A 72089-nucleotide genomic window follows, 5' to 3' on the forward strand; every position below is an offset into this window, starting at 1 on the left:
TAAGAGCACACTTAAAACTTGTGTGATGAGAATCAAGTCCTAGGCTATGATAGTTTTTCACAACTTTCAACTATTCACACTATCTTTGTTTAGAGGTATGATGAAAATAATTCATGCTGACAGTCAGAGAGGAAATATAAAATGTGATTCTGAAACTTTGAAACTTCTTGTTGTCATTTTTTAAATTAAATTATTGTTCAGCGGACGAGACATGTGACCTTGTTTGCCAGCCACAGGAAGGGGTTAGTCATTTACTTTTGGATCGAAAAGGAAAATGACAGTTGAAAGTATCTTTTCCAGTCAACCCAAGCCTGAAAAATGTAGTAAGATATGACCCATCAAAGCAAGGTTGTGCTGAACTTGTTCAATCTATTTTTATTTTAGCAGTTGATTCATGCATATCCCCTCTTGCATCAACATCATGGCAGTGGACATATTTCTTTAATACGAGAACTGAAATCAATATTTTGAGTGAGACGGATTTGTCCTTTGAATGCACTGGCCAATCAGAAATTGTACTTAGTTTTATGTTACGGCAGTGCAAGCATGTGTGTTGTTTTGTTGGCACACCCTTCTAACTTCTCCACAAAACAAATAAGCAACATTTTGCATATCACTCTTAACCACAGACATTGTAACAAACAAGTTTTGCAAAAACTTTGGTATGTCTGTGGTGACAATGCCATGGAAGGTGAGGCTACCAGTGAGGAAGAAACACTGAGAGGTGCCAAGACAGGGGGAGCATCTATCAGTCAGCCTGCTGTTCATTCATTCATTCATTCATTCATGCATTCATGATTTAACCCTTTCAGTTTATAATTATAGCTCATTATCTTGTGCTCTCTGCATGGGCTAGTCATTCCAGTGCTTGACACAGCAATCATTTTTGTGGTCGTTGCGTTACTTACCATTAAGATAACTGAATATAACAGGAAATACAGAAATTTACTTTTAACACAATTTCTTTCAGTACTAATACTGGACTGAATAATTGAGATAATACAAAATATAATCAACGAAAATGTACACTGTCAAGAATACAGCCCCAGGATTCTCTTTCCCTGTTTGCTTCACTCACTGAAAGGAAGACAGTGATCCCTTTGATCTCTATGCTTCATGTCAGTGGTTGAATCGGCCTGTTGGAAGAGATACCTTATGAACCACTGAAGTGGAGCAATCATGCCTCGCTGTGTTAGTGGACCCATTTGCTGTCTGAGTGGTGTTGAAATCTAGCCCTTTGTCTCTGTACCTCAATAGTTCACTATTCAAAACTTCACAATGCACAGCCGTGAGCACAGGCATTTCTGTTTCTTCCACCGATGAGTTTAGGACGCACATGTACAGCGTGTTTCCACAGCTAATGTGCTTTAATGTGTGAACAGTCTGAACACTGTGTAGAGTGTCAAAGAAAACAGTCATGTGTGTGTGTTTGTCTGTACACATATTGCACTGTATTCACGGAGCATTTCTTCACGTCACAGTTTTCATCCTCTGTCTCCCACTTTCAGATATCTGGGTCCACATTCACAATGCAAACTTTTGTATATTTTTCCACACTTTTGTATACCCCAATCACATGGTCTACATAAAAACAGAATCTTTAGAGACTTTAAAAATTCTTCTACCCTTAAATAACCTTTTCGAACACGAAACTGTGACATGATCTTTTTATGACTTGATTATGCTGTAATTAATCATATCAATTTTCTTACTTTTAGTTTAGCTCTGAGTATATTGTTTCAGCTCACTATTGGTCATGATAGGATTAAATAATCACATTTTTTGATCTTTTTTTCAAGTGGCCTAATTTTCAAATTCATGCAAATAACTTTCCGAAATAGGTTATGAAATAGATTGTTAAACATCATATACAGCACCTACTGCATATGCTTCTTAAGGGATGGATAAAATGCCTCAAACACTTTGCAATATTTGACTTCAGAAAAAATGCATCAGCCCACACAGTAAATCAAGGAGGTATATTTACATTTATGATAAAGATTACACTGTTTAACAACTGTGTTTGTTCTGTCATACCACATTTTTAAAAATGCTGTTCAAATAGAATATTTTTCAATGACTTAGCTGTAACGAAATAAAACTTTTTAAATACAAGGTATGTTTCAGAGAGCAGACAATACAAACTCCATGGTGAGGTGCGCGTTGTCAGTTTAGCCTGCTCTCCTCAGGGGGGCGACTTTAGCAACTGGTTGCTTAAAATACCCCCATCTCTCCCTTTTTCTCTTTTCCTCTCTTCTTTATGGTCCCATTATCCTCATCAGAGCAGACAAGAGGGGTAGGAGTACGTGGAGTACCAGTGAAAAAAAAAAAGAAAGAAAAAAGAGAGGAAAAAAAAGCCCTCCCATACTCAGAAAGTTACAATAATCTTCACTTTAATAGCATCCTGTCTGCGTTTTAATAGCATCCCCTGTGGCCAGCTGTCTAAAGGGCAGGAATCTAAGTGAGACAGCAACGTTCCCCTCTCTCTCTCTCTTTCTCTCTCTCTCTCCTGCATTCTCAGCGCAGTGGGAGCAACAGGAGGTAGTCCAGAGGGCAGGGCCTGAAGTCAGTGTACCCTCTCCTCCTCCTCCTCCTCCTTCTCTCTTTCAGATGATGTTTGTCTCTGACTGGATTGTAAAAGAGGCAAGAGTAACGGTGGACCTGTCAGTGCAAAAAGTTCTGAAGGACTCTCTCTCTCTCTCTCTCTCTCAATCTGAGAAGAGGCTCTTGAGAGATTAGCAGAGTGAGGAGGTCCTGAAAGCCAGTGAGGGTGAGCAGCCAGAAGAGACCATGTCGAACCCTTGTACCTGTGCTCTGGAGTTACTGGGTATGCTTGTTGGTGCAGTCGCCTGGTTCTGCTCACTGTCTACCACCCTCATGTCACAGTGGATGACACTCTCTACGGAACTCCTGGCCGCTGAGAGCTACGAGAAAGGTTTGTGGGAGACGTGTGTGGTGCAGGATGTAGGGGGTATGGAATGTCGGCCCTACGACACTCTGTTGGGCCTCCCACAAGACATTAAGTTGGCCCGGATCTTCATGTGCATCTCTGACGCCATAGGTCTCCTGGGCTTCTTCGTCACCATTCCTGGGATCAGCCAGGTAAAATGCTGCACAAGTCATGAGGCCAGATGGGCAAAGAGAGCGACGAAAATCACCGGCGGAGTCATGTACGTTCTGGCCGGCATCCTGGGGCTCATCCCCGTGTCCTACGTCGCCCACAACACGGTCTTGCAGTACTTTGACCAGAAGCTGCCCGACGTGATTCCACGTTGGGAATTTGGCGACGCTCTGTTCATTGGGTGGTCGGCTGGTTTCCTCCATATCGTTGCTGGGCTGCTGCTTTTTGCCTCCTGCCTCGACTCAACGAGGAGTGAACCCCGATTTCTCTACAACCATCGTAGACATGAGCTCAGGACAACTGACACATCTGCTAAGAAACACTCAGAGTATGTCTGAGCAGTGAACTGCTCTCTGAGAGTCTGCATGGATTATGGTAAATTGTCTTGCCAAAACAATTATTTTCTACGTGTGACCACACGACAAAGTACAGTTGTTCTTACCAAACATTTGTTTGAATATATATATTTTTAATACAGTTTTTCTTTTTACTCCATCAGTGACCAAAACTGGATGATGTAAGAGTTATATTTCCAGGTACCATAAATATTTAGGGGATAACACAGTGTTCATTATATAAATTTATCTGGAAAACAGCTGGACTACTTACACATTTTGTAAACATCAGATTCTAACTGGTAGATTTGAACTCAACAAGACTGCAAGACAGTGTTTTTTTTTGTTGTTGTTGTTGTTGTTGTTGTTGTTTTGTTTTGTTTTGCTATTACAGTTAAGATAAAAAAAAAAATCTTATTTCAATTTGTATTAAGCCACTTAGATGTATGTTAGCATTGACAATTATATTTACATTCTCTTATAGTTCATTATTTTTCCATTTTAAATTTCTTGTTCCATGTAAGAGCAGAGGTATGGACTGAAGCACAGAGTGCACCAGAATGAGCGTATTCTCTGCCTAACTGCAGGAGATTCTCCTGGCACAGTGCCCTGTAGTCATGTTAGGCAACTGTCAAACTGTGATGTATAGATACGCACAGAAATAAGTGTAGAGGAATCAAGTACGACATACTTTCTGTTGGAAAAATGTCTATTTGAGCCTGTGCTTGTATAAAAACAGCGTTTTTTTTTTTTTGTGCTTTTGTGTCTGTCTGTAAATTCCTTATTCAACCACAGTAATAAACTTTGCATTATCTTTGTTGTACTTACAAACTCTAAATAGAAACGTTCTTACAAAATATTGATATTAAGCCCTAAGAGGATTTGTATTCAATGCACGGTCTGCAAAATACATCCAGAACTGCAAAGGGAACGTGTCGAATTTGTGAAGAGGAGTCGAGGCGCTCCAGTCTTTGACTAACTAACTTATTCCATGGGAGACACTCAGTGTCAGGACCAGCAGGGGTCTGTTGTATTGCTTAGTGACTGAGAGTGGCACATGCCCAAAGGCTGGAGCCACTCTCACCCTTTTAGGAACCAGAATTCAACAATGCTCATTTACTGTGACCAAACCAATACTTTTTTTTCCACCACTGTGATATGTGAAAATGAAAAGTTGCAAAACATGAAAATGTACAGTTATTTTGTCCATGTAGTATGTGTTATTTTCTGCAATAAAGAAGATTCACAGAAGATTTACATAGTACAATGACAAGAGTTTAGTGATGTATCTATTGTCTTGTAATGTCTTGGTCTCCACATTAAAATAAGTTTCCATAAGTTTTTCTTTCTTTAACTTCACTCCTATTACAAGTTGGCCAACTTAGAACATACAGATCTAAAGTTTTTAACAACAGACTTTAGTAAACTACTTCCTTTGTAAAGGGAACACCCGAATCTGACACACAAACACATCTGATGGGACAGTAAAACTGAAGTATGCTCTATATATGACCTTTATGGGAAATTTTATATACTGACATAAAATTGCTGTATAAACAAAAGTCATTCCTGATAGTTGTTTAAGGACACCTGATTTAGAGTGGTGAATGACTGTGGTGTAAGGGCCTGTCTGGTCAGGTGTGCCAGAAGAGTTGGGAAGAGGGGGGGGGGACTACTTGAGTCTAATTCACTCTGCTAGCCTCTCCATCAGTGCCTAAGCTAAGCTGTGTTTAATGAATGCACTAATGAGCAGCTTGTAGCATGAGGAATGCCAAACAGACTGCCCCGCTGCCTTCCCGTCAACATAATTGCTCAGATTTGGTCTGGTCAGAGGCCTGGAGAGGATGTTCTCTCCCAATTCCTCTCACCAACACTGGAACAGGTGACAACATTATTACACAAGTATGAACCAAATCTCACTGAGGTTGAGAAAAGACCCCTAGGGATCTGAATGTACGAAAGATATGGTCGTGCACAAACCCACTTCTCACACTGTGCTCCAATGGGATTTGTGAATGATCTCCTCTTGGACTGAAGAGGTACACAAGCAGTGAAAGTGCGATGATATTACATGTTGAAATATTTCAAACTACATTAATCCACAAGAGCTTGGTTTGGTTTGTTGAACAGGGCCTTGAATGCTCAGTATGTAGCCTATTCCTAATTACGTACGTAAACCTCTAGAGTACTCAATAAACATGTTGTGCCCATTTATGTATGGTGTTTTACCCATTAAGTAGCTTTTCATATGACATGCATATGTCACAATATGACTCTGACATTTAATAACGTCTGATATGTGCAACATATCTGACAAATAACCGTATGCCAGTCTGTGTCGCTTGTCTATATGCATTTCAAGAACTGAGGCAGACACATACATTGCATGTATTTTTCTTCGAAACTGCAGTTTAGCTATATATTTTGTTTTGGAAAATGTATGTTATCGCATTGCAGTACATAGAAATAATGCATTCTACAAGTTAGACAATTGATTCATTTCGCATTGTTTCGCATACAGCTCAGCTGGTACTTTACGGTGAAAAATTATTATCTACAGTAGTTTCTTGAGTCCCACGCCGGACAAAGTGGACGCGCCCGCATGATTTCCTGAGAGGACCAATGATAAGAGCACAGAACCATTTTACTCAAATGAAAATGAATGATATTTAGACATTTCCCGGTGCTGCAGAGGCGAGATTCTTTGGAAAATTGTACAACGGGAAACGGCGTGTCTCAAACTCATTAAGGACAATATCTTTAGGCAGTCAACTGTAAACAGACATGAACATAAACATTTGATAAATGAACATTTTAAGGATTATTGTTATATAACCGGAAATATCTCTTTGCGTAATTATGAAGTAAAACAATCGTTTTGTTTGCTTTTTCGGTGGAGCGTTTCAGACATTTATATTTCGCTTAAGGACATTGGCTTCTTGACAAATGGCTCCCATGCCACTCAATTGCTTCACTTCCTTCCGGCATTCGCACAAACCCATGGTTCACAGGGCAGTTTCTTCTAGTTTATGAGAATAAAATTACCTCTGAATGACAGATTTGATGTTCTTGTGCAGTAAGCACAAATAATCTGTGTTCAAGTTTCTGCCTTTCATAATGAAGCAATCCTGAATCGCTCTCTCCTTCCTTAGCGTCGTAACAGTAAGTCCAACAACAGGCGTCCACGGCTAAATGAGTTAAACGCAAAAATGGGGTTTATTTTACTTTTTTGTCCTTTATTTTACTTTTTCATTGTATTAGTAGATGGGAAAATGAAATAAGAAGGTATAATTGAGTAGAGGAGGAGGTTATAATCAATATGTGGAATCTTACAGATGAATTCCCTTAATAATTGCTTTATATTAACCGGCATGTAGGAATGCCAGGCCCTTAAAAAATATACAGTTTCACGACCTGAAGCTAGGGCGCTGTGTACCTCTTAAGGTCATTAGACATTCTGAGATCATCATCATATTAATCTAGTAACGTGAGATCTTTAAAGACAAGAAAATTTACAGGTTTGTCGATTGTAGGACAAGACAACAGGCTATAGTAAGCTACAGAATTTGATTGGTTATTGTCTGATGAAGAAGTGGTAAGATACAATAACCAAATGGCAAGCAATCAAACTGCAAAGATACATGGCTTCAGAGCTCTTAAGATAAGATTCTTACCCTATCAGTACCCATCAACATTATCCTTATCATTACTTTATTGATGTCCTTGGTAGACGTTTATCATTTTTTACACACACACACACACACACACACACACACACCATTTCTCGATCCAATTCTTATCAATGCAGATGTGTCAAAGTTCATGTTTTGAGAAACAGATTCAGAGAGGGAGAGAGAGAGAGAGAGAGAGACAGGGAAAGTACAGTAAAGAGGTAAAGAAAGTGTCTGTAAATTATTACTCACTTAGTTGCATACACACCATACCCAGTTTCTGAACTTAAGTCCACATTACAATCAAACTTCTTTCGTAACAATAAAGTATTACCCTGTAGTTTTTCAGCTTCAGATCTCGAAAACATCCATCTAAAAGCAATGTAGTGAGTCAATGACATTACATACATATGTGTGTATTCTCTGTATAAATGAATAAATTACCAACATAAAATGAAGTTTAGTGTATTAATTACTCAATATTTTATTCTACAATTTTCAGTTATAAGGTTGCGGTAGATGATTGACACAGAACGATTTGTGAAGTTTGGCTCTACACGTGTAGTGGCTCTAGCCCTCAAGCAGGATGTGATTTAAGGAACAGGACCTAGTTTCTTGTTCGCCCCAACCTAATGCTATGCCAAAGACTGATAGAGTTTAAGGATGCTATTTGTCCTTCTGCATACCTGTCTCTGCTATCACTCAAAGTCTTCATCGACCTCTGTGGTGGGACACCCTCAGCCTACTGGCTTCAGTTGTTGCTCTCAGTCACAAAAGTGGAGTGTATAATGAGTATGGAAACATCTCTAACTCTTAGACATTGACCAAACTTAAGAATGAGGACAAAACTGCTTGAAGACATAGTGCAATATATGGATTCTGGATTCCAATATATGCAATATATGGATTCTATGGATTCATTTGTTACACAAATGTTCTAGATACTTTCAACAGTGTCGGGGTGTTGATGTACAGTATCAACACACACTCAGTGTTTCAAAGGATGTAGCAATTAGATCAAGTGGGTCTTAATGGGTCCTAATTACAATAGGCACCATGCCACATTGGCACACATGAATCGTACTTTGAAACCAAGACCAGATGACCGCGGATCTTACACAGTGCGGTTTAACGTAGTGCATACTTCTCTACATAGTGCACTGTTTAAAATGAGAGATGTTTTTGAGGCAAACATGCTTTATTGATCCGTCACTTGCGGATGAAATAAGTATATCTGTTCAGCTGTGTTCAGCATAGCAGAACTCCTTACTGTCCATCATCTCAGAGTAAAACCACAGCACACAACAGTGCCAACGAGGGAAATAAAATCAACATTAATTGGCAGAAATAAATTCCCTCCGTCACATAATCAGAGGGATTACGTGGTTTTATAACAACAGAAAACTAAGTAATTCCTACTGGGATTTGCCCAAATTAATATTCAATTTTAATGAGATTACATTTTGGCAAGCTACAAAACTGAAGGCCTGTGAAAAGGGAAAGAAGCAGAACAGCAAGGGCAGACATCAAATGGAGAGGCAATGGCAGAGTTCATTAGACTCCTGGTAGGGGTCACACTGCTTTTTAATACTGATTAGGGTTTGCATTTTTGTCACCCCCCCCCCCCCCCCCCCGACATCAAGCAAAAAAAAAAAAAAGTAAGAAAGAAAAAAAGAAATATTAAGCTGAAATGATTTCTATAACAGAGGTTCATATTTAACTAATTTAATTAAGCAAAAACACATTAACAACATGACAACTCACAATGTTTGCAATCAAATATATGATACTTTATAGTAATCACAATGCTTATCACTCAAAACAAAGCAGAAGAGAACTATTATTATTATTATTATTATTATTATTATTATTATTATTACTGGTGGTGGCAGTAGTACTAGTAATATAAGAGGCATTGCATTCAGTAATATTATTGGATTACGTTTGACACTTTTATGAAGCACTTTTATGGAGTGTGAACTTTTGGGATTTTGTTGTCTACTGTCATAATTCAAGTACCCAGAATGCACCTATGAACAATATCATTGGAAAATATATGTCATCAGAGTTCAGTGGTGCAACTTCAGTGGCTTATGACACAACCAAACCAAAATCAGTTTGATAGATGGCTGGAGGATTAAAAAAATATACTAAACAGTCAAAACATGAACTAATACGTTATTTAGTGACGTCAGTAGCAGAAAATAACAAATCACAGCAACGTGACTGGTATCCAGATGCTGTAAGATAAAGATGTTACACAATCTACAAAGAGTGCTATCTCTTGATAAGAATCTCAATGATTGTTAACTTGTTGCTGTTTTATGGGGTTGTGTAATCACATAGATAAACAAGTACAATACATACAGCTATAACTGTAAAGCCCCAAACTCAGAAGTTTCAGAATAGTTCACAATAAAAATGTCCTGAGGACCATGACACTAAGGAGATGAACCCCCACCCCCAAACAAAAAACATCAATTTTGGCAGGAGTGCTTCTAGAATACAATTTGACTCAATGGTTTTTTACAGTCATAATTTGCATTGTCTAATCCTTTTTTAAATAAAATATTCCAAATCATATTTGTTACAATTCTCTTCTGATATTTCAAGTATTTATCAGAAAGGCCATTCACTTGTTTTCATTGACTACTACATATAGTTCAAGCTGAAAACCTATTTCCTGATCCTCTGCTTACAGAACATCAGGATTTTCTGTCTCAAGGTTTTCAGAAGCTTGGAAGGCTGGGTTATCAATACCCCCATACTTCTCGTCCTCTCCAGCCTCTGCAATAATGTCCAGAGCGGTACCAGTCCCTGGGTCATCTAAATACCCTTGTTCCTTACCAACAGTATCAGTTCTAGCATTCTTGGTGTTGATTGGATATCTGTCAGACAGGAAGAGCAACCCACTTATAATTAGTAGGATGGAGGCACCAATCCCTATACCAATGCCTGCTCCCACTTCCTGTTTTGCTGGGGCATGGGGGAGGTAGTACTCTGGTGGGAATGCAATGCTACTATTAGTCAGCACAGAACTCATGTTCCAGAAGAGAGGCACTATAGAAAACGTTGCTGTGAGTAAGTATAAGAAGCCAGCCAATGAGAAGGCCAGTTTAATGTGTCCAATGCGTCCCTTGTCAACCCCAAAGTAAATAAACCTGAGGGCATATCCAGCAGTAATATTCGCAGCTATTCCAATGAAAATTGCTATCATGGTGAGTACCTGGGCTACAGCTATCTCCACAGGAACAAAAGAGTCGGCGATACTGAAGGCTCTGCAGGACTCTGCCGAGCTCGTGACGTGACTGTAGAAACAGGCTCTCCAAATTCCAACCCAGGCCAGTCCTGAGGTGATAACAGACCGGTCTTCCACGTGCCACACCCTCCATTGGTTTACTCCCGGGGTCACAAATGTGAAGACCAATCCAAGTATTCCAAACACCCATCCCACCAACTGCCAGTGGGCCAAAGGCACAAAGTGAGGCATACCTATGGGCCGGCTGCCGCACTCTTGGATTATAGCAAGTTTCAAACTCAAGCTCTCTCACTCAGGTCAGAGCATCGCCAGGACTCATTGTCCTCTCAGATATAGATGCAGTCACATGATCAAGGTTGTGGTACTCTGAGATACCTGATGAAAGAAACACGAGATTCATCCACTTAGGTACTAAACAATGAATTAATTTAAGACAACAGAAAAGTAATACAAAGAGTCTACAGATGGATTTGACTGTATAGCACTGATCTAGGTATTTGACAATTATGAAAAATGTGGATGTAGTCATGTTTTTGGGGTTAAAAGACAGAACCTCTGAACATTTACAGTCACGAGTGTGTGATTAGAGCATAGTACAAACCTACAAGTACCTCTGACAGCCATAAGACTTAAGTGTCATGTCAATGAATTAAAAGCCATGTATGCTCCTGTGCAATGAAAGCACAGATGAGTGCAGTTATATATTGTCTCCTCACTCAGGAATAGTGAGACTGAGACAAAGAACATGTGTAATATGACTGACTAACCATGTAGAGAATATACATAAGCAAAATGTTGCTTCATAGCAATCTAACTATACAGTATATGGGACAATGAATCCGTGATGAGGAAACATGTAATACGAGAGCAAGAACAAACTTTAGTTTAATTAATGTTTCAAAACTTCGTGGTTTATTAATGTTGAAAAAACTAAGATGGATTTGAGAGAAGAAGTGAAGGGAAAAAGGATGTATTGTAAGAAAATGAGAGGATGGCAGTTACTGTAAGTGAAATAAGTTTTTAGCTTTTTAAAGTTGGTATTCAAATTAAGAAGTATTTAAGAAGAAGCATTAGTCCCTAATATCTAAGCTGAAAATATCTAAGCTAATATCTAAGATGAAAATTTCCAACAATGCCTCAGTTATTTCAACAGAAGTCTGAGAAAGATCTTTGGAAAACCAGTGGCAGAGAAACGATTTTTTTCCTGAGTTTAAAACGGCAGCCTTCAAAAGAGCATCTGAAATCTCACGATCTTTTCATCTTTTTAGAGCAAATGTTGTACGAAGCTTTGGACCAAACCTGTGCAAACTGACCGAGTGCTAGCAGTAACCCATTCACAAAGAGACAGAGCAGAGGTACATACCACTGATGGGCCGCAAAAAAAAGTCAAAAAGAATCAGCTACAATTAAGCAAGAAACCACAATCCTTCACGAAAAGTTTTGTTGTGCTAGCTTTCAGCGAAACGGTCTCGTATAACTGAGGGCAAATATGGTCAAGGTTAATGATTGATCAGCTAGATACAAACATTTCCATAAAGAGGCTGGACAAGAGGTTAGACAGTTAAGATAACAGTCATAGTTCAGTTCACAATTAAAAGCTCCAGCAATGGAATATATCCTCGCTATAGCATCTGTCAATTATCATGCAGCATTTACTCACCACTCAATATGCATCAGCCAGCAGTGACATACCTGTGTTGTTGAGCATGGATGGCTGGAGTACATGTATGTGACAAATGTACAGCACACAAATATAACTGTTAAATTGGGGCAGTCTTGTAAAGATAGTCCTTATCCGTCTCCATCTCTGCATTATTGTTTTTTGATGACTTTATGGGGATTGTGTACATCACTGAGAATCTTCTACCTTCTAAAACACAGACACACACACGCACAAGCTACGGCATTAAAGGGGAATTAATCACCCTTGCTCATCGCAGTCACATGACTTCTGCACATGTCACAGTCTTCTGACATGACAGTACTAACTGCACATAGGGAGAGGTGAAGGCGGTAGTTAAATATTACACTGGAGAACAAGCCCAGCCTGGAGATGTCATTGTTTAAGAGCCATACTTTAAAATAAATACCTGCTGTAGCTGGGAAACTGCACGGTCTATACATATTTTGGTTCAGATGTATCAATGAGTAAAGCGTTTCTATGACGATCGAAGGGAAAACAGACAGAAACAGTCATAGGCACACGTACTTTGTGTTAGCCCATTTGGACAGAGATCTCTAACTATGTTTTTCTACTGTAAATTTGGAGTAATGTCATGTGTAAATATATTCTGTGGCCATCTATCATAGTGCTTGGGTGTTGAGACACATTGAACCAGACTTAAAAAGCAGCTATAGAGGAGAATTTTCAAGTATGACTTCATAAAATTATTTAAAAACAATAAACGTGACAAAAAGTGAAATTCAAATGAAAGCATATTTAAATTGATGAGACACACAGAGAAATCCGGGTGAAAGGCAACAGCATTTTTATAGACAAGCATTCATTTCTCAGTGAATTAACAGGCTAATGGGTTTCGGCAGGTCACTCTGACTCAACAATAAAAGCATACAATATCAATGTTAACTCCTTATTATAGCTGACAGAGCAGTCATAAGCATCTATAAAAGCATTAAGGCTAGAGATCATTTGCTTTGCTAAATCAGGTGCAAGGGTAAAAGACTAGCCTATTCTAATTATAGGTACTGTACAGTTTCAAAAGGCTACAATAAATTACTAAAAAAAAAAAAAAATTATCTTCAATAATACAAGGACAGTGAGCGACGCCACAGAAAATAATGCACCATCTGAAAAGTCATTTATGGACATTTTATCCTCCCAGAAAAATATTTCAGTGGTATTCTCTTGTCACCGCGTGAGATACAGGTACGAACATACATAGGTGGAATCTTTAAATTTGACGGGTTTAAAAATCATTACAACAGACTGTGTATGTGAAACAGTGTAACAAGTGGCTCATTGCCTCGGGTAGCTATTTGTCAGATTGTCTCACATGGCCCCCTAGTGGTTACAGAACAAACATACAGTGTTGGGATTTCAGAGTGTCTTGTCAAAACTGCAAATCACTTCAGATCACAGTCCAACATTGCAGTTACAACTGTAGCAACAAATACTCAAGCACTGCAGTTCTAACTACGTAGAGAACCCACAGGATACAAACATTGGTGAGGTCTTAAGAAAGTACTTTTTTTTTTTAACCATTTAAAAACTGGTGTTCTACTGCAATAGCTTTATTATTATTTTTTTTTTTACACTCGATGCACTTTAAAAAGTGTAATACAACAGTTCAAGAGCAGAGAGTGGTTATGATACGGTCAGTGGTCCAAAAGCTTTAACATACGTCGACACAAAGTTTTCAGAGTGCTGTTAAAAAGTGTGCAGCACTGCCTGTCATCTCAAAAGTCCTCAGGAGACACCCGGGGCAGAGAGAGAGAGAGAACAATCAGATTGCGCCGTGGGGACAAACTGGTCGCTGATCATAATTGTCTTTTTTTTTTTTGTGGCGGAATTAGGAGATTAACGGGTCAAATGGTGTTCGGAGCATTTCTGAACAAAGGAATGTCGGTTCTCGTTCGTGGAGCGAGCGGGTCGTATTTCTGTCAGTTCATGGCTGTCATTCTCTGATCCACAGGAAGACTGTCCGTTAGACATTTAAGCTGCTCCTCCCCTAGTTTGATCTTGTCCTCTAATTTGCGCTGCTCGATGGTGAGCGCCGACTTCATCTTGACAAAGTGCTCGTAGTCGGCCAGGCTGTCCTCCTGCAGGTAGTTGGCCAGGATGTCGTAAACGATTCGCTCCCGACGGTCCAAGTTCTCTTTCAGCTCTTTGGCGTCCTCGTGTTGTCGGATCAGCAGCTTGCGTTTTTCCGTCAGAGTTCGCTGTGGGAACACGTCAAAGATTACGATGAGAAATGAACTCTCTTCATTACTCGATCTGTGGCTCAAGTATCACTGAATCACAATTATTCTCTGTGCTACAGTCATATCAGCCTGGAGTAGGAGACTCCTTTCAGGACTAGCATAGTATAAATAATTAAGAAGATGGGGAGCATTAAAACACAGCACTATCAAAAACATTTTCGGAAAGTCTCTGGAGACATATTTCGGGGCATTTAGTGACACTAAATGTTGTTTAAGGTCAAAAGAAAACAAGAAATACATACATACATATAAAACACAAAGTATTTCAACAAGTCTTTCCAAAAAGTAACTTGTATCTACTTTTCACTTGTTACCAGATGAACAGAGGTCAACTTGCTAAGGCAGTTGATGACACTGCACCAACAAGACCGTTAACTTTAACATTCAAACTCCTCATCCATGACTTTGCCCCTGTCATTCAGCCCATTCCTCTTATCCTCTTTCACTCCCACACTCTCTCTCTCCTCTTACCCTCTCCTCTGGTGATGCGTCCTCCTCTAAGCTGTTGAGAGCGTTCTCCACTCTGGCCAGCCGGCCGGACAGGGACAGCAGCAGGCTCACCACTTTGTCCAAGTCGCCCACGAACATGCGGAACTTGTCCAGTTCGTTGGGTTTGCAGACGGCCTGCACCGTAGCCTCCACCTCGTCCCCCAGGGCATTGTTGTCCTGGATGTCCTCCTGTAGACTCTCCCGAGCCTCCCGCAGCACCTGGAGCTTCTTGCTCAGGCTGTCAATCAATTCATGCTGCCAATGAGAGCAAGGGGATTCGTTGAGTAAAGGAAACTAGGTTCCGGATTTTTTGCAGCCAAAAGCCATCGTGAAAAGTGAATTGGCGTTTCATCCTCTCACTGAAAAGGTGTGTTTCCTTATCGGTCAGGTGTGAAACTGAGTGTTGGGTGTATACGTGTGTGTATGGATAGGTGTACATGTGTGTGTGTGCGTGAGTGTATACCTTTTTGTTGGCCAGGTCACTGTCCTCCTCTAGTTCCTCCTCTGAGTCGTGCTCTGTGTTCTGCTCCTGCATGTCTTTCATTTTAATCAGGAGCTCAGCCTTCGGTGCTGACGTGCTGTAGTAAGTTGAACTGGTTACCAAGGCAGCTGCCGCCATATTGTCCTCCTCTTTCCTACAGCACATGGAAATGGATGTTTTGAACAGACATGCACGCGCATAATCACACAACATATACACACATGACTATTTTACACTTCTTTTAAAACCGTGCTGTTTGACTGTACAAAAGCTGTTAGGATTTGAGAATGTATAAGGATAATATGAAGCCGTTCCAGTCATATTCCAAATTTAATTCAATTCAAAGAGTTTATGTGCTGCTCCTTTGCTCTGAGACAACAGCCTGAACAGACTCGGTAAGGACTGCTGTTCCAAATCTAACCACTAGGTGGCCAAGCCCACTCAGCAATGTCGAGCCACATGTGTTTTTGACATGCTGGGTCAATTCATTACAGCCCTACAGAGGAAACTCTATACGAACATAGGATGTTTTCCATTTTATGGGATTTTATCACCAAACCAACAATTTTAAGCTGTATATAACTATGGCATGTGGGAGGGGCTCAATTCAGGGCGGTCACAGTTCATTCAAACATCAAATATTCAACTGCCCCCCTCCCCCCCCCCCCCCAACTATGTTTTTTTCAACAACTCTCCAATTTATAGTTAAACTGTCCTTGGGCTACCACATGTTCCAGGAGATGTCAACTGCCAAATGCCACAGAAATTAAAACAGAATTTACCACACAAGTTTATTTTTTGGGGCCTTGCACTCAGACATGTTTTTAGGAAACAGCGTGGCATACTGAACCAAATCGTTCCACCAGCAAGATTAACACTACAGAGATGATTAGTGTTACAGAAATGGACTTTGCTGCATAGTCTGTAAAACCAAACATTCATCCCGTCATTACCCCATTTAAATGTTTTCCCGCTGTTATTGTAGTTATTATACTAACATCAGCTAAATTTCTATTCCACCTCTGAGAGCAACCATTGCAGCGGGTTATTTTAACGTGAAGAAAAGAGAACTGATCTGTGTTGTTAGATAGCCCACATGTCATTTGTTGAATAAGAGTTATGGTTGTTTTTCTTTCAATACTGTGACATTTAGGCCAATAAGTCTTATATCTGTGATAAACAAATGGCTGTATGCCAAAAAGTCTTACATCTGTGATAAAGAAATGGGTGTATGTTACTGTCTCAGTTCTTAAACACACATAGACATGCACGTGCGCACGCATGCATGCACGCACGTACACACACACACACGCACACATACACACACGCTAACTTCCACAGGTAGCTGAGTGGTGTGATTTGCTACCAAATTTGAAATATAATAAGTTTCAGTAAATATCTATTTTTGACGGTGAACATTAAAATACAAATTTTGGGCTCTCTCTCTCTCTCCTTTGCAAAACCTCTCTTATATTCATAAAGGGGGAGAAAAAAAAAAACAGAAGAGAAATAAGTATTTTGTGTTGGAGCAAGTGAGTGAGTGAAAAGTGTGGAGCAAGTGAGTGAGTGAAAAGTCAAATCAACTGAACATGTTTCTGTATTTGACTAAATGGGCGAAGACCGGTACAAAGGGAATCTGACCTCTCGTCAGAGCAGCGAGGAGAGGTCTGTTTGGGTGCTGCCTTCCTGCGCTGATGAGCCCCTTCCAACAGCTGCTCTCCCTGGGGGAAAATCCCCTCCATCAGGTCCATGGTTGTCCTCATCTTCCTCTGATCCAGTATGTCCACCAGAGACTTGTCTTTGTCCATAATATCTCTGGCTAACTCCTCTCTCTTTTCATCCTCTACCGACTGGGACAGGGCACTGACCGCCGAGACACCGTTACAGTTCGACTGCTGGGCGCCCGCTGACGAGTCTTCCTGCCGGTGTTTGGGGACTGCGGGCTGCGCGTGCGTGTTGCTCGCCGGCCCCGGTTCCCTCTGAGGAGCCGGGGTCGCGTCTCTAGTTTCATGTCCCGGGTCCCTTTGTCTCGTAAAGGCAGAAAAGCATGAGTGTGACTGTTCGGGGGCCCCGAGGCCGATGAGTGGAGTTACGTTTGGCCCCTGAGAGTCTGCGGGGGATTCGTTTTGTAAGTGGAGATACTGCCGGGACTGTCTGTCCGAGCCGCTCGCGGCGTGAACTATCTTAATGGGTACTTTTTTCACTGTGGTGTTGTTCTCCGTCACGTTCTCCATCCTGACAGACGAGGAAAAAAAATAATGTCAAAATCAACTAGAACTTTAACACAACCACCAATGTGCAAATACACATGCAGTGCACATACTGAAATATTTGTACGATAGAAGACAAATATTGAACATTTCTGTATGAAATGACACTCAGAGAAGAAAAAAAGAATCCAGTGGATAAAGAGTAAAAGAAAGTCTTGCTGAGAGGAAAAGGACGGGAGCTCTGACTGCACCAGTGGGCTGATCCATACAAAGAGGCTGAGTAAGAGTCATATGACATGATGACAGAGGGTTTTTTTGCTTTTTTCATGCCCAACATCCTGGCAGACTTCAACTCACAACTCCTCCCTGTGAGCCGAGCTCTACATACATACAATACTGTACTGAGTCTGAACGCTGTACACTCCACAACTTAACAGTCCACTGTCCACATGGTGGATCCAGCAGACATGAAAGATTAACAAACAAACAAACAAACAAATCCTCACCAAATGTGACTCCAAGACATTATATTTAAATTGAATTAAGTGCCTGAAGAAGTTCTTGCCTCTAAGTAGTTCACACATAAACATTTCCACGTATACATGCAAACATACAACCATATCAGCCTATCAACCACTTTCAGTGCAGAAGCATATGAATAAGCACCCTGTATGTGTATGAACACAGTAAAAAGAAAGCTAGTACATCAAATGATTAAATTACTGGGTTGGAGAGGAACGGACAGTTTCCACTGCCAAATTTAAGAGCACCGTCTAGAGAGAAGCCCAGCTGTGGTCTGACAGTGAAGAACTTCACTAAGACACAATCCAACGCTGCAGCAGTAGCTTCACAGAGAATTTACAGTGAGCAGTTTGGACACTTACCTTCCAGAGGTTTCATCCTGCTGTGATACAAAGACGGGAGGTTTGTTGGTCATTCTCTGGGGAGCAAACTGTGGTGAGGGTGAACGCAGCCCCTCCATAGTGGGATGGGTCAGTCCGGCAGCTTGGTAGGGAGGCAGGACGGGGGGAGGAGGAGGAGGAGGAGGAGGAGGAGGAGGAGGAGGTGGCAAAGGAGCAACAGGCTCTGATTGGTGCTCCTCCTCACTCTTTGGCCTTTTGGTCCACTCTTCGTCCTTTCGACACTTCGGGGCAGGAGCAGGGACAGAGTTGGACTCAAGGCCAGGGGAGTGGGAGCTCGAGGCCCTGCCCTGAGGGCTAGGCAGGGACTCCTGGGAGCTGCTGATGGGTGGAGTGACCTCGTGGGCTTCAGGCTTGTTCACACGGGGCAGTGATGGTCTCTGGGTGACTGGGGTCTTGTTTTTGGCAATGGACAGGTGTTCACTGGGTGGGCAATGATCAGGGAAATATGGGGGAGGGTCAGCAGCTTTGAGTAGGGGTCTGATAGGAACTGGTTGGGACTCAGAAGCTTTCTTTTCAGGATCCTCCCTAATAAACAAAGGAGGAGGTGGTGGTGGGAACTGGTCAAGCTCAGTTACTTTCTCTTTTGATCTGCTCTCTCCCTGCCCTCCGTCATAAAACCTAAAACAAAAAAAACAAATGTTTACACACTTGTACCTTCACACACGTGCAACAGAGGAGAAAGACAGAAGTCTCTCCTGTTACGGCGCATAACTCTATATAGTCCTTTACAGAGCGACAACTCGCAAACCTATCAAAAGCTGTGAATGTGCTCATCTAATTCAGCACACAAAGCTGCACTGTGCTAAAGTGTAAATCGATATGCAAGCAGACGTTTCCCCCACATTTCATCTCTCCCTGGTAACTCCCAGGCTGGCGGTCATACCCAGCATTCTTGTGTTCCCACAAGCCTGTAAGGCACTGGATAATGAACGATTTTTCCTCCTAAGCCACTGGCCGAAGTCTTCCGTTTAAAAAAAGAAAAAAGGGAAGAAAAAAAAAAAAAGGATCTCAATTGTTCAGGTTTATTTTTTTCTTCTCTACACTGTCAGTGATCTTGGATTTATAAGTAGTAGTGGCAACTTAAGACAATAAGGTTACTGTGTGACTGCGCTGTCTGGGAGAATGCCGGTCATTGAGGACTAATTCCAGAGCGTTCTGTGGTGCCCTCAAGTTTTTCACTGGCACAGGACCTATGAGGCCTCAAATGATTCAATGTATGGGGAACAACAATCTTTGGGACATGTGTACTTAATATGAGCAGAAAAAAGATGATGACATTACGGGCATTTTAAGGACATTTTTAAGGAGAGAGAAAGAAACATTTTCATAATATCTGTGATATCATGAAATGCAACAAAAATCATGAAAAGAAACTCTCATTTATCAAAAAATTACATTTCAGTTTTGATAAATGCGAACACCGTCTACTACAATAGACACACAGGTTAAGTACCTGTCAGGCACAAAGAACCAGTGGTTGTGCAGTGAGCTGACAGAAGACACAGAGAAAACGTCACTGGAGGAAAGAAAAGGGAAAAAAGAGAAGAGACAGGTTGGCACAAGGAAAACAGACAGAAAAAGACAAGTAAAGGGTAACAAGGCAAACAAAAAAAGACAGAAGACAGAGACACACTATTTACAGAGTTATGCAAGCCCTCAATTCCCTTAACGAATAAATGACTCCTTTTTTTCCCTGGATAAATGCATTTGAGACCAGGGCAAAAGTTAAAGGAAATGCATTCAATATGCATAACAGGCAGGGTGAACAATGAAGAATGTATTACTTTCTGTACTACAAAGTAAAATGCACATGTTTTACATCAGAGAATGTACGCTTTTTAGAGAGGAACATGTGTATTTTAAAGGGGAAAAGAGAGCAAGTATACACACATTTGACTCCTGCATGCAAGGACATGCATTGAGTCTGTATCTGATGTCAATTGTCTGTAATGACAGTTTGTGTATTACTGAGGTAAACTCATACCCTTCATTAAACGCATTAGGCGGTCTCAATATGTCAAGCACCCCACACTTAACAGTACAGCCTTCACTCCGTAGTCATTAACCATGTAAATGGACCTTTAAACCATTGAACTCAGTGAACAGGATTTTCTTCTAATACTTCAACACATTGTTGAAATGCAAACTGAAGCTGGTCTCATACAACAATCACCCATAGATATACAGAGAGTACCAAAGCAATATCATCAAACCATCTAAGAGCTAAAACCATCATTTTGTGGAATACAATTTATAATTATGTGGCTTTAAATCCCTGAAGAACTCAAAGAGATTTACAAAAGTATTTACAGCTTGCTTACTAAACCTTACTAAATAAAAACATATCCATAATGTTCAGTTTCACAACAATTTTCATAATCACAAACTGTCCAATGAAATGCAGGTACACGTAATGGTAAATTCTATTTATTGAACAACGACAACAATAAAGTTAAACGCCCAGCCAAGTCAGAGTATGTCATAGTAAACACGATTAAATCTGTTTTTGTAGGCTGACTGACTAACCTAAACACTACTCACCTTGAGTGATGCTCATATCCCTACAACCCTCAAGAGCATGAGCAGAGCATTTTGCTCGCAGATGAATTTAGGTTCACAGTGACAGGTGTTACCTTGTAGCTCTTTATATAAAGATATCTGAGACCTCACCTGGGTGGGGCAAGTCCAAGCTCAACTGACATGTTCTGCGCTGGCATAACCAAACAGTAGCTTTGTCATGTAAATACTGGAGTCATCTGGTGTGGTCGAGTCAACAGACCTACTCCAGGACAGACATTTAACACCCCTCGGTAGGTTTCACTGGGTGTATAACAGAGAAACTAGCTGGCAATGACTGTTACACACCCACTGATAGTGTGGAAAAAAAAAAATCTACTCAGGTCTAATGGGAAAAAAAAAAACCCAAACAAAACAAAACAAAACAGATAATGTTAATGAATGTTTACAAGATCAAAAATAAATCAAAAATAACATAACACATGAATCATTATCCAAGCTAAATTTACACATGTGTTTAACTCAGTGTTTACACTAAGTCCAGATGAGTGGCTGGTGTAGCCAGTACAGTCTGTGTTGTGGCCAGACCAAAGGTAAACATGTTCTTTACGACACTTCAATCACAGGCAAGAGCCTGGATGTAAATCTTTGATGGGATGCAATTTAACAACCTTCAGATGATGGATACAGGTTTTAGAGGGCAACATGCTTATTAAAGTTAACCACCCCTTATTTTTTACACAAAGGATAAAGGAGAGGAAAAAAAGACAAGAAGCTCATGGTCAAATTGACTGCAACGTTAACACTTAAGGCCATTTTCTCTGTGAGTGAGTAGAAATAATATGTAGTAAAACCCCAAAACATGCTGCATTCAGTTTTACACACAGATGGCACTGACCCTAGCTACATGCCAGCTTAATGTATTATTCAACTAAAGTACTACACAAAAGCCCTCTATTCCTTACAGACAAGCGCATGGTTTAAATATTCAAAGGATTCTGTATTCACTGGCTTTCATCAAATTAAGCAAATTACATCACTGCAGACTGGCATGGCATAGGCTAAATGCCACGTATCACAGACATATGTCCTGCCGAGCAGAAGGGCTGTAATCAATCGATGGACATCAATGTCCTCTTAGAAATTTGAGAACAGTCCAATAAATTTGTTTAAAATGTTTGGATCATTCAACTGAAACCAACCAGGCAACGGAAACGGCCTCCAAACAGATTCTTGAATCTGTAAAAGGTGTGGGCTCGCAAAGCTGTTTGCCTTTTCTACGATTTGACAAATCTTGAAGGAAAAGCAGTGAGAATTTATGTAAGATGCTTTTTCTCATGAGTGGATTAAGTGATCCGCTAATCTCTAGGACAAGCTGCCTCAGTTTGGTCCAGTGACCTGAGGTCCTTGGAGCACTCTGAGAGACAGCTGATTAGTAGCTTCCTGTGTAAAAGGCACATGCCCACACCTCAAAGCTGCCTCCTCTCCACACAAAGCGTGGCCATTCAGGAAAGCTATGTAGTCACAGCTGGGCCAAAGCCATACAGTTACTGTGCCCAGAGTGCCTATAAAGACACCACTGTTTCTCTCTGAGCAGGCCTTTGCTGGGTACGCAACAGGGCTGAATTCCTCTCTGACCAGGGGGCTCACAATCAGCGATATGAGCATGGGTTCAGCTTAACCTAGAGCGGGCCTATTAAACCGGTGGCCCGCGGGCTAAATCTGGCCCGAGAGCAACCTCCGGTGGTCCAGAGGCAATCAGAGTCAAATTCAAATTATACAACAGTGAGTTCTAGTCGGGTGATTTCACTGGACAAGAAGCATTCCAAGAGTGCTGATACAGACAGTAAACAGCACTGGGACATTTGACTATATTTATCATTGCTGCAAACACATTTCTTCCCACACAGAGTTGATACCTGCCTGTCAGCAAGCTATGAGTTGTAGTCAAGCTAAGAAAATGTCTTTGTCAACAATGAAAGATAAATAAATGACGAAAACTGTCATTGTACCCCTGCGAATGTAAAAAAGGCTGCCAAAAAACTCCTTCAAAGGCTTGGCTTCAAAATCTGGCTCATTTGAATTTGTAATTGAATAGCCCTGACCCAGACACTTGCAATTTCTCCGTTAGACTTTACCATCTGCATAAAGTTCGTGAGGGAACAGTTTTTGGTGATTCCACCACAGTATGGCAGAAAGTTACAAGCTTGTCTCTTTTTACTTGTGGTTCCTTAATGATGGAATGAGCTGCCCAATTCCATCTAGATCTGTGAACTAACCCACTCCCTTACACTGTACCCCTTCTGACTGATAGTCCAATGACCATTGTTATGTATGATATATATTACTTGCTTCTCTACTATGGGTATTATCAGGCATTCCGTTGTATGTACTTTTTGCTGATGCTCATGCTTACCTTGTGTCCATTTTAATGATGCAAATTTCTGTATGGTGGGTATTATTCAGGACCTATTTTTTGATAACCTATTTCGAATTGAATACTACAACTTTAAATCATGGTGCAGCAGACTGGCTTTGCTGTCATTGTGGAAGTGCAGCTGTTTCATTAATTGCTGTTTATGGTATCCTAACTAATAACACTACTTCACGCCCAACGCTGGGTAATAGCTTCTTATCTTGCACTTTTGTAGGCCCTTGTTCATTAGCGCTAGTTCTTCCTGCCTTTAACTGTAGTTTACTCTTTTACTTCCATCATCTATTTTTGCACTCATATCTGGTCAATCACTGAACTTGTCACCGACACATGTACCACAGTCAGTTCCTTCACAGCTACATGCTTGGCCTGCATTTTGCCTTGCTTGAGAGTCGCTTTGGATAAAAGCACCTGTTAAATAAATAAATACAAATGGAATGTCCTTTCCCAAACAGCGACAAGCTGATGATGTGTCAGATTTTTTTTTAAAGAATAAAGCTTTGCTGGGCTACTATTTAAAGGCAACCTAACAGTTCTAAACTGTGTGAAAGTGATCTACCGTATTGACTTAACTCACTGTTAGAGGTGAATGAACCTTAGCAAAAGAAATCAAATTCACCACCCATATTCCTACTACTTTCCCACCAACAGAAAGTAATATGCTCTTCAGTAGTTACTGTTTTAACCTGCTAACTGTTCCAAGGAAAGCACAATGAAAAAAAAAACCAAAACACTGAAGATGTGAAAACATTGCACGGATGCATATTTCTCACCTTGAGCTAGACCGCTGCTGATCATTGAGCTTGCTCTCTGGCTGGGAGTGTTCAGCAGATTTCCTTCCTTGCACTGTGATGTTCTGGAGAGAATGGTAAGCATGCGCACACAGTATTTACAAATATGGCCTTAAATGCAGCTCAAAGCATAAATCAAGCTCTTGGCCCTCTTAGAACCTTCTTCATGATGTAGCTTTCCTACGTTTTTTCCTCCATACAAGTGAGTTGAATGTTGATACAGTTGTGTGATCGTACATTTGTAAGGGTGTGTATTATAGACTTGGATTAATATTTAACTGAGCAGATACCTTTACTCCCCTTTAGTCATCAAGCCTGCTTGTTTAAATAAAGGCAAGATCGAGTCACTTAACTTCTACAGAAATACCAACACTAAACCAGAGGTGGCTATGGAGTAGTATTTAATATACAAAAGTATGTTACCAAGCACTTTTGAAATCAGATTTATGAGGAACATAAACTCACCTGTCCATAGAAGTCAGCAGAGGGAGAGGATCTGGACCTCTCATGGACACACACAGGCTTACTCCTATCTTCCATCCCTGGATCGAGGATGTTTTCGGCTGAGTGATATCTTCCAGAGGCCCTTGTCTCGGCAGGTTTCCGCTGTATGTTCCATGTAGCCTCATACTCTGCAAAAGTGCCCAGTCTCTGTTGCTCCTGTGGGGCTTGCTTGTATGTGGGTAAAGCACACTCCAGACCCTCTTTAGAGCTGCGCTCCGTGGGTGTCATTCTACCTTTGCTCTTGTTCCAAACCTGTTCATTCGTAGAAGAATGGTGTACCCCTTCTGGCCGGGCAAACCGGTGATCCTCAGAGATTTGAAGGTTTTGCTTTGGAATAGGTTTTGGGAAAGCGGGCTTTCGCGTTCCCTCAAAGACCTTCCAGTGGTCCCCTGAGGATGAAGCATTTTCAGGAGGATGCAGGTCCTCTCCAACCCCCATCTCATTTATTTTGTCTGGTTCAGAGAGAGATCGCAACTTCTTGTCAGTAAAGCGTTTACGTCCTCCGATGCGTGACACCTGACTGCCAGCAGTCACGGGTTTGCTCTGTGGGACCTCCGTAAGAATCGGCAGAGGGGCAACGTCTTTCCGGGTCGAGGCACGGAAGCCGGCCTCGGTTGCGGAGTGCTCGACTTGTGTTGGCTCCAAATCCCTCCTCCGAAAAGACGTTGCCTTAAGAACCCGAGCCTGGGCCTCTTTCAGATTGTCCTTGTAGGTGCTGGTGAAAGAACCATCGGAAGAAGAAGTGGAGTTCTCTGCAGACTTCCAAACATCTGTTTCTTCCTCAATATCAGTGGAACCGCTCAGGGTTGCAGCGCTACGGCTCTTCTGTAACTGAGCCCTTTTCATTTGAATCTCATTTCGTAAAGTGGTGGCAAAGCGGTCCTTACGTCTAACCTGTTTGACATTCTGAGGGTCAAGGGATTCCTGGAGCGAATTTTCACTGCTAATCTTTATCTGTTTATCTCCATAGTCACTCTCCTGGGACAGTGAATGCAGCATTGGTGTTTTCTGAGGACATATTTTAATCTCGTCTCTGGACTGAGAAGAGACCTGTGAGGGCTCTTTAGCCTGGAGAGATCCTGGACTTTTCCTCTCCTCTGCTTGCCTGCTCTGTGGATAACTCTTGTAATTTATATCAGCACTGGGTACACTGCTGCCCCTCTGACTTCCCCATGAATCACCTGCTTTAGCAGGTGGACGATATAACAATGAAGAGGACTCCAAGGAAGCTGGATATTCATGATGTGGGTGGTCTCCTTGTTTGAAATACCCATTGCTGTCTTTATTCGTCGGGTAATTTTGTTGTGCCGGTGGTGAGGAATACTTGCCTTTATTAAATCCTTGGGAACTAACAGAATGTCTGTCACCTCCACTTTGTGTCATTTCTGTGATCGCAGCACTTCTCCAGTCCTCCCCTTTCTCCAGAGAGAACTGGGACTGTGACTGCGACTGCACCTGCGCAGGCTGCCGGGGGGCAACAGGGTAATATCGGCTATGACTACGGTTGTCGGGGTTCTGGTCAATGGCAGTGCTGGAAAAGGATGCAGTGGGCATTCTCTCCTCACTGTGACCGTAGAATTGGCCAAGACTGTTGGTAGGCAGCTCTTGCATGCTGCTGTAATAACCACTGATGTTTTGATATTTAGGCGCAGATGAGCCTCTAGTCTGTACTTGGAAAGTGCTCTCATCACTGAATTGTCGCTGATGATTGGCCATAAGGGCATAAGGAGGAGGCCCTACTCGTACATCAGTGCTAGAAAGAGAGCATGTCCTGTTTGAGTTCAGGTGTTGATTATAGCTATCAGCTGAAACATTAGGATTACGAGCATCACTCTTAGAAATTGCACTGCGTCGGGGCTCGTGGCCTTGCTCTCTGGTATGGTAAGCTCTCTGAGTGTTGTCAGGATCTTCTGGCATCCTCTCAAAGCCTGTGCTCTGAACCCCTGGTCTCTCAGGGTACCCAATTATATTACCCTTTTCATGGACCTTGGTGGCAGCAAAACTATCACTGCGGGTAGGAGGAGGAGGGGGAGGAGGAGATGGGGTTGTGGTCTTTTTCTTGTCTGGGATATGCCACACAGGTCCAAAGCTAGCTCTTGAAGAAGTGGAATGTCGTGAGCCTGGCTGCTCCTCCAACCTGGGGCTATCATGACCTCCAGCCCCTGTGGGAGGCTGGACATTCCCTGGCCTTTCGTCCTGTCGACCTCCCTCATTCATGCTATGGCTGTGCCTGCCATTGCTGTGCCTGCTACCTCCTGAGTCCCACTGGTTGACCTTGTAAAGCACATTCTCCATGGAGGCAGTGTTACTCTTTGAAAGTGTATAGTCTGGGGTACCTGAACTGGTGGAGAAGGAACTGTAGGCAGAGTCACGTTTGCTACCCCCAAGGTGCTCCACACTGTTGTTGTTAGACTTGCCTGGAGAGAGGCGTCCAGGTGGGCAGGGGTGTGTGCTATGCTCTAGGCTGTCCATACTGCCAAGGGAACTGAATTGGTCTGACACTCTACGCAGGTTTGTCTGGTCCCAGCCAGTAGAGACGTTCGTGGAAGATGAGCTGAAAGAGGCAAAGAATGTGCCCCCTGAGTACTATATGCAAAGCAAATTTAATGGCCTACAAGTTTTAAGTCAGGGCATCCGGTAAATATCTGTGTTATCTTGGTGTTATGCAGCTATTTGCTCACGTAGAAATAGCGATGTAATATCATTTAAAAGACAATTATGGCAATAATTACAGAAATTTAAATAGCACAAAATGGTTTATGGAATGAGAAGATGCAATCTTTAGACAAAAATGAGAAAGGGGTCGAACACAATCATGAACAATCGATTGATAATTTATAAACTTTAAGTGGGAATTTGTTCACTAAAGCATGTATTTAAAAGAAGCAGAACATTGGTTTGAGCCTCAGTTCACCTTGCATCATATCTTGCTTGCCAGACTGGCAAGGGTGAGGACTGCGTTTTAGAAGCTTCTGACTGGCTCTCGTTGAACTTGGTGGAGTGCCACGAGTGAGGCCTGCTCACGGGTTCATTCCTCCTGAGGAAAAGAGGGAGGGATGATGCAGGAGTAGGAGAAAGAGAGAGGAAATGAGAGAGGAAAAGGGAATAAGACGAAACGGTTCTGGGTTGGACAACACGGCCTTCTGAAAGAAATGCAGCCATTAAGCTTAACATTCACAATCACTATTTAAACTGTCAAAAGAGAAATGGAATATGGAAGATGATCATAGCATTACAATCATAGATCATTATGATCAAGGCAGTCAAATATGTATATTTTGGTCAACCTCATATTATACTCCTACGCCCTGTCAGAGCAGAAAATACTCTTATATATCACACAGAAGGTCAGTTTCTACCAGCCTGCGGCAGACATGCTTCAAATCAGTCTCTCAAAACATGCCCTCCTAACTCTTCTTATACTCAGTCACACCACAAACAAAGAGATTCAAGCTAATGAAACATACCCTTTGAAGCGGTTCTTTCTGAATTGCATGTTGGAAAAGACAACAGACAGGAATTACTATGATGAAATGAGTTCCAGCAAGTCAATCTGCTATGACCACCTTGGCTTTATACGAATGCTTTAGATTTATAAGTTAATTTACATTTGACTTATGATATTGATCATTTATAGCCACAATAAACATGAAGACAGGGTTGAAAATGATTATTCAAAGCATGTCTTACATACAAATGATGAAGAAACAACACATGCTTTTAACTAACACAAAAGACTTCAAGACATAACGGATCATTCCAGGTGAAAGCCATTCTGGCTTGGTAAATCTCTACCCAAATAAAGTTTCTTATGATGAATTAAAAAAAAAATCTGACAGTTACGAAAAAGTTTTTGGTAACTTTTCAAATGGAATGACCCTAACATTGTCTAAACAATCTGTAAATCTTTTGAATGGAAGTACGACACAGACTGCTGTGAGAAGTGGAGATGGTGAGGGTGGATGGCATAAAAAAAAAAAAAAAAGAATAAATAAATATAAAAACACCAAGGAATAAATGGGACTAAGGCAATCTGATTGGACAATGGTGGTTAGACAAAGGGATGGGTTGGCTGATAGTCACAACGATACTATACCTCATTGAACTTCGCAAAATCTTCGTGAGAAAGTTCCTGGCCACATGTATGTCGCTCTCTGGTGGCATTTTCTGTGCTACAATGTCCACCATTTTCCTGAAGGGGGCCAGAAGGGAGGCACAGACATGCTGAATATCTGAACTCAGTCAATGTCATGGATCATGCTACCGCTACCGACGGACAGACTCGGATATGTGAATATCCAATCAAACTAGATGACACAACAAATCTGCTGCAATACCAGACTGCATACCCACATACTTCTTACCGTCAGCGTTAATATTCCCAATTACCTTGAGGAGACTAGTTCAGCAAAAGGACAAAGGCAATATGTAGATAGTTGTTTAACGTAGTACGTAGAATTTTTATTGAAAGCAATGTTGCCTAGCACGTTCCAGACCCACGAGCTGCGGCTGGAAAGGGAACAAACTAGCCAAATAATACTTTTCTTTTTCATTACAGGGCCAACCTATGCCTCTCCCATGTAATGTCCAGCTGGTCACTGTTAGGAACTTAGCTGAAGATAGTTGGTTAAACAAACTCTGGGACATTGCACCATGCTACTCCTGCCTCTTGAAGTCTCAATACTGTTCCAGAGCTGAGTTGTAAGGTTTGGAGAAATAATAAACAGCACCACAAACCCTTATATTTTATGCGTAGTGGAGAAAAAATTCTGTCATAACTAGTAAGCATGTTCAGTGTATTACTGTAGCAAGGGCAAAGTTACATTTATCTACTTTTTGCCCACCATGTCCTAAAAATCATAGGTTTGCAAGTCTCTCCACATAGAAAACAAATGACTTTGGCTTTTTGTTGCTACCACACCCTATTTTAATATAAATATCTGTATGGTTTGCCTGGAGTAGCTACGCTGCATGTGTTTTCAGAGAAACAACTAGAGTTGTATTAATAATCCCCACAACAAAGCTGGAGTAAGTTTCAGCTTCAGGACATCTGAACGACAGCACTTATACTGACATCACTTGCACTGACATCATTCAGGACATGGGCCAGCTATTTCAAGCAACTGCTTGCATTACATTCAGAAATATTATGCATTAGGTTCAGGAATCAAAAGGTTAGTAACTGTTCATGTTGCTCCATTCTTGGCACTTATGCTTCACAACTAAGACTGATTAGGCTATATCTGTAAGGTCACACTCACAATGAGTAAAGCAAATACAAGGTGCTCAAGAAACAATCACTATGGAACCTCGTGTGCTGAAGTAGACCTAAGGGTCACTGATAAATGTATCAATACATATATGTCCCTTTTCTAAAAGCATTTTGAAGAAATACAATAATTAAACAACAAAACAGCTCAGTCTGAAGACAGTATCTTTAGTCTCTTGTATTGTCACTGGTCAGTTAGATAGCCTCCAAACTTGTAGGTGACAATACTAGTGACAAGCAGATGTGCTCTTAATGGGATATCCTAGGAGCATTCATAGTTCCTGTTTATGAATCTAGTCACCATAGTAAACAAGAGGATGAAGTGAGTCACTGTGCTTAGTCTTGGGCCATATGGTCCTTCAGGTCGTCATAAATCTCAGCATGGGCGGAGGGTTTAAGAGCCTTGGGAACTCTTACAAAACCAGATCAGCTGTGAGTCTACTCTAACCAAGCTGTTGTCTGCCCTGTCCAGAGCTCCAGTCTCTGTGAATACAGTGACCTAACACCATGAGACCCTACATGACTACAAATCTGTAGAAGACATGCTTAGGGAGACATCTTGTGGGGAAATTTAAAATGGGAGAAACTGAATTCACTACCAGTGCTCAATCTGACTACTGGTGAACTGAATTTGCAAAGTTTATGATCTCGCAGAGCACTTAAGACGGCAGACGTTAGATAGCTGTCTTAATATGAATTGAGCTTACTTAGGTAAGGAACAACCAGCAACTGTGTAGACCAATTGTAAATCATTTTTGAAAAACAAAATGGCAGCCCAATCTTTAAAATATATTTAAAATTACGAAACTAAAGCTTCCGAGAAAAACCAACACACACACCACAAATCCAGCTCACTGAAATGAGTTCAAATGACAACATAACATGGGAGCTCCTTTAACTGTTTTCCAAGTGACTGCACAAGACATTCCTCTTTATGTCCCTGCACAGCTTCTCACTCAACAGCCCCTCAAACTTGACCTCTGAGACCCAAGCTCTTGTCTCTCACAGCACCCCTACCTTATCAGCAAATCAATCAAAGGCACCATCTAACTCAGACATATATAATGACAAACACACAGTGTCCTTGACATGTCTACAGACTGGGCAAAGTTTCGTAAAATATAGTCACATCGAAATATAAAACTTTTCTCTTGCTGGTAACTCCGGGTGAAACCATTGTGGGACAAGTGAGGATACACCCCCATTCAAAGCCACGGCCCCCGATCCCTCCGATCTCTGAATGAACAGGGTCTTACTTTCTGGCAGAGAAAGTGCATTAAAGTTCAAAGCAGTATTTCACACATACATATTAACTACTGCACAACAAACACTAAGAAATATATAAGCTAATGCAACTTTTACTGCCCTTATGACCGCCAACTGATCCCTTGATCTTAACAGTTGACAGCAACAATTAAATGTGATTTAATATCCTACTAGAGTCAGATTAAGATCTATAGCAAAAACATCCTTTTACAACTGTATCGCTTAAAAAAAATGAATTGAGGATTAAAAGCAACTTCTGGACACAGAGAGGCCCATGGAGGGTTGATTCTCTGTGCGTCTCCTTTTTCCAGAGGAAGAGGCTGAAGAGAGATCTGTGCTAGCCACACATGGTGCTGGCTATTGAGATGCAAATGGGCCTGTTTTTATTAGACGTATTGTCAAGGCTACAGCTTGCCCCGCACAGATATGCCAGTCGAGTGAAACAGCGGAGCCAGCAGAGAATGGAGGCCATTGGGGGGAGGGGGGGGCTCTTCAGGGAAAGTCCCCACTCGTTTTTTTTAAGGGCATGTTCAAAAACAAACAAATCGTGGCCGAAAAGAACATAGCCAATGATGTGTTCTTGTACAAACCAACGAAACCGAACCTCTCGGCAAAGGTCAGCTCCGAAAAAGACCCCACCCCTATATAAAACGTGTACAGAGTATATTGCTTATCAAAAAGGCTTGTAATTTTTTCTCACTGAGGGTGCCACAATGAACTAAGTAGCTACATGACAGAATAAAAGTAATTAAAACTAAAATAAAAAAAAAACAAAAAAAAAAAAAACCCTTCTTTATAAAAACCATATATAAAAAAGTGCTACCTGAGAAATAAATTCAGCACTGAAATTTGCAATGGCTTTTCTAATGGGCAAGGTATTGCCTAGTGCAGAGTGTGAACAATAAAGAACCAAGAATTTGATTTGGGTTACAACACACATGCTCACTACTCTATAGTTTCAACACTTCAGCTTCTCAATCCCTCAAGGACTAAAAGTGGAGTAAACACCACTGAAGTCACTCTCTGTTCCACATCACAGGGAAAAACAAAAAAAAATTCTACACTTTGCTGAACAGACAGCTAGACAAAACAATGGCAACAACAAAACAGCAGCTGTGACACAAAGCACACTGACCGGCGAGCTCAAAAACAAGTCTCAGAACTCACCAAGCACTTTCTCAAGCAAACCAGGCAGCCAGCAGAAACTCCTCAACAGGTTGCACAAACTGCCAAACTGGGGAGGCTCTGGGGAAGCAGTGGCGGGTGTCTGGGTGTGCTCCAGAGCACTCCTCAGGCAGCACATTCCATATTCACATCAAAGCCTGCCCTGGACAAAGAGGAGCTCCACAGACGACCAGTGTCTGACCATAGCAGGGGTCTTTTCATCCATCCACAGCTTCCATAAACAAGATCATGAAATAAGAATGAGTCAACACACACCCCATACAGAGAGACTCGTTACTCTGACAAACCCTGCTGCACCAACAAACATATTTGCGGATGACTTGCGAACATAAATTTCCACTTTGTCTGTGCCTGAGTTTCAGTCAGAGAAGATCTCCCCATGGAATATAGTGGTTTTACCCCTGGAGGGAGGCGGGGGTCTTGTCATAGCCAGTCGCCTTTAAGTAATCTTCTCTTTAAGCAGCTTCTCTTCCTTGATTGGCTCATCGGTGGTATGTTAATGAGTTTTAAGAATGGATTCTCTTGCTCAGTCTCCTGTTGTGAGGCCAGGCCAGTGTTTCTTCAATTGCTATAGCAACAGATTGATTTTCGTAGGGTCTTTAGTGTTCTGGTTTCCCAAGCACTAAGTAACCAAAGGACACAGTTATCACTGGCATTTTATTTGTAACAAATAAGCTGAGGGAACCAGGAGGAGGAAATCATATCTGCTTATTTCAGATTAAAATGGTATACTAAATTTTCTTGGACTACTTAAAGGTTTAAGAGTTATTAAGCAAGGAGAAAGTGGGCTTCCTGACAGCACTAAAACTGTATTAAGATAAAAAAAAAAATTAAGATGTAATCCACCGAGTAGTTTGTACATCAGCGGCTTGATACTGAAAGTATCCCATTCACATAGCAGGAACTCCCGGCTCGCTGGAGACACAGGATACCACAAAACATGACCCCCCAAGTTTGGTCTCCCTCTCAAGTGATCATGTGACTAAATCTGACAGACAGGGAGCCTGACAAAGACCATCTGGAGTTTAAAAAGGGGGGTGGGGTGGGGTGTGTGTGTGTGTGTGTGGGGGGCAAATAACCTAACTTATAAGCTCTTCCATAATACTCAATACAGTCTGGCAAGTTAGAGCAGCAGTAAGTGGGCACAGACTGAGATCGTAGCTTGACCTATAAAGGTTTGATTAAAACATGCTTTGGCACAAAAACAAATAGTCTGGTGACAGGCAAGAAGATTATGGAAGAATTATGTGGGACTTTGGCTGACAGGCAGGCTTTACAAAACAATCTTTCACAATGATCTATTGTGAGACAACTCCTTATCCATGCATTCCAGACAGGGGGCCATAGCAAGGCATTAATCTTCCCATAAACGTCATACTTTTCTAATCAGGAAAAAGATATGACCCACTGCTCTTGTACTGATTGTATCAAATCAAAACACCAAGAGTCATCTCTCGAAAGTAATGTGAACATCAGTTAAAGTCAGTTTTATTCTGGTATCCACAAACTGATTTATCTATGTTCTGTTTGCCGGAACAATAAATAACTATATATTTACCTTTTTGGCTTATCATCATATTAGCCTGTGATATTCCAAATCATCCAATGCTCCTCTGAGCAAGGCATATTTAGGGGTAAATTATGGGGAAAGCTGGTCCACATGACTTTCCTCAGTTAGTGGACAGATTAAAAAAAAACAAAAAACCCCCACATATTCTGCTTGTCGCAGAGTGTGAACATAACGAACCAAGAATTTGATTTGGGTCACAACACACATGAAACTCATTGCTCCATAGTTTTAACACTTCAACAATACTAGATAGCGAATAGAGAAAATGCTGACCATGCTGTCGTCCTCATTCTGCCGATCTGGCTATAGGTGACTTGGCAGTTTGATGGACTCTTGAAGGTCTCAAAATGCTCTTCTTCACAATGGCTCTCTTTAGCAGCCTACACAATCAGGCCACTCATGTTGGACCCAGAGAGGTGAAGCGTGAGCAGGTTGCAATGACGACCAAATTCCAGAGCTGAGCTGCATACCAGCCATCGTGTCTCGGACTCCCCTCGGCCCCCTGTTCTCCGTGTTTTGGGGCTGAGGTCCTTGAACACCGGCATGACAAATTCTTATACATTCCAACTTGTTCATGCTATTGGACACCACTGCTTGTTTTTCCAACATTTACTACAGCAGGAGAGGTTAGTCTGATTGGAAGAAGCCTTGAACTCCATGACCTCTTTTTTTTTTTTTTTTTTTTAAGGCAGTGTCTGAGCATTTGCCTGAGTTGGCAGTGTACCACAACTGGAAAGTTAGGATGCAAGACTCCTCAGGAAGATACCTGTTTTGGGTACAAGTTAAATAGAAATGCAAATTATTGTGTAGCAAGGATGTTAACTTCCTACAGAATACACTATAAACTAATTTAGACTCTCACAATAGTTGAGCAACACACCAGTCAGGACAAAGTCTCGAAACATCACACATTCTTTTGAAGTGTCATCATATCTCCATGTACTCATATGCCACCACAATTCAGCCAACTGTTAACACTGATTCATTGCCTATGAAGAAACTTTGTCAAACAGAACTAGAATATCATTCACTGTAACTTTGAAATGCGTTTAGTCCATTCCACAAAGTGTTCGGTGCGGCTCACGGAAAGGCAAAAATAAAATGATATATGTTACAAACAGTCCTTGCACTAAAGGACCACAGTAACAGCAAATACACAACTTCACTGCAAAGTGCGCTCAAGCAGATGTCAGAGAACCCTGAAAATTAAGTCACTGTACTCATGTTGCTTCGTAACAAACCGTCTAGGCATTAGGTCACTAATGTCACTCAGAATGCTCCCTCTGTCCACGGGCCTCTGACCAGCTTCTGACCTCTCCTCCTCTAATTTACCCTGTCCAGCTACAATACCAAAAACCAAAATGCACCCAAGGCACAATAGGTTAGGCAGAGGAGGGCAACATCGTGAAAGATCCAAAGCTAAAACAGGACACAGTTTCCAAAATGTTCTGACCGCCTGAGAGCCGAGCCCCAGCCCCAAGTTCTCCCGACTCAAAGCTTTAGCGGAAAAAAAAAAAAAAAAAAAAAAAAGGGGGCAAGAGGCTGCTCCGGCACAAAGGAGACCTTCTCTGCAGTGTAATATGACGAGCCATTAGCTGGTTTTCAGTCCGTCTTTCACATGCAGTGACAAAGCACAGGGCGATAAATCCCTCCGGATTTTTCCCAGGTACAAGTCTTGCTCAGCTGATGATGTAACAGGTGTCACAGAAATGTCAGGCAAGCGCGAGAGTTTCACAAGCTAGTACAACCCCAACGCTAAAAGAACACATCAAACCACAATATCACACAGACCGCTGTCTACAAAACACGATTTTTATTAGCTTCAATCTCATCACAGAATGTCAATGTAACATAAAAAGTAACATTATTACAAAAGAAAAAGGTAGGGAAGTGTCTAATTGTAATACTCTGAACTTTAGAGGAACATTGACCTAAAAACAGTTTCAGTTTTTCCAACATACTTCAGAATTATCTTCCACCTTTTTTTACTTTATGCAAAAAGACCCAGTAGGCAAAGTGTCCGCGCAAAATGCAAAAGGTTACATACCTAACATAAATCATCAGACGGCACCAGACAACTCTGTCATGATGTGTAAGGTCCAAGTAGCAAACTCACACTGCCTCTTCATGTTTGTTTAATTATTTTGTTCTTGTGAAAACAACAGCTTCCTTTAATGCTTGTGAGATCTGTCTAAACCAATGGATGTTCACTCACTGTAGCAATGGAACGCTCCGCTCTTCCTTTGAAACAGGGTGGTGTCGGGCCTACTTCCAAGAGCAGCACATCATAAAAATACTTATTTTAAGAGATCCAGCTCTCTACACAATGAAACTGTCCATCAAGAGAGCCAAGACTAAAACACACATGCATATAAAGTCACTATATTTGAGACCTGAGACATCTCTGGAACATTCTAGCCACCTGCCCTAACAACCTGTACTATCTCCTCCTTCTCCGAGCTCTCACAACCCAGAAGCTTTGTTGGTTATAATTGGATTCTGAACCCTGCAGTAACGTGGTTGAGGCTTAGCGAAGCCACAAAGCGTCATGATTCTAATTGGCATGCTCACAGACAGGTCGTACCCCAGCTGAGTCAGCATTCTTCGTTATACCAATTACCTCTCTTTTAAAGCTGTAAAATAGCCAGACACTGCCCAGATAAAGGGATTTCCGTGATGACTTGACAATCTGTGCCCAAAGTAAACCAATAATTTATGGTTCTTAGTGGGACAAAGGATTAAGGGAGTCTGCAAATATACTGAAGTAAAAAAAAAAAAAAAACCTCTGAGATTACAATAGGGCTGTACCCTCGATTATATATTAAAACATATTATGTACAGTTTTGGTGTCTGCCACTGACTAACCACAAAAGCCCAGTTAATTAGGCTAGCTCTTTTTTTTTTTTTTTTAATATAACCACACTGACATAAAGCACTACTCAGCACATGTACAATACGTCAAATTAAATAAAACTCCGCTGGGTGTGTTGTAGGTGTACTGGTCAATAATATGATATTTACTGAGTGTTTGAGTTGTCTGACCAGTCACATAGACATTCACTTGATCTTCTGAATCACAGACTTTCCTGAGAGAGTTCTTTTAGCAGCCAGACCGTGAATCGAAAGTTGAATGATCTACTTCTATTTTCAAATACACCACTTTTATGGTCCGTGTTAAAGAAAGACTAAAATAGAACTGTTTAAGCTCCCCTGCGGTCAAAGGATAACTAACGATGATAAAGGAGCATTTTCTGCAATCTGGAACCACTCTGGTTTCAAAAGAAACAATGAAATGTGTATAGAAATACGTGCCAAGACAAGCATTAGTCATTCTTTCACTGACCTAATGCAGGAGGCACAGCTACCCCCTTCAGAGTTTTGGGCAGATGATCTGATATATGACATTCCAAAAAGCCCTCCACAAAAACTCAGTACGCAAGGCCTGCTACTTAAGAGAATTCACACTTTTCACCACTAGATGGCAGCAGCCCTTCTTGTTCAACAACCGACACTTGACAGGGCGCAGTGTTGTGGATTGTTGATCAGTCCCTTTTACTGCATAGCAACGTCTGCCATTTCCCTGGCCTGAGGTCAATGGTGTCAAAAGGCCATTTAAAGGAAGCAGAAGAGGTAATGACACAATGGTGCGAGGAAATTAACATGAAGGCCACGCATAACTTTCAGGGACTCCAAAGGCTCAGACAAAAGAAAGACATTACAGAGTGAATTCCACTAAGTTGGCCTGTTCACTGCAGACGCAATCTGCTGGAGGGAAAAACTGTGTGGATTAACCTGGACAGCAGTGAGGAGAAGGAACCAGTCAGACCAGAGACTCCAGGAAGACTGTATTTAAAGCACGTGCGTATGGGAACAAACTCAGTGAGCAAAAGAACATGTCTGTTCTCAGAAAAAAGCCTGAACAAAGTGATAGACATAACAATCCATCTTACAGAGACCACTGAGATTTTTACAGAACAGTTTGCTTAACAATATGGCCATGAGGCACATGTGCCCTTGAAACAGCAAACAAAAGGGGACACTTCCCAGATAAAAATGTACTGGCAGTATTAATGAGGGTTTTCTTGGATTATATGTGGAATGAGCAGATAAACCATAGCACCTGATGGGTTAAATGTATTAGGCAGTGACACACAAAAATAAATGAACAGTTTAACCTTCATTATGAATTTACGACACAACTCAACTCCACAGACTGGCCTGGCCTGCAGCTACTTCACGCATTGACCTTGAAGGAGAGTGGGCAAAGAGTTATGTTGACAAACACACACAAACGCACAGCCTGCCTATCTCTCTCTCTATCTCTCTCTCTCTCTCTCTCACACACACACACACACACACACACACGCATCACACATCCATAGACACACACATACACACACTTACTTCATGTTGGGAACATGTAAACTGAATCACAATCAACTGTCATTACAAATGAGCAAATAGTCTGTACAACATTGCGCAAGTCACTAAAAGCCAAAACTGTTTCAAAAGGTCGAAACCGACTGGTAAATCAATAACCCGTTCAAGCAAAAATGACATCATCCCCCAATGTATGTTAATCATAACCAGTAAATGTTTCAGAGGAGCATGACTGTCATACATTCCAGTGGATATGAGTACACATCCACCACACCAAAGGACTAAAAAAAAAAAAAAAGTCTGATTAACTAACTGATAATTCATCCAGTTACACAGGAGATTTCATAGTCTGTAAAGCATCTTCTCTTAAAGCACTTTCAACGTAATTAAACCAGTGAATGCCTACTTCAGCTAATATGTCATCTGACAATAAGCTGCTGGCCTCTCTTGCCAGGGTTTGGCTTTAAAGGGGAGGACCTCAGCGGCGGAATGAGACAAAAAACACTGCTGTCACATTAAGTCAGGGTTACAATCGCTCGAAAGTTCTCTGCAGCCTTAGAAACCAGTGGATAAACCAGTGCCCCCATGAAGCTTGAGTAATCCTCACAAAACAAAGTAAACTGGGCAGAGAGGGGCAGCCCACAAACATGGCCTCATCCACGGCTTACTTCGGTTTTTCTGAATCGGTGTTCAGTGGCAAACAATCCTGACAGAATTAAAGTACCTCTTTCTCTGCCCTATTTCAACTTGTGTTTCAGTAAAGTGCACCTAATCTGAAGTCTCTGGAGTGTTTGAATGCTGATTTACAAAGTGTTTAATTGTCAGTTATTACATCTGCATTAGTACATAACTTGGCAACATCTCAAAAAAGAGAGTCGTGTGGTGATTCTGTCTCAGGTTAACTCTGTCCTTGCCCTCCACCCTTATTCTGTTACCAGACCAGACAGTCTGGAAAAGGGAAGTGTGGGCGTTAATCCACCCAGAACAGACTCATAATCCCATTGTCAACACACAGACTACAGTCCTAATATCTCTGTTCAGATTATGGGGCTACACATGATACAGAGTACCTATTGTGCTTTGGGAGTCTGTGGCAGAAATCCAGAGTGAGTGTCGTCATACTACCAGTCATGATACTGAATACACTGTGCTTAGAAAGTTAGGTGTCAATGTACAATGACTGTGACATTATGTCTACACTGGTTCACTGCAATACAAAGGCTCTGGATGAATACGCACACTCACATTCCCACACATGGACGCATCTCTTGTATTTGCACAGCACCTGAAACAAGCAAAGACACACCCTTTCTCTGATGGCAGTGGGTGTGATCTCATACTTCCAGATGAGGTCATCATATGCAAAACAGAGGCCACACCCATCACCTCTTAGTTCCTCATTAACAAAATAGTCATTCCATAAACTGATAACGCTTCCTCACACTCCCTTCCTACAAACACACACACACACACACACACACTGACATCCCTGCCCCCTTCACACACGCAACAAAGTCCAACAAAACTATTTACATCATAGGTTGACATGTTAACAGTCATACAAAGCTTACACCTCTGCCAAAAAGCAGAGACAGACTGTCCCACTGGAACGTTCTCCATAATAACAGCAAGTCATGGGATTCTCTTCTCGTTGTTGCTTGAAGCTGAGACAACACAGGGGAAATGTCTGTCACCTGGTCAATACAACTCTCATCCGTAAACACATTACGTCATTTCATTTTATCACCGCACTCCGTCCTTTCCACACTGAAACCCGCATCCAAATCTTCCTCTCTCTCTCTCTCTCTCTCCAGTATTGGGTCTAAGATACTTTATCCAAACATCTAAAATACACTGTACGTAGGAGCAAAGAAATGTCATGCACGTGTAACACGGGACAGAATTTTTAATGAGGACGTTCAATTTTAGCAGTTTTGCTGCGAAAACAGATAAAGACCTTTGTGTGCAACTGACTTCTGTGCTGTTCCCCGGCACCACCAACGACACTATGCATAAAACCCCTCTCGGTTCAGCGTCTGTCAGCCTGAAAATGAGAACGCATTGTCACCCACTGCCACTCTGATCTCAGATGCCTTAACAGTGCCGGGTAAATAAATAAATGGAAACGAATGGAACTGAGCTCAGAGGCCTGTAGGTTAATGATAGAAGGGCATACGTGTCTGTAAACAGCTGTCTGGTTGATTGCTTCTGTCTTCTTCTCTCTCTCTTTTTTTTTTTTTTTTTTAAGGTTCTCTTGTAAACACATTTTAAACAAGTCATACCATGTTCACTCTTAGTGTTTAATCTCGATCTCGAAGCTGTAGGCGGTATGGGGAGCTAGCTGTCAGTTTTTCAGAAACCAAAACATTTTTGGTTTGTTTCTGAGCCGTAGACTGAGAGACGTCTACAATTTAAAGCAGAGGTCTGGAGACGTGGAAGAGGACAGCTATGCAGCCCTGCCCACCATTGTGGTCCTGTAATGACCTCTTCTCTTCTCCCTGTATTCTAATTCAGTCACAGAATTCTACTGCGGCCAACAGAAATTGTCTGCTGCAGATGCTATTACAGAGCCGAGCAAAAGCACAGCTAAAAAGAGAAATTCCCCGTTTTCTCTATCTCTCTTCTTTCTCATCGAATGTCTTATTCTGGTCGTCCAAAGTGTATGGCCACAAATGTGCTATCTTTAAAAAAGACAGGAAAAAGGTTTTCGAGGAAGCTCGTGTTTAAAAAAAAAAAAAAAAAAGCAAAAACAAAAACAACCCAACAACACCCCCCCCCCCCCCGCCTAAATTTTACTATGCTTGCTCACCTTTACTTCATGTGACTGGAATGTTCCACCAAACTGACAGCTACTAGAAATGCAATGCAGCTTATGTTTGAGGAAAAAAACTGAGCTGATTCATCTAACCTCATGTGTTCACTCTGGAGCAACCACCATGCAAACATACAATACCTGGAATACAGCTGAAGATTTCTGAACAAGTTAGTACAAACTACAGTAAATACACCATTTCCTCACAGAAGACAAGGAAACAGGTTTGGGTTGTATGACCACTTTCTGTCTTAGTTACTCTTTATGAGAAAAAAAAAATCTTTCATTGAGCAATACAGGAGTTCCTACTTCCTTTGGTTTTTTGTGAGAAACCCAAACATTGACTATACATTTTTCTGAGTATTAATTGCTGTTGAGGAGTTATAGTGTGATGTGGTAACACACCTAAGGTCTCCTCTAAGAGGCTGAAAACACACAAAGGGGGAGCGACATCTGCGTGTTCCTCATTGGCTACTGCTCATGAAAATAGGCCAAAAGATTTTTATCAGATTTTTTTTTTAATTTACCATGACAAAAATCACTCAGGAAAAGGATTGTTGACAGAAAAAAAGCGTTTATATTCCTTAAGGAATCTGGACTGTTTGACCAATCTAGGCTTCACTGAGAGTACCGCAGGTTTTTTATTTACAGCCTTCTCAGATAAAATCTTGAAACCTTAATCTTCACGCTACACTGTTCAAAACAGAAGGGTCATATTTTACCATTGGAAGTACTGATCACTAAATATTCAAAACAACATATTTCAAATGAACTCTTGTGTCGTCCACATGTTTTTTTGAGCGTGTAGTTATTATTCAAAGTCTGTCAGTGTGGTATGCTCTCTTCTGCGTTCTGGTTTTGTGTGTGTGTGTGTGAAAGACAGGATGTCTGAGCCATAGAGACAAAAAGAGAAAGAGAGAGTATGGGGCATCACACAGATAACCAGACTTTGACCTGTCACTTTTGCATCTGGATAAAACAATGAGACTATCATACAGGTGATTTCACTAAAAATGAATATGGTTATGGGTGAGGCATTTTTCACAGGTTCATATGAATTTTTTACAAAGTTATTCTAAATGTTAAAGAGTGCTGTATCAATACAATGATCCATTCACTGAAGTATCCGCGCCAGTGTCAGATGCTAATGAAGGTGAAAGCTGATTCATAAAACCACCGCATAAATCCAGATGCAGATGCATTCATTCAAGTGTCCATGTCAGTGTCAAAAGCCAATGATGGTCAAAGATGATTTAAAAAAAGACCCGAGGTCAAGTCAGACCACAGTTATTCTTCACTGTACTCCTGAGAGGCACACCCTGTTAAAGCATAACCTGACAGGCCAGTCGCATCTCCCTGTGCCACACTGGAACACAAACGGCTTTGCTTTCAGGGCAGGTGAGTCAGCCAGGGTGCCTCTCCCCCAAACTTTGGTAGGAGGAGTAAAACAAACAGCACTCTCGTGCACCGTGCTGCTCAATGACAACATGAACCTTGTAGCATGCTAACATTGGTGGTGGACTTAGCAGGACAGAGGAACTTTGTGTCAGCCTAACTCACCGCGACTGAAGTGACCACTGCGTTAAAGGAACACTCACAGGATTACCAGTTACTAGGCCTTCCAAACATTAAAGAGTAAAAGACAAGCAAAATACAAAATTGATACTTGTTACACATTACTTTTACAGTTTTCAAATATAATATGTTAAAGTACAGCACCATGTTCATGTTTCTTGCCGGTACAATTCTGAGATGTGATCAAAATTTCCAGCGCCTTCTCACTTGGAATGATGCAGGTGCCTGAGCTCTGGGAAGTTACAACACAGTCTGTCAACAACCCAGTACTTCATAGTAGGTCATTACCGCGGGGCATAGGATGAAAGGACCTGTATGATATTTTTGTGTGTCCATGTTTATGGCTAAATGACTGCAATGAACAGTGCAGGAATACAAGTGAAGCCAGTAAGTCAGAGAGAAAGAAGGAAGCTGATCACGTGTAATACATTTGACTAAACACTGCTGGCAGGGACACATGCAAACTCCTGTGTTGTCCCTGACAAAGGGACAAACGGAGCAAAGGACATGTTATTCAGGCTGTTATTCAGAGATGATATAATCATCCAACAAGAATAAAGGCCAAATCCCATCATTTGCATCTAAAAGAGCAAAACAGCTCCCTCCACTCCAGGGTGCTTCCCACATACAGTAGCCTGAGAGATGCCAGCCTGGTTCAGGAGAAGGTAGTTAAGATGACGTCTATGCTAAAATACAAGCATCTCTTAAAACAACAACCTTTAACCATGATTCGTGGATCCCCTGGTTTCTTTTCTTGGCTATCATGACTGATCCTGGTGGTAGTGTGTTCCACAGAAAAGAAACCCACAGAGATGTAGTGTATGTTGAAACACAGTCAGTCAACAACATCATCACCTGAGAATGTAAATCAGTTTTTCCCTCTCTTACAGAATGTGACCAGACCTGGATTTCAGCCTATTGCAAAAGGATGGGAATGGCAACACGGTGTGCGATCACTGGCACTAACCTCAGGACGCCTCAAGAAGAATGCAAGCTGTTGGCAGTGTTTGGCAAATGTACCTTAAATATTTCAGAGAAAATATGTACCTGAGAAAGCCTGTACCTGTATCGTCATACTAAAGCTACGGGAAAAACCCAAAGATCAAAAGTCCACGGCATGTTACCTTCCCTCTGAATGTCGTTTTCAGTGACCCTCTATCCGGAAGCTGCCACAACATCCAGGAATCACCTGGCTAAAAACGCTCTTTGGGACTTACCTAGCTTCTGACTTGCGTATTTAGACCAGACACGGAAATTACGCAAACTCTGCGCTCAAATAGAAAGGTGTGATTCATTTACCACCGCAAGCCTTTCTGATCCTCTCAGCAATAGTGCACTACATAGGGGAAAAGGATGTTACTGGAGACAAAAGCCGAGATTTAGTCAGAGAGTTATTCAGCAGACTGCTCCACTCTTAGCGACAGTCACCATGGTTTTCCCGGAAACACCACCATGACAACGGGAGAGTTTGGTAGCTCTCTAAGGCAGAAGGTGTGTGAGGTCCAGAGGGGGAGGTTGCAGATGTGACTGTGTGTAGATTACCTTTTCACTCCCAGTGAGAGTGTCTTGTGAGAGCCCTTAATGAGGCAGATGGCCTCCTGTCGGTAGCCACTGAGTGGAATTTCGTTGATGACGACGAGCTCGTCTCCTACTTGGAGGTTCACGGCTGAAGCTTTGCTGTCCTCTTCTACCTGTAGCACAGTGAAACAGGTTACAACACATACATACACTGATGTGTAATAAATCTAAACACATCTTTTGCCTACTATAGTGAGAATACAGAGAAGTGGAAGAAGAAAAAGCAAATGCTATATGCACAAAATTAAGGGTTTTGTTTTGTTTTGTTTTTTTTGTTTTTCATTTAAAAAATGGGGGTGGAAGGGTTGGGAAACAGGTCATGAGGCACCAGTGTGGAATTCAGATGTGCTCCAAAGTATGCAGGTGGAGGAGGGCCGCTGTGAAGCCAGAGGCTAGGAGGACCAGATGATGACGATGCCAATGGCTGTGTTACCCATGAATACTCATGAATGTCGAACAAGAGAAAGACTATGGGGGTGGAGTGTTGGGGTTAGATCAGACTGAGCATGTGTGAGAAGGAGAGAGAGAAAGAGAGAGAGAGAGAGAGAGAGAGAGAGAGAGAAAGAGAGGGAATTCATCTTAAATTACAACAAAGTATAAACAGTGCATGGATTCTCTGCACAAATAAACAAAAACTTCCATAAGAAATGCTTGACTTAAAGCAGAGGAAACACAATCCCACAGGGTCTTAGAACTGCTGAGCTGATCAGAAACATCACTAAACTAACATCCTGGCCCCTGTTCCTTCTCAAAAAAAACAAATCTGACCTTTGACCACTTGTCTAGGGAGCATCACATAAATAGCTAGCTAGGAAGTTCCCTTTGCCTTGTTAACAACAAAGAAACATGTTACCTTCACTCAAGCTCCCCAGGGGCTTTATCCAAGTCTACTCTGAATGCCTTAACAGTGGAAGCACATTCACTAGCCTAAATCGGCAGGTAATGGAGACTAGGCCTTAACCCCTGCACAGATTACCAGCAGGGCCAAGCTAGCATAGGCTTAATCACATCCCCCTTTTCATTATTCCCTCATAAAGAGCGGATTTGAAGGCGCCCAAGGTTGGAGGTTGGGGGGGGGGGGGTCTGGTTTTTGAAAAATTCCTGAAATGATAAGTAATGCTGTCTTCCAACACATGCCATCTCAGTTAGCTCAAGAACGCTGAGTCGGTAGATCACGGTTTTTATCACAACATCTTAAGCTCTGGTGTCCATGAGGTCCGGTGAAATATTACAGGGAAATGGAAAACCTCACTGCAGCATCTCTGACGAATGACATAATCTCTGGAGCACCACATTCACACTGGGTTTCAAGGATAGTGATTTTGAAAGATTGGGCAGTTTTTTTGTTTTTTTTATCTCCTTTATGGTTAAACATCATTAGACCTGCTGTTTCACCGGGGTCTCCAACGCAGAGCTGCACGGGCAAGTCTGCTCCACGGCCCAAGTTCAAGCTCAAAAGCTTAACCCTTCATGAGGAGGGGATCTTAGAGGATTACACCAAAATTTAGGCAGGGAAACACTGGCCAGCTTCAAGTGCACCGAAGAGCCACTCGATCCCTCTCCTCGGGCAGTCCTTGGACAACAGAGCGTGTTAAATAACAGCTCAAAAAATATGCACTCCATAAAGAATGCGCAAACAGCGGTTATTTTTTTGGCTCTCACCAAGAGTGCAAAGAGTGCTACCCCATGTTATTATTTTTAAAATCAGCAGGGCTCCGAGACATCCGGGCTTGCAGTTTCCTCAGAGCACGTAAAACAAGGCAAACCTTTCAGATTCCGAGTGGTTGAATAAGCTGCACTTAAAATAACCCTCAAACGCTAATGCAAAACAGCCACTCTAAGGATACCCCCCCCCACTCTGCTGCTATGCACCATAGTGAGAAAATAAATGGCTAAGAACAATGGATATGTTTGAGCAAAGAGCAGCAGAGAGATGCCAGTGGGAGTTTGCTATGGTTTGTCACTTGAATCCTGAATCATGGACCAATCCTGCATATCTCGGTGTGAGAAATTTCTGGTAAACTGATGGTCAACACAATAATAAGCCCAACAGATCTTGAGGGACAAACTCCTCAGGAGACTTAGGCCAGTACGATGCATCTTTGGATTTTCACCACTTGTACTCCCACTAAATCACGATGGGTGTGTGTGTGTGGGGGGGGTGTAGGCAGTTTGCAGAGTAGAAGGGGAAGGATGTATAGGTCAGGAGTGTGTGTCCTACTCACTGAAATCCCATAGACCTCACTGTGCTGAGCACAGTTTCTGTCAGACCCCCCAAGCACTCCTGTAGAAAACCATATATCACTTAGACCTTAACCCATATATCACACACATGTGACTTGTGCCATTGTCATCTGCTGCTATGGAGAATGAATGGCACTTCTGTCAAATTTCCCTTTCCTCTGTCTCCTTAGTGTACAAAGTGGGACCATAGCTTTAAACACAGCCTCATCATTGTACACTTAAGATGAACTACGCAATGCTAATCCCTACAAATAATATCTTAATTCTTGCTTAACATGGCCATTCCAAACACGAAAAGCCAAAGGATTGCCCAAATGTACACCATAACCAGTTAAATTATTTAACTGTAACATCACACCAATCCAATGGGAGAGCCAATTGCTTAACATGGCCATTCCAAACACAAAAAGCCAAAGGATTGCCCAAATGTACACCATAATTAGTTAAATTATTTAACTGTAACATCACACCAATCCAATGGGAGAGCCCTTTACATAGTTTTAAGAGTAACTGGAGAGGCCTTGTTAAATATGAAAGGCCCTGAGATGAAAGTTCACACCATGTTTCACATTCCTCTATCCCTGCCAGATACTGTAGATGAACAAAATGCTCAAAAGTTTCTCTCTCTTTCTTTTCCTTTCTTTTTTTTTTTAAATTTTAAATCACACTAACTCCGTTTTGTACTTAAACTATTTTTGCTTTCTCATCTGCAGAAAAAAGGGTTATGCTATGCAACACATGACAACATAACATAAAAAGGTGATAAAATCACTAAGGTACACAGGGGTGTGTGTGTGTGAGTGTGTGTGTGTGTGTTTCCTACCATTCCTTAAGGATCTAAACTGGTCTGAGATGATTTCTGAAACAACACTACACATACTCAGTTTGAGTGGTACTTTGGATGACAGAGAGTTTGAGAACACACGTACTGAGAATCAGACCCACATTGCATGGGAGTCTTCTTCATTCCTCATTTCCTCAAACCGAGTGATCACCAAATGAAAGAAAACGCATGAATACCAATCTTCATAAGTCCTTCAATAAAAAAAAGGGCTAAGCATAAATGTCAAACGCCCAAAGTGTCTCTTATCGGTCTGGATATAAGACATGATATTACAAACTTTGTGCAATCTCATCGACTTCAGATTTACTTACCGCTGCATGTGAAATTGAAATCCAGAACAGATTAAAAAAAAAGGTTCCTGTGAAAAACAATGAAAATACAGTCTTTGCATACAGAGGTGCATGTGGTGTAAAGTGGATTATTTAGGTTTATTGAAACAGAGGATTTAAATAAAGTCGATGAAGACCTCTGGCAAAACTCACGGTATGACAGGAATGTCGAGAATTTTAATTAGTTCCAGTTTTGCTTTTTCTCTGCACTCAAAATACTTTCTTTCTGCTCAGACAAAGCTAGATCCCTGCCGGTCCACTGTATTCTTTTCCTTTATGATCTTTCATTAGTGAATCTACAAAGGCCTATAAAAATGAGATTTAAAAAAAGGAAAATGTTTGAAAACGCGTTCAGGGCATGCACGGTCTCCAAATGTATTCTGGGTATGCAGGGTCAAGCACGCATACAAGAGATATATGTGTCGTGTCTTAGACATAACTAGTTCTCTTATCTCACACTCAGCTCATACATAAACAGGTATCCAACCAGCCAGAGCACCTGTACTTGCATCCTGACGTCATGAATCAAGACACAAGAGTATCTTACATTTCTTTTTTGCTTTCATTATGTACAAAAGAAAGACAAATCAGCAAACAACAACACACTCTAAACAGGAACTGATGGTGACTTCAAGGTACCGTGATGCATCACACGTTATCAGAAAGAGAGGAAACAAAAATAAAAGAGAAAAGGTGTGGCCCTGGGCAGCTTAGGCCCACGTTTTGACTGAGTCACCGTATTCCTGTAAGATGATATTAAATGGAACCTCGTGGTGACACTGGCAAGACGATGGTACATTGTTCTACATAGACAACCTACCCTAACTGGCCTCTCCCTGTGATGACGAAATCTCGCTTATTGCCCAACTCCTTCTCTTGACAATCAAGGTTCTGCTCTGAATTTCAGTGAAGGTTCTACAGAGGGGCCAGGTTTCCCTAATCCAGGCTAAATTTAACCCAGATGCTTCATCATGCCATTCCAACAGGCTTCAAACTGTCAGAAATAATTCCGTACATTGGGAGATTCCAGCAAAGCTCTAACATTCCTCCTTAGCTCCTGGCACTGCCAGTTACCTTCTGGAGCCAAGAGAATGCTCAGCAAGATTCAGAGGCAGAGCAGGAGAAGACAGGCAACTGACCTCAAAAAAGGACTGAACAAACTCCCAGAGTCTAACAGAGAGCCCTGATACAACGAAAATAACACAAACTCCACAGGAATGGACAGGTTGTTCTTGTCCTTGAAACTGATCTCTGCAACCAGAGATAAACTGCTTGAATCGCCAAAAGCGTCGACTAGCCAATTCCATTGGCTGCGCTTCAGAAAATATTTAATTTTTTTTTCTTTTCTTTTTTTTTTTTTTTTCAAGAGAAGGTTAAACAAAATGTGATGTGGTTGTTACTCATTCTCGACTCACTCCTTATGCCTAACGCCGAAGAGCAAAGAGCACAACTGTGAGCAACTGCTTGTTCAACGAGTTGGACAAATAACACTGTAAATGTTACACGACAATGGCTGCAATCCAAACCTAAGCTTACCACTGACACCGGCCTTGTAAAATGTCACAGATAAGGAGAGTGCACACAGGACGCCAAAAATCAATAAAGAGTTTTGGAGACCCAAAGTCTAGCTTCTCTTTCATCATTCTAATGAACATACGCTTCTCTTACAAGGAAAGAATTAGTAACAGTGAGGGCAAATATAGTCTAAGGTAACAGTTTTAATTACGGTTAGTCTAACACACACCGTAGCTGAGTTTTCAGAAAATACAATCCAAGTGTTAAGGTATGGTACCGGTGCCACCACTCTGGACCGGTGCTTTTGTATCAATATCCATACAGTGCTGTGTTACAGTGTGCACAGGGAAAAATCTTCAACACATCTTCAGGATACACTGAATAGTCTCAAGGTGGCATCCAAGCACACAACGATGACACTCAACTCTGATCTTTCCAAAATGAAGTAACTGGATGTCCATAATGAATAAGACTTATCTTTAACCCTATCTCCTCACGGCTGAAATGAAGGGGTGCAGGAAGGGTCTTTTTTGCTGCTTTGCTCACTTGCATGCACTTTTTCTTTTTTAACCTGCGACTGGAAACCACACCACTGGTTATCTTATTTATGATTTTACATAAATATTAGATAGCAAATTATTTAAAATACATACAAGATGCTCAAAAGACCCACAGATTCCTGAACCTTTCTCATCTGTTGATTTTTAATTTAAACTTGTTCATAAATATAACCAAGTTTTCATTCTGACCTTCTTTGGCTCAGGAAGACAGGCTTCACCAACACTAAATGTGCCTTTTGAGGTGTCAAGGTGAATGATCAAAACTTTATGACATAGGCCTAATTCCATCACATGACTAAGACAGATGAGTGGATTTCATCCAGATATTGGTCAACGCGGGAGAGTTAAAAAAACAACAACAAAAGAAACAACAAAAAAAACCAAAACAAGTACAATATTAACTCATCTCACCGACTGCAGCTGCTGAGGTGTGACGGTGTCTCCGGGGGGTATGAAAGCCTTACAGTGTCCCCTGGAGAGTTCTTCTAAGTGTGAGGGGAAAACAGCACGGCTATCCCACACCGGAAAATTTGAATCAAATTCTTGACGTGATCGATGCCAACAATGCTTAAAACTCTCCAGCTATAAGACCCACCCTAAGCTTCTTAGTCCCATAAAGACCTGAGCAATTGCAGGAATTCTGCTTCTTCTGGTCACATGTCCTTCAAAAAATTACAGTTGGCACACAGAGGTCAGCATCCGACCATTCTGCATCCACTGTCAATCAATTAGGCTTTGCTATACTCACGAACGACCTGAACTTTGGAGCAAGTTGGGGTATGGAAAACAGAATACCAAATATTCCCGAGAGGCACATTCCACACAGCAAAACGGACTTTCTGCTATTCCCCCCAACCCCGAATTTGCCAGCCAGCAAGGTCTCTCATGGTTGATAATTAAACAGCCTCACACGCTCCAGAGTTTCGGTCAGTTGCTGCTCCAAAGAATTCCAAAAGAAGCACGAGATCTTTTTTTTTGAGCTTATCAAACTCCTGCCACTTCCATGTCCAAACTGGTATTCTATGCCTAATCCTCTGATAACCTTTTTCCTCCCTGTAAATCTGATGCAAACTAGTCATCAGCGTCAATAGCATGTCGTGTGACAGAACATCTAAAAACTAAAAGATGGCTTTGTTCTACATAAGGACACAAGGGAAGCAACATCATTGAGGCTCTTCAATGTTTAACATCAAGTAGAATAAGTGACAGAAAAACAATGTGTGCCGACATAAACTCTTGTCTTCACATCAGAAAAAGGTTTAGATTGAGGCAATTATCTGAATTCCAACTTCAGTGAGTCACCTTCATAGAAATACCATCCAGAATCCTCAGCTTTCTTTTTTTGGAGTTGAAAACTCCAAGTCATAAATGAGTCCAGACTGTTTATTTTCTGTACAAAATAGGAGTCTCACTGCACTCAGAGAGAGAGAGAGAGAGAGATACGGGGAGACAGAGTGTTAATTGCTGAACACTTTCAATCATAAAGACATTATCTGGCTCTACAGGCTGTAACAAGCAGTGAATTTGGAAGTGGTTTGGGGATAAGGCTGCTAAGTAGCTTCACTTTAAGACTCCACAATCCTATACAATATCTCAATCCCCTGATGAATATCCATCAAGAACTATCCAGCAGGTTCAAAAGTAGATTGCTGCAACTCCTCTTGGGTTTGCTTAATTTTTTTCAGCCTACACATTGGTAGTACAATTCGAGAAATGAAGATCAAGAAATGACAATCATTAACTTGCCCTGAACATTAACTGACAAGTAAGGACTTGTCAGATCTAAGCGCACTTGACATTTATTTCCCTGGACGTTCTAAACATCAACCTTAGAACTTAGTTTTCATGTTTATACATTGCGCGAGAAGCTTTATGACAAAGACAAAAGGACAACAACGACAAAATGGTGAGCTGAGTAAAGTACGTCTGCGCTAGGCTCTATGGAAAACATGGAATCTAATGGATCCCAATGACCAGTGTTTTAAAAAATAAAAAAAAAAACATGCTGCTTGCATTTTCACTGACTACATGTTTGGCAAAGGTAGTTGTGGGTCTAAACTGGATAAAGAACGTGCACTCCCAGTTTGACACTGGGGGGAGTACGGGCTGTGTTTGATTTTCAGATCATTTTACGCTGAGAGAGACTAATGAGGTGTATGGAACACAGTCCTCCAATTGGCTGGCTTTCAGAGAGGTTTACAATCAGAGTGGAGACTAGCCTGTGAGAATAGATAGCGTTTGGAGCCCTATTCCTTTTTCATACCCTGACTTTTAAATTTAGTGTTGCAATGAGTTTGGTATGCTAAAGAAATAAAGCATACTTAGGCCTAGTGCACAATGCATTTTCCAATTATTTGGACATTTAAAGAGAACAATTATTGTTTAAAACTTCCAACACCCCCTCCTGCTATATTTCACGCAATAAATCTGTTCTGTAAAAATGTGCTACTTAAGCACTTAAATATGCTAAATCTAACTACTTTAATGTTCCTGACATGCATCTATGACTACAGATTTGGATTACAAATCACACTAACACAACTTTGCTCTGCTGTGTCACAGATTTTTAAACGTAGGTGTTTTCACTGTAAAGTCAAACTAGCCTATTTATCGATTTTCATTCTAATCATACATGAGTCTACCAAACTAACAGGTCAACAGGTCATATTTTACAGTGAAGAGAACACCTGATGGAGTTTGCCTTACGATGCACACTGTTATGTTATCTCTTATTCCTGTTTACATTAGAAATGAAATAAGCTTATAAAGCTTAAAAAAAAAAGACTGAGTCATAATGTCTCACAATGGAACTATTACAGACACCAGCCATGTATTCAAACTCCCAGAGGAAAATTTCCTCGTGAACAATGTCAGTGATTTTTTTTTCATATTACTGACACATGGATTGTCTCAGTATAGCCTCTACTGTCAATGGAACATTATCTATCTATCTATCTATCTATATATATATAGATAGATAGATAGATAGATAGATACACACACACAAAATACTGTTAATGGGACGGAATTATATATGAACGATTATTTTGCATACTTTCTTGATAAGTCTCACAGGGAGAAGACTAGATTACAGCTTTCAGGTGAAGTGTGCTGCTAAGTCCCATCAAAACAGCTTTAAAAAGGACAAGTCAAGGAGGACATGCATGCAAACATGATACTGTCTGTTACGGACCAGTGACATTTTTACTCAAGCTTTCCTTGTACAAACATTCAAACTGTTCTGTGAAATCTCAGACACCCAACAGCATCCTAAAAATAACCAACACTCCATTGATCTTCTTTGAATCAATCCATGTATCAACTGTTTAAGCAGTAATCTAACAATGATGAAAGAGGTAAGTTTACAAGAAAAAGGAGAGTTTTAAAACTGGGCAGATTTCTACATTACATTTTCAAAGAAACTTCTAATCATTTTTTGTTCATGTAATATTGTCTTTGGATAATTTTCTATATCGACTGGCGAACTGTGTTTCCTCTGCCTTTCGCCCAATGAGCGCTGGGGTAGACTGAATGAAATGAATGAATAATTTTCTATATGTATTATATCGAGAGCCCTATACATGTCATGAGATAAACATGAACTCACTTTCGTTATTAGGAGGGGCTCTCCATGCTCCAGACCTCCTTTGAGAGTAAAGCCCCAAGGTGCGCCTCCAGTCAGGTGAACATCCACCTGTCTCCATCCGCCTCCATCACCAAGATTTTGATTAAAATTTCCCGACATGTGGGAGACGTAAAAGGTTCTGTGGTCTTTCTCGGCGAATTTTGTGTTTGTATAATGGTGGTCCACTGCATCCATTTCGTCGACTGACATTTCACAGTTCATTTTAAATGTCTGTCTATGTTCAAAAATAACGAAAAATAATATTTGGAAGAAAGCAACTTGTTTCACAGTTGCGAACAAAGACGCAACTTAAATTTGCGGCTGTCCTAACACCTGTTAACAATCCTTATACTTAATGCTCTTCAATTAGGCGGAACATGTTATCGTCTGTTGAGTATCTCTGGGGCCACATCTTTCCTTGTGGCCAGCCAAATAGATTAAGTTTTTATACCGTTGCCTTTCCAAAAAATGAGTCGGTCAGTAGGACTGGGAAAAAAGCCAACCTGTTCATCTTATTGCTAATATAATTTGGACGTCCTTATTTACCAATAACAATAAAACACTGAATTTAAACACACTGTCCACGAGTTCAACAGCAATCAATTTTGATAATTAGACGTAATGTCAGCTAAACTGGCCCACGCTAACAAACCTGACAAGTTAGCATTAGCTCATTGTAACTACATCAAACTAGATCCCTTTGCTAATTATGACAAGATCATCTTTACTCTGTGAGCGGATCAAAACAGGTGTCGTTTAAAAATACAAAAAAAAACCCCAACAACTTTAATTTAAAATGTTTTAACCGCTTAACTGTAACATATAGATTACGTTCAAATTAAATGTTACATACACTACAAGCAAGTGAATTCCATGTTCTCCATGGTAAAATCTGACATGACTAGCTAGCTAGCTCGCTAAATTAACCAGATAATACTAGCCAGTGACTACAAAACGCTTTCGCGAACTTTTGCAGACCACCTTTACTTGATGCTTGTCTGGTCGTTGTTGTCCCAGGTTTTCAGTCTTCTTTGAGTTACTTTCATTAAAAGATGAACCGAGTGACCTAACCAGCAGACAGCCAGGAACACACCGAACAACTTGTTGCCAGTAGCTTGTCTCCCTCTTGGATTACACACGGTTGGTAACCTAGAATGACCAGTAGAGGCGCGGATGGGAAGCAGGGCAGCTACCTGTGTGAGTTGGGCTGGTTCTCAAACCACCTTCGGTGATGCGCATGGACGCCCTCTACTGCTTTAGCTCGTCTCCTGAATTCCTACGTAAAAACTTAGTTCATGTAATTTCAGTTTGAAATTTATTTATTTATTTAGTTATTTAGTTATTTGCTTCTTTACTTATTTAATCAGCAACAGTAGTTCTAACTAGTTTCACGGCGGGGAATTTCAATTAAATTCTACGAGTCCCCTAATGCAAACAGTCAAACAAAACACCTGTTTACATTTTTCTCGTAAACTCCTCTCAGACGCACAGGCGAAGAGTGTTTCCTTGGTGCTCTCTCTTAGTAAAATATTATTATTTTAACCCGTCAACTTTGGCTACTAATCCTGAGATTAATTTACTTTCAATATTTCTTCACAGCACAGGGAAATTATTTTTCCTTCCTCGGGCATGCTCCATTCGGGGACTCAGGTTTATGATTCTGTTAAGTTTGTTTGGAACAACTCTGTTAATAAAGAAGTTTTACAATAACAGACACTCGCGCAATGTGAGTTTGTGGTGGCCACTAGAGGGCTCTATTGGATTTTTGTTGGATTTTTTAATTGTATTTTTGTATTATTATTATTATTATTATTATTACTTCTACTACTACTACCACTACTGCTACTACTAAATTCAGCAATGCTTGAATAGTGTCCTGATATTAGCTCTGAAAAACATTTCTATTGTTACACTTTTAATATCACTCTAAAAGCAACTTTGTACAATAAATGTAAATAAAGCATTTATTTGTTTTCCATGCCGTGGTTCATTAGAACTGTTTTGTAACTCTTGGGGGGGGGGGGCAAAGTCTTTCCTGAGTGCAATCTAAATGCAAGTGTGTCAAATAAGATTGATATGTTATTCAAAAATCCATTCCCAGTGGATCCCTATCATGGAAATATAATCATTGCTATCTGTGTCAGTGTTGTAAAACTAGTGGCGCTAAACAGAACGGAATGTCAGTGTCATTTGCTCATGTTATCCCTATTTCAGTATGCTTTGATCTAGATACCATACATATCATGAAAAGCAATGTAAATTGTTTAAATATATTTTGTATTACTGTGAGAAACATTCAACACTCCAAATAAAAATGCATCAGGTTCTGTTGATATTTGACTCACTGAAAACACATCACTGAAGAACATTTTAGAAATATGAATGTAGCAACTCTTGGAAACAATTAGATTTTCCAATTAGGCTTTTCCATTTAGAACAGCATATAGTAGTGCATAAGCACTGAGTGGGCCAAAAATAGCTGCTTCTAAGTGGTGCATATTGTTGTGTGACTGTTTGCATCCACTCTTTGCAAAGTAATGCTGTCTGCTATAAAATCCCACTGAATGTTCTGTATGTGTTATCTGAAAGTCTCCTTTCAGAGAGGACACAATTCATTTTTATTGGCTGAGCTTTCTGATGATGCCAGAGAGAACTCTTTGTTTATCACAGGGTCAATTAGCGTGGCTCAGATTCCAATTAAAACAACATTGTGTCTTCTACTCTTGTCACCACAAACTCAACATATATCACTACCATAATCATTACACCCCGTCTACACGCTTTGTCTGAAAGAGTGAGAGCGAGAGACTTTTTTTTATGTAAAAATAAGATTTAGTGTATGTGTCTAGGAATATATTATGTAACTATGGAATGGAATCTCTGGTGTGAAAAATTAGTCAAAACAACTGTATAAAACTACTAACTAAATAAAACTAAAAACTTCTATGTCTTCTTCAGTTATCCCAATCCTCTGAAACATCTGAAAATCCATAACCATAGAAAGAACTGGGGTACATAAGAGCAGAGTGATGACATAAGTATTTTGTTGAAACAGACATAGGGCTCTTGTTAAAGGGCTTACTTTGTGATGATGTAACTGCTGATATGGAGATGATTTTGTAGCGATGTCTTGATGGAGCTAACATGGTGTTAAGAACCCGTCCAAGCTGATTGTGTAATATTTTTGTAATCGAACTGATGTGGATGCCATGATGGGGTTAGGGTTTTTTGTTTTTTTTGGTGCAGTCGTAATGGAGTTGACCATGTGTTGATGTAACTGTTAATACTGAGCTGATTTTGTGGGGCTGCGTCTGTGGTCATGTACCATAGGTGTTGAGATGAAACTGATTGTGTTAAGAACAGAAGTCATCTCCTGCTGACTCGGTGCAGATCAGGAGAGCAGAACCTTAATTCAGTGTGACAGCATGGCACAACGCCTTATTTACTGAAGGCACATTGTAGACATGCCTGTTAGCTTGGTCGCCATGGTGATTTTCTCATGGAATAACTAGTAACTTATCAGAGCCTGTCATAAATAATCCAAAAAATTAGCTACCTGTATGCATTCCAACGTGGTGCAGCTCAGAACTGATGATATTTTTCATGCTAACAGCAACTACAGCAAATGTGTGTCCCTGTAAAGAGTTTGCATTTGTTTGTTTGTTTGTTTTTTTTATTTTTTTTATTCAGGTAGTAAAGAAAATGAGAATGAATAAATAACATTTTTACTTTGAAACATCATCTTAAACATCATGGAACATATCTTATTTTTTTATTTTAGTTTTCACTTTTTTAAGACAAACTGCAAAATTGTGCAACTCAACTTTGCTTAGAACCAAGTCCAACCAACAGCTCCTCATAAGGGTACAGCGTCTTCTTGCCTGTTCTATTTTGCACTTATGAAATACAGAAAGTCCAATCATTTCTATGGCCAGGACCCATCTTTTCTTTACCCCCCACCCCAGCCCCCACTGTGAAACGAACTGTACCATCATGGTACAAGGCAGTTAGCTGTCTTGTCTTTTTCTATAATATGTGCTGAAGCTTTCACATATTTCACAGAACATTTTATTGGCTCTCATACAAGGTTTCATAACTTCCTCTGTGACATCACTCTCCACTCCTTCTTTCCATTCTCTGATGCTTCCTCCATCTACTCCCACCCACGCATCTCAGATCAGGGTTATCTTACAGCAGAGAAAGGCCCGTCTGTTTAAACCTGGTCATAATGATTGTACTGCTCAACATACCTTCTCAGAGTTATTATGTGTCCTTATGTCATAATCCTTAATGTGATAACACTTTTTTTTTTTTTTAATCTTAATGATATTCACCAGTATAAACCAGATCAAGCCTGCGTGCACTTTACTGATAACAACTGTGAAGGGAGCATAACACTATTTATGTTCAAATCTTTTCTAAACCCAATCTAAGACAACTAAATTAGTGATGATGCAAAATCATTTTCCCTTGTTTTCCCTGAAATTATTTACAATATTTATGAAAATACACCTAAGTGGGATTTGGGATACCCCCGGCAGGCAGCATCGATGATGATAGCATATGAAAGGCTTACGTAATCTCTATGATTTAATTATGGCAAATCAGACCTTCAGGGACATGACCAACTTGCAGCCATGCATTTGGGGTCTTAGTCTCACTTCGTTTTCCCATAACGCTTATCCATTCAGACTTAAGGCACTGCATTAGAAACATAGATCACAGTACAGTATCCCAGACCAGATATATGCTAGGAGCACAGAATGCTTTGAGATCTGTATGTGAGTCAGATCTGTTTGTACTCTAGCTGTGCTCTCCAGCTAATGCTTTGCATAATTACTGAGGATAACCATCCCCCCACAACCCATCATGTCTGCTTTCACAGTGATATCAATCTCCAGAATGTTAAGGACCCCTGAAGTGAAGGACATGATGAAGTGCCATGTGATGCAGAGTTTCTTAACGACTGTGGTCCAACCCTAAATGCACAGAGACACTGAAGTGCTGTTCTCCTAAAAGTCATATTTTATCTTTGTTACTTCTTTACTTTATATGTTTTACATATTAATTCACAGAAAGTCTACACCAATGCTAAACATGTCAGATTTCAAAAATGAAATGCCAGACAATACTGCTAAGACCTTTGAATTCAGAAATTGGTATAAAGACTTTTTTTTTTTCTTAAATGCAGCACTGACCACACAAAGAGAGAATAATATACCTCTATGATCTGCTGTTCACAGGCAGTGAGCCACAAAAGCCCATACATACACACAAACTGCTGTGCTGCCTTTATCTGGCAAGCTGAAAATGATTATATTGGACAGTTCCTGCAATATCAGTTAGAAATAACAGTCAGAAAATTTTAAAAAAGGAAACAATAAATTGTCCATAAAACATGATTTCAAACTGGCCTAAAGTCAAGGACTTGATAATAACTGAGCACCAACAGCTCTTAAGAGAGTTTTTTTTTATACATCCCCTTCCCAGCTGCACTTTGCAGAGATCTGTCTGTTGCTAAGCAACTGTAAAATAAAGCAGAAATCTCTGAAGTCAGATAGCCTCTCTCCAGTCCCTCTCCAGTTCACACTTATAGCTTAAATATGAGGCGTTCAGTATGCAATTCTGTCACAAGAATATGGGCACAGTAAATACAATGTGAACAAATAACAAAGAAACAGAGTGAATAGTTTGAATCAGCAAAGCATTCACAGAGACGGGAGATAAGAGATCATCAAGCCTTTGGCCAAATAACTTTGTGGTTTTGAATCGCAAAAGTAGCTCAGGTTTTAAGTTCAGAACAGGTCCCTGAATTCTTATACCTTTTAAACATCTTGTTGTTACTTTAAAACAACTCTGTAGATGATAGTTTGATGCTTTCAACTGGCAGTGAGAAATGAGTTTCAGGACATTAACATTAGCATCTCTGGCTGAAACCAGTGTGAACAAGACATTCTTAATAAAGTTGTGATGGTCTGATTAGAATAAAAAGAACAAATTTATGTTACTGTCCTTTGCTCCAGTGGTAAAGGTTAACTAATCTGTGTTTAACTGGAATGTGTTTTAGTGCATTCCCACACTGGCCCACTGTGCATGTTTCTGAAAAAGAGTAAGAAATGTATACTATGCATGCCTTTTGCAGAGATCACAGCAGTTCCCTGTGGTGTGTTTGTCTAAGGTCAATAATTCTAGTTGCCATGGCAATGAAGGCAGAAATATGATGAAAAACAATATCATTGGCCTATAAATCTCAACAAAAAAGACAATTTATACACTAACATAGAGGGCATATGCACCTTGTCACCAATTTGATTTAGAAAATAACTAAGCAGAGGGAGTCTAGGAGCTTTATTATACAATGCATGACTCATATAGAGCCTTTCATTAGAAATTACACTGTTACCATAGAAACATTCTCCATTTGCAGGTAGCAGAATCCCCCATAATGGTGAGGGCACATGGACAAACTCTGCGTTTAGAGGAATAAACTGGAAGTAATTAATATGCTTCAAATACTAAATCAAGACGAGACAGCTTCTTAAACGTGTATTAGTAAGAAAATTAATAAAGAATAACAATAGATATTCCATTTAGCCGTTGCGACTATATTTAAGCACACGTGAAATCGAACATGGCAATTAAAAACATGAAAACATGAATTCTACTACATTTTGCTCTGCAGTATAACCCTAGTGAACAAACACTGACAATGACGAAGTTAGTTGACAATAGTAAAACTTCTGAGCCAATCCTAGCAGCACAGAGGGGAGGTGGGAATCCGAAGAGCCAGAACCTACATGATTGACATTGTAGACGTCTGTGAGCCGATGTAACATACGCTAGAGCAGCCATTGTATCGGACTGCACCGACTTAGAAGAGATGGATAGTGAGAGTGAACTATTTCCCTAAGCAAAGCGAGGAAGTACAACACCAAAGTAAATGGAGAATACCAAGGTCTTTCAGTGACAACGTAATCTATTGTCTCTGATAGTGGATTTAGAGGAAGAGACGCATCTCCTGTTTCGGACAGCGTTTTAAAGTGACCTTGTGAAGTCGGTTTCAAAATGAACCAAATGCTCCGTGCGGTGGGTTAATTTTCATGTGCTGTTTTGTATGAGTGTAGTTTTGAGCTTTGTTACTTGAGCATTGCATCATGTCCTGGTATTGTTATGTTCAAGTATCCGCATCGTGCTTTGGATAAACTACGCCTACCTTGTCAGTCCAGCAATGTGTCTGGCGCAGGTGCAAGTGTAAGAATGTTGAAGTGATGGTTAGTTTCTGAAGCCGTAACTCTGTCTAACATTGGTACTGATTGTTTCTTTGACACTGAAATATTGGTCGATGACACTGTTTACGGGTTCTCAAGCCCATTTCTCAATATACATAAGTAAAAACTATGAACTACGTTTGACTGTTCCTTCGGCTATTGGCTACATCTGGAATGTAAGGAAATGTTTCTTTATAGAGGATCGAAAATCAAAACGTTTGTCAACAACCATCCGTGCGAAACCAATTTCGAGTACTCTATCCTGTTCTATTTTCATTTGGACCTTGTTCGCAAGTGAGTATCTTGTAATTGGCACTGGAATGAATGAATGAATGAACGAATCAACCAGTCAATCAACATGTAAACCTTTGAAGCTACTGATAAAGGATGACAAGCTTAACATAACATATTAAAATATGTTTTCTGTAGGTGTAAGATATTATTTAGAACCATAATAAAATACTGGTTTAGCCTATAAGGTTTATGTATTAACTAACAGACTTTACTCATTAATCATTTATGTACTGGTGACCTAATTGTCGAGGAAAATATATGGAATTATACAGTACATGAATAGCCCATCATTATTATTAGACAGAATAAAGCACTAGTCCCAGATGTTTGATCAGAACCAGGAAGCCCTCATCACCAGTGACAATAGAGATCTGCACTCAGCAAGACATCATTCTCAGTCAGTTATTACTGAGGGGGGAAATGAAAGGAAAAAATTGTTGTATTCTTACTTACACAAGTCCTTTGTTAATCTTTGTTAATCAAATGCACACTAAAAAATCGGTAGTGTTAAATTAACTGTTAACAGAGTTAAACTGGATCCGCTTTTACACTTAAAGTGTGAACGTGGATCTAGTTTAACTCTGTAAAGAGTTCATTTAATGCTGCTGATTTTGCTGTGGCACTGGTTTTCAGTCAGTAACCCAGTTTGTCACAGAATGATGTGTATGGACCTCTGCATAAGTGAATATAAGGACTTGAAATGAGTTTGGTTGAATAGACCCAAAGACTATGGGTCCAGGTTGTGTACCATCACACTTTCTCTCGGTGGGAAGATTGAGGTAAGTTCAATATGAGGCTAAGATGTAGGCTCCCCTTGTCGATAAGGAGCTTTCGCATTGCATGTTTTTGGTTGAGAGAATAATTGATCTAACATGTTACGGCGTACCTGCTTTTTTGCTTTACCGATTTCCTTGGCTTTGCGATACATTAAATACAGAACTAACATGTCCCTATCTGAATGAGAGTGATGCATAACTGTTAGGAACAGCCATATTGCATTTCTTTTTATCTCGCAAGCTTTGCACATCTGTTGTAGAGCACTGTACCTGGAATTTGTAATTGCGCACAGCAAAGACAGAAACAAAAGTATTAAAAGGTCAACAACATAACAGTGTTCTCTGAAGCAATGCAGCTGGCTCTTGCACTGGTAGAAATAGTTTTGTTTCTCCTCTTTTTTCTGTCCCTGTAGCCTGAGTTCATGGTGTAAATGTACCAGAAGGCAAATTAGGGATCTTGTGGCATTTGGGCAGTTTTGTTTCCCTAGCTGTTCTCCTGTGAGAGTGGTCTGGCACTCTTAACAGTGAGGAATGTAATGTAATTTTAGATTTAAGATTGGATTTCAGAACGAATGGTTTGATGTCTTTAGATCAAGATTTCCAACACAGACTTGTATCTCCTGGATGATGGAATAATATTATTTTATAAAGTCAAACTATGTACAATCCCTATACATATAATGTGTTGGTCGTGACATCAATTGAAAAACAATATTTTTTTATGTGCATTACTTTTGGATACAGTCATGCATGGACAGAGAGGTAAACTTTTACACTGAGACATTCTGCTTTAATGGCTAAAAGAAGTAGTTTCCATCTTGCAGGGGTAACATGGAAACTGTAAAATGAGCTATTCCTCTTTGCAGAGCACAATAGGCAGACATCAGCTTAAGAGGCGTGTCATGTTTTCTCATCTGTCACAGAAAGGTAGACTACTCTATAACTTCACAGGGGGTAACTTGTGGGTGTTTGAATAGGACAGAAAGATGTAGTCTGAATGGCTTTTATTTCCCAAGCTGCTATTTAGACCCAACTCCCATTTAGAAGCCAACCAGTGCCGCCTTAACACAAAAACTGAACTGTTAAAGTTACTTGTCTTGCCGTAGTGATTGTGATGAAGGAAGATTCACTCCTTTTTGCTCTTGCTTTTTCTGATTTATTTTGAAAGATTTTGTACCTCTTTCATATAGCGATTACAGTGATCGGGTACCTAGAATTTTTTGTTTCTCTTCATCATGCTTCATTTTTTCTCACAATGCAAAAAGGTTTCTCTGTGATCTTTCCTCTTCATAAAGCTACGCAAAGGCAAAATGGAAGAATCTTAAGTATTTTTATTACCATGAGGATCCAATCCTAAAGATTGTTAGTGACCAAAATAGCTAAATGGCATCACCACTGCAAAATCTCTCTCTCTTTCAAGTATAATCCAATAACACATTGATGATAGTTAGTGTAGAGCACAACTGAAAATGGCAGTGAAACGCACATTTGTCAGCACCCTTGGTAATGCCTCAGAGAGCACGACAGTCTTCTCATCAGGTCTTAAAATCCTTTGGCTGTTTTCCTCTTCAGATTCAGTTGAGACCCTCTCCACTGGGCAATCAGCCAAGGAGAATGAGCTGTACTCTCTGGTGTAATCTTGTTTTAGGGGAAGAGAGGAGAGAAGAGAAAAAAAAAGAGAGCGGTGGAAGAAACTGTGACTGAAAACTTACACACCAACTGATAGCAAATGGGGGGGGGGGGGGGGGGGGGGGGGCACAACTTCAGTGTGAAGTTGTGCCATTATGATAAATTACAGGCGCATCAGGTGAATCCTTTAGAGCAACAGAGGATACAGAGGGTGACAAGCTGACTGGAACCGAGTAGATACTATATATTAATGATATCATGTTAGGATTAGTTCTCGTGGACTGTAAGACTGAAAAGATGCACCTTAAGGTGATATGAAAGACTAAACTCTGTGCCTGTCTTTTAGGGAGAAATGAGTAAAGACAATATTGAAAGATGCAACACTAAGATAAAAGATTGAAATACAGTATAATGCTGCTGTTACTCGAGGCATTTTAAGCTTCATCTTTCTGTCATGACGTTCTGGTATTCAGAGCTTATCTTGACTGAAGCTCTGTTTAACCGTGACTCCCTTCAAATATGTCTAATAGGACTATTACATGCAGTTTCTGGTCTAAAGGCCAACAAACTCTTGTTGTGCCAATATCCACCTACTTGCAAAGCAGTCCAAATCTAATTCCAGCCTATTACTTTGACCGAATGATTTCGCTGTCTATCTGTCATATTGCTTCACTCACCAAAAATTTATTTAATCAGGGTTTTTTTTTTTTTTTTTTTTTACCAAACTCATTATTGTGTGTAATTAGGAATTAACAAATCTGTGAACATTCATTACATCCATTGCACACATAAACAGAAAACAACGAACACAAAAACAATAATAGTAATACACCTCTAAAATAAAAGTAAAAAATACTATTGTTAACCACTGAGTAATAAAATAAAATAATTAAGATCTAAGATAGCAGAACTGTGTTTCTTAAGAAAATCTTTTAATGTTTTATATCCTTTTCCACGTTTTTGTCCGTAAAATGTCATATCACATGGACTTGAAATGATTGAGATCAGAGCCAGCGAGATTTTTTTGTAAGTAAGGGCTTCAATATGGATGCTTTTAAGCACACAAGTGTTTTTATGCACATTTAAAAATATCTTTGAAAAATTAGATCCAAATTGGATCAAAAGTGCAAATGAAAGTCTTACATAACTGACTCCAAAGAGGCCATTTATAGCATTTTAAACTAGCTACGAGATTTTACAGGAAATTATGCACTCAGTACCTGTAGATTTGATCATTTAAATCTAGACTTTAGATTTATCCAAAAGCTGCAGGGTGAGAGATGGGCATAAGATACGTTTTATTTGGATTGAGCGCAGGAATGGAGATTGGATTGCCTTGATAAAGCCAATCAGATTAAAGTAGGTCTTCTGTCAACTAGGTCACTCTGTCCTACATACACTTGTCCCATGAAAAATCTTGGTTTTTTTTTCTTTTCTTTTCAATCATATTGTGGATATGCTACAGAAGACGGAGGAAAGGCCATAAGGAGCCGTGATTTGTCAGAATACGCAGTGTACACATGAATGGATTATGATTGGGCAATATACATTTGAAACAACAATCACGAGGATTATGTCAAGTAATGAAACTTAGCACATATTCGACGAGCCCTGACTATCTGCTCGTGGGAGCACTGTCTGTGTTTGGAAACTCTTCAGCTACTTTTTTCTCTCGACATATTCAGATATGGGTAATGAATTCATTCTCTGCTGTTTAAATTCCATTTTGCTCTGAGCGGTGAGAGATCTGTCTGGAGTAATACTCCCTTTTTTCCATGAAGAGCTGCTCTCAGGAGATAGACAAAGTCATAACCCAAGCTTGTCAAAGAGAGTTAATACACAAAAAACATAGAGACACAGAGTATTCAGATAAAACATATAACTAGTCTAATGCATGTCTGACGGTGTATGACCTTTTAAGCTTCATTTAACCCTGTTGCTTTTTATATTAGGTTACACATTTAGGATTGTCAAAAAGCTGTCAGGTTTCACAACACTTAATTATGATAAACATTTCATGAAGATAGAATACTCCAGTAATGCCTCAGTGGTTAACATGCACTGAGTGCAGCAGTTGTGTGGAACCTCACAGCTGTATGACCGTGTGTGCCCTCTGCTGGTGAAGTAGAGCTATTACACCACATAGACTGCATGCAATGCTTGTCTTGTGTCAGAAGAACATCTCTATTATTTATTTCAATTTCATTAACATCTGAAAACAGAACTGATCCATATGCATTAGACTACATTAATTATGCATGGTCCATAGTAACTTAATGTTTTTTTTTTTTTTCACTTGCAATTTATTCCCACCATTTTTGTGAATTCTTAGTTGCCCTCTTTCTCTGTTTAAGGATGATGATATAAAATAAAATAAAACACCACTTAAAACTGAACTGTTCATATATCTTTGGGACCATGTCTTTAGGAGCTCCTAATTAAACCATGGGAGAAACCCAATTACTTCAATGTTTTTGTAAGAGCAGTAAATTACTGCCATTCGTATCTCATATGAAGAAAAAAAAAGCTGCTGTATGAACTCTCAAGTGTGTTCCCACATCATATTACCATAGCAACAGGGATCTGGATCCACACAAAGCATGAATGTGTGATTTACTCAACATGGAGATGTATTGTCCACAGTGTTGTGTGACATAATTTGTCAACCATGACTCTGACATGGACATTTATTTAATCTAACTTTCTGTTGAAAGAAAAAAAAATGGACTTAATAGTTGCTCTTCTAGTATATAGAGAAGGCTTTTGTGTGAGTTGTGGAGAGAATGGAAACTGGGTGCCTGGGTCTCTGGTTGGCAGTTTAATTCCATGGTACTTACTGCTGCTCATATCTGTCAGCAAGTTGCATAATTAACTGCAGATATCTGCCCAGGTTTCCATGGTGCGACATCATTTCTGTACAAGAGCGACCAGCCCACACTGTGGAGAACCATTTAATCAACTGATTGTTTTATTGAGAATTCAGTTTTAACACGTTATAATTCTGTGCATTTTAACTACTAATGACTGGGATTTTTGATATAAAGAATTCAAATTGAACATGTTACAATTTCTGGATTTCTGATATCATTTGGTTGTGACTTCACATGCTTTCCCATTCATTGTACCGGGAGTTGTATTTTTTGATGTGAGGAACGTAAATTTGAGTAAACTGTATTGCAAATTTCAGATGTTAAGAAATTGAATTTTTCAATACTTTTCTATAGTTTTCTCTAGTTTTCAACCTGTATAATAATTCATCCAAATGTAACTCTTCCTACCAGAGATCACTAACTAGTTGAAATAGAAGTAATAAATTATAATGTCATAAGAATTAGGGTACAAAAAAGTTCCATTCCTACATATCTGAAATCTTTTTCATAGCTTGTTTAAGCTGAATTTTTATTTTATTTTATTTTATTTTAGATATGTCTTCTGTGGCTTCCGATAGAATGCACACTAAAACACTTATTCTGTGTATTCCATGTCTCTTATACTGAAAAGCTGACAGTGTACCCTTCTTAAGCAGTAGTATTTATAAATTCATGACTCCACTGACATTAACAGTCAAGCAGCCAAACATTCTGAAGCATCTGCATCTGTAATATGCAGATTCATGCAGAAAGATTCTCCTTCACACTTCAGGAATGTTAAAAGTCTGATCTAGCTTAATTTTTTTTGAGCATGTGCAGAACATAACATACTAAACATTTCACTTATTGGTTCATAGGAACAGTTTTAGAACATTGTTGACGTAAGATATGGCAGATATTTTATGTAAACCTACAATGAATGTCCTTGTGAAGTCTAGGTACATTCACACACACACACACACACACACACACACACAAATATGTATGGTGTTAGGAGACTATTATTGGCATACGCTTTTTGATCTGGATCATGTGGAATGTTTTTGGCTAAGCTCAGTGACCTCAAACCTGTACCCTATCTTTGACTCATATTCTACCATTGTGTGTTGGGCTCATGAATATGCAGAGCCCAGGCATGGTTCTCTGTGCCACCAGAACACGGTGCTTACTCTCCACCGCTCTGCCTTGTCCGCCCACACAGGAGCTTTCATTTAAACAATGTGTGGGTGTTCGCAGTGCAAGCCAAACAGTTACTCTGCCGGGGAAGAGTGGTGGCCCCAGCAGTGCAGTGCTGCTGTGGAGGACTGAGCGCAGACCTTTGCCATCTGTACAGAGAGACAGAGAGAGAGGGAGAGAGAGAGAGAGAGACAGAGAGAGAGAGAGAGAGAGAGAGAGAAGCCCATACAGAATTTTGGATGAGCTGCAGTTAAAAGTTGTATCTGTATTACACACCATTTGACTTTCTCCCTTACTCACTTACTTTCTCTCTCACTCACCCACTTACTCGCTCGCTCGCTCACTCACTCACTTGCTCGCTCGCTCACTTGCTCACTCACTCACTCACTCACTCACATACTCACTCACTCACTCACTCACTCGCTCGCTTGCTCACTCACTCGCTCACTCACTCACTCACTCACTCACTCACTCACTCATTCACTCACATACTCACTCACTCACTCACTCACTCGCTCGCTTGCTCACTCACTCGCTCACTCACTCATACACACTCAGAGCAATGGAATGGGAATCACATTTGATGGATGTGCGGCAGCAAAAAACATACATGAAACTGCAATATTTAGCCTGAACTATGGGATTCTCTTTCTAAATAAGATCAGTAGCAGACAAAACATGCCATCTCTCTTTGGGACGAGGTAGCTCTTCACATGCTTAGAATAAAGATATATTTATGTCTTTCCCTGCCACATTAAATTTCTTGACTAATGTTTAAGCAGCACATTGTTTTGCAAAGCATTACCAACTGGTGATACGAGGGGCAAAAAAAAAAAGGATTGAATTTCTCTCTGTTCTTTCTTAGAACCAGATCACTGATTGCCTCAGAGAGATTGTTTTAGCAAAGCTCATGTGATCCTCTGTTCATCTGAGTGGCACACAGCAGGGCAAAGCAACCTTCCATTTTCCAATTCACAGCTCCTCATTACTCAAGCACTCTGGAGCCCAGCTTGGAGTGGGAGGAGAGGATAGGAGGAGCATGTGACTTGAATACATAGCAATGCCCAATCTCTCTCTCTCTCTCTCTTTCTCTCTCTCTCTCTCTCTCTCTCTCTCTCTCTCTCTCTTGCTCTGTCTTTTCCACTGTCTCTCTCTCTCTCTCTCACTCTGTCTTTTCCACTGTCTCTCTCTCTCTATCTCTCTCTCTTTTCCACTCTCTCTCTCTCTCTCTCTCTCACTCTGTCTTTTCCACTGTCTCTCTCTCTCTCTCTCTCTCTCTCTCTCTCTCTCTCCGCTCATTGTTATTCATATTGAGAGGCATCTCCCTTGATATTTAGTTGCTGAAACAACAGGACCCGCGTTAACTCCGTATCAGAGCTGTGGTATTCGCAGAATCCTCAGATTTTCTCACATCTTTTCAATATTCATACTTCATCTGGAGACGGATTTTTTTTTTTTTTTTTTTTGGATATGCGTGGATCACTTGAAACCTTATCTATGTTTGGCAAAACAATCTTTTTCGTTCAGTGTTTCACCAATATATGAAATACATGAATATTTTCGAATATGCATAAAGTTAAGTCCAAAAGATCTTGCGCTCTGAGAATGATGTTCACGGGCTTTTATGATAAATATATAGACAAATAGATATGAATGTATGTGGAGAGAAATGTTCATTCTCTCAGTCTTCTTAAGGAAAACTTGAGAAGAGTGAGGCCGAGAAGGATTGTGTCCTACAATCATGTGCCATATGACTCTCTCATGAAAGACTTTCTATAAATAGCTGTTTGAAGCACAGCATGATTGGATAAGGTATGACTACACCATGCTGACCACAGCCACTGAACAACATTCAAAGCTGATAAAAATATAACCATAACAGTTTGAGCCTTCTGTTAACCTAATTTCTGGTGATTATAAATGTCTTAGATGGTCTTGAGTCCACAGGGAATCAAAGTTAGTAAATACTGGCAGTGAAATCCCCCCCCAAAATCTTGGCATATCCAATACTTCATTCATTCCCTCTGGGTAGAAGTCTAATTCAAAAATCCTAAAAGCGTCGTTTTGGTTCAGCTATTTTTGGTTATTACCTCCCTTACAAATGTTGTATTACTCTTTCAGTTTCAAAGAAAGTGAAGTTCACAGGGACACCTTTCATTTTCTTGAAATGAGGAAAGATGCAGAACTTATCTTCCCTGTGTGCGAGGGCACTGGAATGTTCTATCATCCTGGTCCTTCAGGACCGGGAGGATTTGCCCACAGACAGAAAAGAGAGCGAGAGAAGCCAAAAATATACACCACATGGGTGGGTTTGCAGATTGCTCGCTGATTGATTTTGTATGTTTTAGATGTTCTGGGACTGACATATTCATTAGAGCTCTTGTAGTGGGAGCAAACAAAGCGTCTCTTTGAAGGAAAATCTAGTTTTATTCCATTCAACAGCCCACTCTGTGCTTGGCCTGGAAAACTAGTGGTGCAAACAGATTTGTTTTGAAAGTTTGTGACTGAGACTTTGCACAGCAAAATCTGGAATCTTCTGTGCTCGTCATGCTTCATTACAACATTACAGTGTTTCTCCATCATTTCGATTAATTTCCAGAAACGCTAACCTCATTCTCGAAATGTACAAAAGAACTCCAATTCCCAAAACACTGAAAATGCTGAGTGTTTGCGTCAAAACTAGACAGACTGTGTATATAGCCTTGCTGCCTATACAAAAGATTGTCCCACACTCACAAATCTGAAAAGAAAAAAAAAAACAAAAAACCTCCAGATTTTATTGCAGCACTCATATATCTCAAAATTCAATACAGAGACAAAATGAAACAAAGGCAAACCTGATTACATTACTGAGAGCAAAACAATACACTGCCTACTGCAAAATGTAACGTTGCTGTAATTACAGTCAAGTAAAGAAGTACTCATTCATAAGTGCTCCTCGTCCCCCTGGCATACCACCATATATTTGGACCCCCTTCCTCCTGTAAGGCCAGGTTTTTTACCTCTGTCACACACCTGCTTCTTGCCCCATTCTCAGCAGCACTACGCACTGGGCCGCCTCGCATTACATGTGCCAGTGTGACATTAGTGTCACAGTAACAATTTGCACTTGTGAGATGGGGTTGAAAGCATGAGTGCTCGTTTGGTTTTCAGCTGTGAAAAAACTTACTGGGAAACCGATTCACCGGAATCACACGCGTTACACCGCTTTCTTCTTTTATACAAAAAAGGTGCTCGTCCTACAGAGTATTTCGTATACAGTGATAAACAACAGTGTCAACGTGCGTGAGAAACGTGCAAAGCCGACGGACAAAAGGGCAGTCTGTTTTGACCAGCTTGTCATAATCAATGAGAATTGCGTCTGCGTAATGTCAGCTTTGTTCAGTGTTTTGCAACATGTGCTTTAACATTTGCATTTTTCGTGTGAGCACAAAGGGAGATGAAAAAGTGTTGTGGAAAACTCCGTTAGTATTGTGGGCGTTTTAGGCACCGGTTTAAGAATGAGGTTACACATTTGGGGATTATGTCTAAGCAAATGAGGAAAACTGTGATGCAGGCAGGACACTGCCAGTCCTGCTCTTGGAGACATCTTATATAACCGGTGTTGAGAAGTCTGAGTGATGTGTCACTTTCCAAACATTAATTTGTCATTGAAGTTGATACTGTCTATGTTTCATTTATTTATTTATTCATTTCTTATTTATTTAGCCTTCCTGAAGTCTGACTTAATCCAGCCTCATTCTTTCATCTGTCTTACTGAGAAGTGGTTAACACAGCAAGGCAACAAATTATATTTCAAACGCATTTAATCTCGTCCGTTAATCTGCAGCGTTCTGCAATCACACTTCCAGCAAGAGGGTTCAGTTTCCAACTGAGCATTAAGATAGACAGCAAGACTATGCTCATTATAGAAAAAAAAAGAAAAAAAAAAAGAATGATTTTTCTGAACATTTTGTTCTGTCTCACAAGTGAAATCTGTTGAGTCATTCTTGGTACAAGGGAGATAAAATAAGAGAAGTAAGATGTGAATGTATGGTTGTGTGTTTGTCCTCTGAATTAGGTAAGATGTAAGTGACGCTGGTGATAGGTTATTGCATGTCTCAGTGTATTTGTCCTTGCAGACATCTATTGTATGAACGAATTTCAGACTGCATGCCTGTCATACATTTTGCTTACCTGGTTTTTCAGCTGGTATTTCACAGAATTTTGTATAAGTGAAATACTGTAATAATTCTGGAGTATATTTTAATCATTATCAATAGGTAGGGGGTTAGATTAGCCAAAATTGATCTCAAAAATGGAAAAACTGCATTTTCCATGATAGTTCTTTGACAGTTACCAGCTGAACATTACCAAAAACATTACACAGGTCCTATTCACTGTCTTACACAATGATATTGTGTTTTTTTCTTAACTCTCCCAGTAGCTCTTCAAGGACAGAATAATTGTGCTTGCACCTTTTCAGCTCAATACAGGTTTATTACCTCAACACCATTTAAGTCCATGCCATTATGTCAGAAAGCCACACAGGTGTGAATCTGAAATCCCCTAGTGAGTCGATATCATGTCTGGAAACAGTGCCGCTGTCTATATCTTTATATGACAATGTTCGTCAAGGTGTGAAAGACTTGTTATTATACTCATGTG

The 72089-nt window shown here is 40.5% G+C and overlaps 3 protein-coding genes across 5 annotated transcripts; 1 reads left to right on the forward strand and 2 right to left on the reverse strand.

The window, feature by feature from the left end:
* The first annotated feature begins 2790 nt into the window (after nt 1–2790).
* cldn33b (claudin 33b) lies at nt 2791–3459 on the forward strand. The gene has a single exon (XM_030792013.1). The coding sequence runs from the start codon at nt 2791–2793 to the stop codon at nt 3457–3459; it is 669 nt and encodes a 222-aa protein (XP_030647873.1).
* A 6363-nt stretch (nt 3460–9822) lies between these two features.
* On the reverse strand, nt 9823–10617 carry cldn34a (claudin 34a). Its single transcript, XM_030791861.1, has one exon. The coding sequence runs from the start codon at nt 10615–10617 to the stop codon at nt 9823–9825; it is 795 nt and encodes a 264-aa protein (XP_030647721.1).
* Nucleotides 10618–12852: 2235 nt separating this feature from the next.
* Nucleotides 12853–54192, reverse strand: shroom2a (shroom family member 2a). 3 transcript variants are annotated; one of them, XM_030791046.1, is made up of 13 exons: nt 53412–54192; nt 44277–44425; nt 35893–35898; nt 28774–28869; nt 28145–28162; nt 27592–27714; nt 24639–27231; nt 24156–24238; nt 18393–19049; nt 16940–17533; nt 15281–15452; nt 14800–15072; nt 12853–14286 (listed from the first exon to the last, which is right to left on the reverse strand). In XM_030791046.1, exons 1-13 carry the CDS (start codon nt 53649–53651, stop codon nt 14008–14010), a joined length of 5283 nt encoding a protein of 1760 aa, XP_030646906.1. In that variant the 5' UTR covers nt 53652–54192; the 3' UTR covers nt 12853–14007. The 3 variants fall into 3 exon arrangements, with proteins under 3 accessions (XP_030646906.1, XP_030646907.1, XP_030646908.1); XM_030791047.1 differs by lacking the exons at nt 28145–28162; nt 28774–28869; nt 35893–35898; XM_030791048.1 differs by lacking the exons at nt 24156–24238; nt 24639–27231; nt 27592–27714; ... (3 more) ...; nt 44277–44425; nt 53412–54192 and adding an exon at nt 19885–19931.
* Between the last annotated feature and the right edge of the window lie 17897 nt (nt 54193–72089).

Source organism: Chanos chanos, chromosome 14 (genome assembly GCF_902362185.1).
Source record: "Chanos chanos chromosome 14, fChaCha1.1, whole genome shotgun sequence".
Classification (NCBI taxonomy): domain Eukaryota; kingdom Metazoa; phylum Chordata; class Actinopteri; order Gonorynchiformes; family Chanidae; genus Chanos; species Chanos chanos.

Bases quoted from the DNA above. Each gene is read 5' to 3' on its own strand.
- cldn33b (XM_030792013.1), top strand. From the start codon at position 2,791: ATGTCGAACCCTTGTACCTGTGCTCTGGAGTTACTGGGTATGCTTGTT.
- cldn34a (XM_030791861.1), bottom strand. From the start codon at position 10,617: ATGCCTCACTTTGTGCCTTTGGCCCACTGGCAGTTGGTGGGATGGGTG.
- shroom2a (XM_030791046.1), bottom strand. From the start codon at position 53,651: ATGAACTGTGAAATGTCAGTCGACGAAATGGATGCAGTGGACCACCAT. The intron at 24,239-24,638 runs GTGAGTTTATGT...CATTCTCTCCAG, and splicing joins CTGCTGACTTCTATGGACAG to AACATCACAGTGCAAGGAAG. The intron at 17,534-18,392 runs GTAAGTGTCCAA...CTCGTCTGTCAG, and splicing joins CAGGATGAAACCTCTGGAAG to GATGGAGAACGTGACGGAGA.